Source organism: Hydra vulgaris, chromosome 06 (assembly GCF_038396675.1).
Source record: "Hydra vulgaris chromosome 06, alternate assembly HydraT2T_AEP".
Taxonomy (NCBI): Eukaryota; Metazoa; Cnidaria; class Hydrozoa; order Anthoathecata; family Hydridae; genus Hydra; species Hydra vulgaris.
The window spans coordinates 6,211,866-6,283,954 of NC_088925.1; the positions used below are offsets into that span (position 1 = coordinate 6,211,866).

The 72,089-nt window shown below is 26.2% G+C and overlaps 4 protein-coding genes and 1 long non-coding RNA gene across 7 annotated transcripts in view; 2 read left to right on the top strand and 3 right to left on the bottom strand.

Moving 5' to 3' along the window:
* The window catches only part of LOC136080930 (uncharacterized), a 2,135-nt gene extending 675 nt beyond the window's left edge, over positions 1-1,460 (top strand). The window contains exon 3 of the mRNA XM_065798305.1: positions 1-1,460. This exon is cut by the window's left edge and continues 63 nt beyond it. Coding sequence (XP_065654377.1) covers positions 1-172 — 172 coding nt within the window. The 3' untranslated portion in view covers positions 173-1,460.
* A 1,538-nt stretch (positions 1,461-2,998) lies between these two features.
* LOC136081149 (uncharacterized) lies at positions 2,999-3,643 on the bottom strand. The gene has a single exon (XM_065798443.1). It carries the CDS (start codon positions 3,641-3,643, stop codon positions 2,999-3,001), a length of 645 nt encoding a protein of 214 aa, XP_065654515.1.
* A 9,509-nt stretch (positions 3,644-13,152) lies between these two features.
* Positions 13,153-41,070, top strand: LOC136081615 (uncharacterized). The gene is made up of 4 exons (XR_010638947.1): positions 13,153-13,303; positions 20,428-20,637; positions 23,070-23,404; positions 40,856-41,070. It is a non-coding gene; the product is annotated as an uncharacterized LOC136081615 (long non-coding RNA).
* Positions 13,905-27,798, bottom strand: LOC136081614 (uncharacterized). Of its 3 annotated transcripts, XM_065799074.1 has the most exons (11): positions 25,438-25,574; positions 23,275-23,401; positions 20,453-20,858; positions 20,308-20,358; positions 18,801-18,860; positions 18,637-18,696; positions 18,459-18,506; positions 18,281-18,352; positions 14,887-14,982; positions 14,210-14,359; positions 13,905-14,119 (listed from the first exon to the last, which is right to left on the bottom strand). In XM_065799074.1, the coding sequence occupies exons 1-10, from the start codon at positions 25,545-25,547 to the stop codon at positions 14,223-14,225; spliced, it is 1,167 nt and encodes a 388-aa protein (XP_065655146.1). In that variant the 5' UTR covers positions 25,548-25,574; the 3' UTR covers positions 13,905-14,119; positions 14,210-14,222. The 3 variants fall into 3 exon arrangements, 2 of the variants coding, with proteins under 2 accessions (XP_065655146.1, XP_065655147.1); XM_065799075.1 differs by lacking the exons at positions 18,281-18,352; positions 18,459-18,506; XR_010638946.1 differs by lacking the exons at positions 13,905-14,119; positions 14,210-14,359; positions 14,887-14,982; ... (4 more) ...; positions 20,308-20,358; positions 20,453-20,858 and adding exons at positions 26,490-26,716; positions 27,588-27,798 and having other exon boundaries at positions 21,254-23,401; positions 25,438-26,359.
* Positions 28,789-42,658, bottom strand: LOC136081680 (uncharacterized). Its single transcript, XM_065799391.1, has 16 exons — positions 42,578-42,658; positions 35,151-36,109; positions 34,725-34,772; positions 34,510-34,639; positions 34,328-34,440; positions 33,220-33,316; positions 32,099-32,264; positions 31,834-32,026; positions 31,709-31,747; positions 31,288-31,339; positions 31,117-31,178; positions 30,877-30,928; positions 30,703-30,770; positions 30,557-30,608; positions 30,383-30,450; positions 28,789-28,860 (listed from the first exon to the last, which is right to left on the bottom strand). The coding sequence occupies exons 2-16, from the start codon at positions 36,027-36,029 to the stop codon at positions 28,789-28,791; spliced, it is 2,091 nt and encodes a 696-aa protein (XP_065655463.1). The 5' UTR covers positions 36,030-36,109; positions 42,578-42,658.
* Between the last annotated feature and the right edge of the window lie 29,431 nt (positions 42,659-72,089).

A 72,089-nucleotide genomic window follows, 5' to 3' on the forward strand; every position in this document is an offset into this window, starting at 1 on the left:
TGGAATGACATCACCCACACCAACTGATTTACCATGTCAATGGAATCAAACATTTATTAAAAATATTGTTGGTTTCCCAGTTTCATCTATCAATTTATATTCTGATTCTGCTAAGGAAAAACTTAAGAGAAAAAAAAATGAGGAAAATGCCTGTTTCCCCAACCAATATTGAAAAAAATGAGTTTTTGTCAGATTTGCAAAGTGTACAGCCCAAAACAGCTGCTCTTCATTTGTTCAAAGATTACGATGATGAATTTATTCACCTAAAACCTGTTGTGGCAAAATTGCCACTATCTCTTAGAAATTTTTTCATTGAAAACTATAAATCTCGAGATAAAGAGCAGTTAAGTTCCTATTATGATGAGAAAAAAAGTTTTAAAATCAATTCTGATGACATCGTCTATGTTGAAGAAGCAACTCGAAATCAATCATTGTGTGATTCTTGGTATCGGGTACGAGTAGGCCGAATAATTGGTTCTACTTTGTATCAAGTTTATCATGCTAGAGTTGAAACACCACCTAAATCATTAATTTTAAATATTTGTTCTGAAAAGAATATCGTAATAAAAAGTCCTCCGATAGTTTGAGGGCGAGAAAATGAAAAAAATGCATTGACTTTATATGCACAAATTTATTCAGACTACAATAAATCTCATAATTCTGTGCCACTTTCTGAGATTGTTGTCCATCAAAATTTGAAAGTTGAAAAATTAGGACTTAGTATAGACTATGAAAAACCATGGTATGCAGCATCTCCTGATGTTTCTGTTTATTGCATTTGTTGTGGGGATGGTGTTTTGGAAATTAAATGTCCTTTTATTTTAAAACATAAATCTTTGAAGGAAGAAATAATGAAAGATGTTTTTTATGTTGGTGTAAATACAGATGGGAAATATTTTTTACAAAAACAGCACAAATATTTTTTCCAGGTTCAGCTTGAAATGAGAGTTACTGGAGTTAGTTATTGTGATTTTATGGTATGGACACCCAGTGAGTTTATAGTTTTACGTATTGAACCTGACAGCAGTTTTATCGAATCTGTGTTAAATAAATGTGAAATTTTTTGGAATATGTTTATTTTGAGGGATTTAGTAACAAGAGAAGTTGAATCAGGAGTGAAGTTACCCACCTTAATATAAAATGAAATTATCAATGGAGATGATAATGTGTTTTGTATTTGCTGAGAAATAAAATGAAAAAAGCATCATTTTTCTGAAACAAAGATTATCAAACTTTAGAATAACGGCTATTTTCATAGCCACACATTTATAAAAATATAAAGGCATATGATTCAATATCGAAAAAACTATTACAGTTTAGCTTTAATTATCTCGATTAATTATCTTTGAGATTGCGGAGAATATGCTGTATAAGAGTTTAATTATCTAATCGATAGAAAGAAGTTGATACTGATACAATTTTTCCGGTGTTACTAATTCGACGATATTTTTACTTTTGGTTAAGCGGTTTCCTTTTATAAAATTGTCATTTCATGTTTTTTCTTTGTTTTAAACAGTAATTTACGTTAATTACCGTATTTTATGTTTATATTTCTCCGCAAGTTTTTTATTTTTTCAAACTGATTTTTATCTATTTTAGACAAACTACACTGTTTAGTGTGAGATGTAAAATGAGAGTAAAATCTTCTCTAAAACATAAAGCTTCGTAAAACTGTGTAATCTTGAAGTTCACCTTCAAGATTACACAGTTTTACTGAAATTGTACGAACCGATTAATTTATTGAAAAATCATGTTAACAGGTTATTACATTTTTGACGAAACCGTTCGGAAATATTTCCAAAAAATTTTAATACTTTTTTAGCGGATTCAACTACCTAAAAATATTTAATGCTATGCTAAGACTATATTGAAAGCAGATAGCTTATTGGTATGACCAATATTTTACCATACCTAGAAATGTAAAACTGCAAATTAGACAATCTAATTTGCAGTTTTACATTTAATAATAAATTTACATTTTTATACTTTATTTTGGCTCCGGTCAATATTATTTTGCCTTTATACTTATATTTTGTAAAAAACACAGTAAAGCTTATTTTAAACGATAATTAAATAAAAAAAATTAAACAAATTTGACTCAGGGCATGTGTAAATTCATAACATAAATGTCGCAAGTTTATTTACCGAAAAAAAGTTTCAATAGGTTAGTCTGAAAAGCTCGTTTTCAGACTAACCTATTTGAAGCTAAATTTGTCTTAAATAACATACAAAAATGGACTTTATAGTATCCGTTTTAATTAGTGAAACTACTTATTTACAGAGACGTTATAATCTAAGGCTGGAGCTAAACTATGCGTAGTCCATTTTTATTTACGAACTACAAACCTATTTTCCGTAAAAAAATATTTAAAAAATTAAAATTGGAAAAATCTTCAAGATATGCAAGTAAAATCCTCCTTCCGCTTAAATCGTCCGGACTAATCTATATGCGGGATAAGAATACGTACCATGTAATACCAACAGACCAATTCTTTTGCTCTTTTTTTTTGCTCCCTCTTTTTTATGGGTCTTTAAACCAGCACGGGCCCAAACACACATAGATCAGCCACACCATATTTTAAAAATCCGGAAAATTGTTTGGGTAAAATATCGGGAAAAAATCTGAAATATATTTTTTCTTTTGTTTTTACCCGAGTTTTCTTTTGCTTTTACCCAAGTTGTTTCTAATTTTTTTTCAAACAATTTCTTAGTTTTGTGTGAGCAATAAGTGAAAAAGCTTAAAAAAAGTAATATATTGCAAAAAAATATGCCTAAACTTGAGTGTACGGAAAACGTTTTGGATATGCGGAAAAACTAAAAGTTGAGAAAATATCCGGAATTCCGGAATTATCCGGAAAAAGATAATCCCTAACAACACAACGCATGCCCTAGCCCCTCCCTTCACAGCGGCCTTGCTTATTTAATGTAAAAAATTCTCTACGTTAAATAATGCTTTTATTGAGATATGGGGCTATGAAAATAGCCGTTTTAAGAAAAATTAGGATGAAATATCTTTATTGAACACAATTCCTTCCCCAAGGTTTGTTAAAGCAGCACAAACTGTTACAATTTTGTCACAATTAGAAAGAGTAACTAAGATAGCTTCATCAGTTATGTTTTTAACAGTTCGCAAAGGCAATACACCTTGAAGAATGGTGTAACGATTTTTCAACAGCCCAATAACTCTTTCTATATGAATCCTTACAGATGATATTTTGCGAGATGTTTCTACCTCTGAAGCAGAGAGTTGTGCTTTAACTTTTGTAAAGGCTGGATTAATTAACACAGAGCAACTTCCAGCTGCAAAATCGTCTTGTAAAGTAAAGCCTCTATCTGATAAGATTTGATCACCTGGCATATGAAACTTGCTAGATGTAAACTCTGATTCTTGAGTTATTTGATTATCTGAAGCTCTCCCACCATAACAATTGGAAATAAAGTTAATTGCTCCAAGAGGAGTGCATGTGATAAGACATTTATTCGTACAATGTTTTTTATATTGGCTGTAAAATTGTGCTCTTGCCATAAGAGATGACAGTGATTCTACAAAAATCTCAAAACAATCAATAATTGATGTTAATCTTGGGAACTTTTTCTTGAAAACAGGAGGTATTGTTTCATATATATGATCTCGATCTTGCATTTTTATTAAAAATTTTAATTTTACATACATAATGTCAATCCATTTCCAAAAGTTATCCAATGCAGTAGTTTTTTTAAAGTCAAACGTAAATAATAACATGTCAAAGCTAATTTTGTGCCATAACTTTACTAAGCAGAAAACAATTTGATCTGCCGAACCCAATTTTTTAAACAAATTTTCTTAAGCTCCTTTGCATAGGAAACACAACAGCTTTTCTAATACTGGAAGACTAACTCCAGTAAGCATATTGCACTTATCAGGATGGGCTCGAATTTTATTTATTCCTAAACTGCAGTTACTATCTTTTATTGACATCCACTTTGACATAAATAAATCTCTTTCTAATCAAAGTTTATTTATTTCAATATACAATTGTTGTCTTTCCGAAGTTGTCACATGTCTTCCAATGTCAATTTCAGATTTCTCAATTAAACTTATTTCCGAATTCAAAAGACTATTGGTTGAACTTTGCTGAATATCTATGTTTACAGCAATACTCTTTTTTTGAAAATAGAAAAAAAAACATAAAATATTTTGTATACTTATATTGTGTTTAAATAACTTTTAAATAATCAATACCTTCTATATAATTCTTACTAGAATCTTGGACTGGAACATCTTCATTAAATAAAGGAACACTGAATTTTGAAAAGTATTTAAAATTTTTTTACAATTTTTGCAAATAAAAGATAATAGCAAACAGTAAACAAAATCAAAAATCAAAAAAGATAAATTAATTTTAAGTTAAAAGTAACTGATACCTTGTTTATTTACAGTGCTGGAACATTGTTCTAAATTAACTTTGTTATGTAGAGATGACATCAGATTGTTGTCATCTCTACATAGAGCAATGACATCAGATTGTTGCAAACACCCTTCAGTACTAACTTGGATATCATTTTCTGCTAAATATAAAATAAATTTCTTTATTTTATGAAAATTTACTGGAGTAGTTTTAAAACTTTTACAACCTCTATTATAAATGACAATGAATATCATTATTGTTTATATACAACAATTTAAATCATAAATAACTAAATTAAATAATTCGTTTTTTCACTTACTTTCATTAATTATCCTCTTTTTTTCGATAACAAAATCAACTTCGTCACTTATTGATTGAGCAAATAGTTTTAATTTTTTGCATGCAGAAACACTTATTTCTGAAAAAAAATTGAAAATTTCAGCAATGTTAAAGTAATTTAAAAAAGGGATTTGAAGCAGACAATAATATTTACTTTGTCTATTTATCCTCCTATTGACTCGGTTAATTATGCTACTATTGACATTTCTTTGAGGAGAACTTATTGTTGCAGTATTAAAAACAAAAGGAACTGAGTCCGGATGTTTCTCAAAGAGTTCTCTTTTACCTAAAATTTTTAAACAAGTTGTATTTATTAAAATTTTCTTAGTGTATAAAACAAAATGTTTAAGAAATGCTGTTTACCAATAATAAAGTGTGCTGAACAAACATAAACATTCGAAGATTTAGGAGTCCACAGTTTGCTCGACGAAGTCTGCACCACGATTTATCGCATTTAACCATTTTCTTCTAACCGTTTCATTCTTAGGAATGCGATAAAGTTTGAGTTCTTTGTTTTTTTTACAATTAAAACTTTTTTGTGCAACCTACAACACAACAACTCCTTGGCATCTTTTTGTCATAAAAAACAGTTGTAACGCTATTTGATATTTGTGTTTGTTTTCCCTCCTTTCATGTTGGTTTTTTTTTTTCGCATTTGGGGGTGACGTCCCGCCGACTAGATGGATATATATATGTATATATATATATATATATATATATATATATATATATATATATATATATATATATATATATATATATATATATATATATATATATTATTGTCATTATTATTACTATTATTATTATTATTATTTGACGTCAGAACTCATTCCATTGTTTTTTTAATTTTTTAATTTTGTAACGGTTTTTTAATTGGATTTTTGAACGGTTTTTTCTTGATTTAAATATATGGCTGATGAGTGCCGCAAACGGCATGAAACTTTAAGTACCGTAAAAAAGTTGTTTTTTTTCATCTTACTTTTTTAATTATATATATATATATATATATATATATATATATATATATATATATATATATATATATATATATATATATATATATATATATATATATAACACACATTTGTAATACCAAAAACTAAATGTATATCAGCTCATTATTTTAATTAGAAAGAGTTTAGAGTTGAAAGTAAAAAGTAGAACATCAAGCTTTTTATATACTCATATGTTTATATGTACTTCTTAAAAAAACCGAATTCTAGTAATGCCATAAGTTGTGATAGTAAATGATCAGCAATTATCTCTTACTATCACAACTTATGGCTTCCAATGTGGAAGCCATAAGTTGTGATAGTAAGAGATAATTGCTGATCATTTAATTGAATAGCTTAAAGGAAATGTAAACATCTTCCTTTAAGCCATTCAATTAAATGATCAGCAATTATCTCTGCAGGTTTTTTTAAATCTGATTCTTCAGAAACAAAATGGAATAGATAATTTTCACCAGGTTCACTGCAAACAGTATGTTCTTCTTTTATTAAACCTGGGAATTTTCTGCCTTCAATGTCAATGAAAATTTTAGTGTCATCTTTTCTACCATCAAAAAAAATACAACTCAAACCATTATTGTTAAGTTCATTTTGGAGTTTTAAGGTCAACTCTTTTCCAATTTTTTCTTGAACTTGCTTAACTTTGTTGTGGTCAATAATTAGGCAAGTGTTTCCTTTAGTGATAATTTTAGCATCAATATGGGCAGCAGTTGCTATTTCTGCACTTTCTCTTAAACCTGTATGATTCCTTAAACTTGCTGATGCGATATTTTTTATATTCATAATTATATAATACACTCTTTTCGTTTACTTTTTTCATTTTTGAAATATTTTATTATTTTTTATTTTACCATTTGTACACAGACTTCGTCTGAGTCACTCTTGGGGAAAAAAAGATCATTTTCTTGATTAAGAATCTCCTGGTCTGTTTTTTGTTTTTTTATTTGTGTAACCTGATTTTCTATTGAAAGTCCTGATTTTCTATTGAAAATTTTTTTATTTTGTTTTCGAGTTTCAATATGATCAATGTCAGCTATTTGAAGGATAGTTTTGGTTCCAACTTTTCCTCTTTGATATCTAACAAAGTTCAAATCAAGAAGAGGATTTTTTTTTTCTTTTTTACAAGTACATACAATGTGAGCTTTTCTGTCACAGTTTTCTTTACAATTATTCTCTAAGCAAAAAAGTATTTTACAATTGCATGTAAACGAATCAAAAAGTTTATCAAGTTTTTCCATAAATCTATTTCTAATTGGTGAGGCTAGATTGCCATTACTAACTTTAACAGCCAAAAACCACAAATCTTTTACTTTACATTTTTGTAAAGTAAAAGATTTGTGTATTGTAAAAATGTAATAATCAAATTTATATTCACAACCGATAAATTAAAAAACAATTTTTGCATAAAAGATCCACTTCCTAAGATGCTTAAATCTAACGTTATCTACAAATTTTCTTGTGCTGGCTGTAACGCCAGTTATATTGGAGAAACCTTCAGACATTTGACAACACGGATAAATGAGCACCTTACGAGTGACAAGCAATCGCATATTTTTAAACATTTAAATTCATCCATTAATTGTAAAACACTAACTAATTATGATTGCTTTCAGATTTTAGATACTGCCTCTACCATTAACAAATTAAAAATAAAAGAAGCACTTCATATTAAATGGGAAAACCCTTCTTTAAATAAACAAACATCTCATTATATTATAAATTTATCTATCTAACTAACTATATTATTATTAATATTTTAATATTACGAAGTCTATTTTGTCATAATTTGTAATATAATTTTTAATTGGTTTGTAACAAGTTTATTTGTCCGTTAATTTATATCTGTATTGTCTTCAGTTTTTAAATTTATTTACCAGAGTTTTAATTGTAAATTAAATCTTTAGAAAATGTAGTAAGACTACGAAACATGTCGAGAATAAAAAATATTGTGATTTTTATTAAAAAATATATATATATTTATATATATATATATATATATATATATATATAACACTAGATGTGATGATAGGGCGACAGTGTATATTTCGTAGTTCTAAGGCTACAGTTTTTAATTTTTTTTTTAATATATAAGCGACAATTATATTTATTAAATATAAGCTTCAGTAATAAAATATTATGTTTTTAACTTGTTAAATTGAAAATTTTGTAACATAATGAACATTTTGTAATAAAGGTCGCCTTAACGTTTTACAAACACTATTTATACAATAAGGCGACTTTTATTTGTCGCTTTATTATACCAGATTAACATTGTTATTCGAACTATGTATTCATTGAAAATTTTTACGTTCGAATTTTGAATTCAATTACTTACATTAACTCTATTGTTTACAAATATCGTTGTAAAGATTAAAAGTAAATAAAAAAGTTAGGTTTGTTAAAAAATATATAGTTTATTATCTTAGTTGAACATATAAAAATTTTATAATACTGAATCATATTTAAACATCTTAAAATTTTTAATCCAAAATTCATTTTAAACGTTTATTTGAACTTTAGACAGGGCCGTTTTGTCGCATTAATGTCTAAAAATATCTTGTATAAATCTATTTATATAAAAGATATCTTAAAACATTTTTGCTAATAAATACTTAACTTATTTTTCTTTACATAAAAATTTACTAAAAACTATGAAATTCTATTCCTTAGCATAAAGAAAAATATGCTTTGTTCTCCAATAAAGTAGCAAAATGTGCAATTATTTTTGATGAACTTAACTTAAAATATCTCAACAATAGAAATATTCTTTGCAAAATTCTTTATATTAGAGTTAAATTAAAATCAAATATTAACTAAATGTTATGTTTATGCGCGAATCGGTATCATGATTTATTTCTCCGTCAGCTAAATACATTACGGAGAATATATACTTGAGTAGACAATTTTAACTCTATTTAGAATGTTGTCCCACACACTCCACGAACCCTATTAGGCAAATTTAAAAAAAAAACAGAAGATTTTAAGTGGAAATCAGAAGCATTGGCAAATACAAAGGGGTACAGGTTGTTTTTTTTTTTTAAAGTTTTATCAAAATAATATTGATAAAATTTAAAAAAAAAGGAAAATATAAAAAATTATGTTGCAAATTTAGATTTTTAAAAGTTATTTACACACACACATTCAATATACTCATTAGAAAACTAACTTATAAACATTTTAAATAATGAAATGAATTAGTGTTTTTATTTGAGAAAACGGGGCACTTTGTTTTTTCTTTTAGTCGCTCTACTCCCCCTAGGACAATGACATGGATCCGCTACTGATTAGAAGTAGTCTATTTAGATAGATAGCATAAAAAAAGAACAAAGAACAATCATTTGAGAAACACAAGAACTATGAATTACTTTTTGAAATAATAATAAAAAAAACTATGAAATACTCTATGATAGAGTATTTCATAGCTATCTTTTTATCATTATTATTTCATAGAGTTATTATCATATATTGTTTTTATGTTTATACATTGTTATATGCGTTATACATTGATTTTTTAAATTCGTTAAAATTGGTTGGGAACAAGAAAATTTTCAATTTTGCTTTTTAGGTATTGGCAGGCCGTACTTGACTTCCCTCCAACAAAGTTAAACGTAACTCTAACTACAATCCAATTTGAAAAAATTTCAACAGCAATACATTCCAAGAAGAATTTGTCTTTTTTATTTACTAATTAGATTACTTACATTTAAGGTGGTTTACCACGAAATAAAGTTAATGTTTTTAAAAAATTTAAAATTTTCATTTTTGATTGTTTTAGAACAGTTTTTTACCACTAAATTTATTTCCAAAATTGGTTTTTAAGTGTATTGAACAAAAAAGGTTTAATTTAAGTTTTAAGTTAGGTGGTCAAATATATTTAGCATAGCAACGGCCCTTAACAACACACTTTTCCCTCTTGTTTTGGACTTATTTTTGTATAAAAGACATTTTATTTAAAGACTTGAATTCCAGTATGATAACCAAGTTTGTTCTATATCGTAGATTGCAATAAAATAAGCAAACTACATTTACTTGTGTTATATAAGCAGGGTCCTACCGAACGACGAAGACGTGTGCGTGTTTGTGTGTGTGTGGGGGGGGGGGGGTGGAGGGAGAATGCACCTGAAAAAAACAAATTTTACTGACGAAGATTTTTTTGTTTTTTCGGAAGCCAAATTGTAGTTTTAACCAAAAGTCCCAAATCTACCAATTTACCGACAGAAACAGACGGAGGAGGGTGCACACACCTTCGTCGGTACGGCCCTGTATATAAGCAATAAATAAGTGATAGAACTTTATGTGTTAATGTATTATTATTAATGAAATTGTATACGGATTTTTAATTGTTTATTTATATTATTTTAGTTAATATAAAACGTATTGGGAAATAAAAAAAATCATACGAAAAAGGTGAAGAAAACATTCTCTGGTAACCAGAAGCGGGTCTCCAATTACGCTGAGTAGGCTGAAGCCTAGGGCCCCAAAGAGAAAAGACGCCTCCAATAAAAAAGAATCTCAGCACTTTTTCAGATATTTAGAATATTTGGCTTCTGGGGCTCTAGGGTAGGTTCCCCAAAAATTCGATTAGCCTAGGGCCCCAAAAAACCACGATCCACCACTGCCGGGAACAAGTTCTTCAAAGCAAGTGATAACGAAATAGTAGAAACACCTTTACAAAAACAATTATGTAATGATAGGAGGCTTTGCAAAATTAAATTAAATGTGAAACAGTGTTCAAATGATTTTAAAATGATTATGTATTTCCCTATTTTCAAAGAAATTTTGCAAGTTGGTAGCTGTCCAGATTGTCAAAGTGGACCAACTATAAAAAATTATTTCACGAAATTGGATTTATTTTATAGTTTGAAAATCAAATGCACATCTTCTTCATTTGAATATTGCACTTTTAAAAGTAACACCATGGACAAAAACACACAAAATAAAGATAGGAGTGCATTTGATAATAACTTAAGAACATTTGTTGCTTTTCATAAGGTTGGTCAAGGTTTCGTGAGATTGGTCAAGGGCATGAACCAATGAGTGATTTTGCTTATATAGCAAATACTAGTTGCGTGAGTGTTAATGATTTTCAACGCAATCATAAATTGATTCAAGTTGCCTATGATTATGCTGCTAAAGATTCTCGAAGATTGCTGCAAATGAAATTAAAGAAAACGCTGTTGAGATATTCCCTACTGGTGTTCCATTAATACTAGTTTCTCTTGATGGTACCTGGCAGTAACGAGGACATTCTTCTCTTAACGGTGTAGTTACTGCTAGAAGTAAAGGTCGATGCGTTGATGCAGATGTATTAAGCATGTAACTAAAATTCGCTATTGGAACTATTTTATTAAATATTCTGCAAAAAAAATCGTTTAACAAAATAAAATTATTTTATGGTAAACCACATTAATAATGTTTTGAATATTTTATAGAATTGTCTCATACTACGGTTCAATACTGCTTTTTTTTCATCAAATTGTATGTTGAAAATATATTTAACATGATACATTTTAGTTTTTTTTAAATCTTTTTTTATTCAGGAATATAATCATAAAGCTGTGTTTATTTTTTATAATTACTTTTCTGAAAATATCAATTTGATATTACATTATCAACTTGAGTGTATATTCCCAATACATAATTAAAAAAATGGATTAGGCATTTATACCTAATATGATCAATACTATATCAATTAGGAGATTATAATTTAACCTGGTTATACAAATCCAAAAGATCTTGGTGTGGCCATGGACTCTTATTTAAATTACAATAATCATATTGCAAATATCTTTCGTGGATCAAACATTCGAGGATATTTAATCCTCAAGTGTTTTAAAAGTCGTAATCCACGTGTAAAAGCCTACACTACCTACATAAGACCAATTTTAAAATATTGCTCTCCGATTTGGTTGCCAAACCGCACCGAATTTATCAAAGCAGAGGAAAGATTGCAAAGATGTTTTACGAAGAGAATTGCTAACTTAAATAACTTTTCATATCCAAAACTTAAAATGCTTGCTTTAGAACTACTTGACATTCTGAATAATTTAGTTTGGCTAAATATATTAAGTTTGTTTTTATTTAACAACAATATTTACAATCGAGGTCACAAATTCAAATTACGCAAACTAAAGTGTAAACTCGATGCCCGTAAATATTCTTTCTCACTAAGGGTTGTTAATACTTGGAATAACTTGCCGTCTGACGTCGTTAATGCCACAAAAAAAAAAGAGCTTTAAAATTAACTCCATCAACTTCGAAAAATACTGTTCCGGCTAACTAGTTTTTGTTTTATAACTGTGATATTATGTATTAAATATAATAGATATACTTTTAGTAATAATCTAACACATGTGTTATATGATGGTAGGGCACGTTGTCAGAGATATTTTATGGACCTGCGTGTCCTTTAGAGCGTGTATCACTGTTCTAATAAATTTTAATCTAATCTAATGAATCATATGTTTGTTTTCTTATTAATCAAGTTTAATGCAAAAACATTAGTCCTGATGGTAACCTCTAACAGTAAACTTTTGATATCGATTGGTCAATTAAAATTTTGTAGTTGTTTATACATGGTTTCCACTTACTATAAATTTTAATTCTAAAATCACGCGCAAATGCAAAAGCTAGCAATCGGGAATTTTTTGGCCAAAAATTAACGCCGGGTACATTTACTGTACATTTTTAATTTCACCTTTTCAACATTAATGAAACAAACGATGTCATTCGTAGCTTGAGACTTTTTTTTTGTATTTCTTTAACTAATACTTTGCTAAATGATTTCAGGTTTGACAATTTTTTGCTTATAACATGGGATACATGAGAAAACGATTATACGGTAATTAACTCTCAAGGGGTTGAACTTTCTCCAGTAGTATTTCCTCCCTAATAAAAGTTTCGTTGCTACGGAGCTGATCTATAGCATAGGAAAAATATTAAAATTAATTAAAAGAGTTTCTAATAAACAGAGGCTAATTAAAGAATTTGGAGCCCATGGGCTGATAATTCAATAACGCTTCCTATCTAGCACTAGTTTCATATAAACTCGTTTATATGAAACTAGTGCTAGATACCCTAAAATCTAAAGAAACTATTAGTACTAGTTATTCCTTTTTAATAAGTAACTTTTTATATTTAGAGTTCGCCGATAACTCCTTTATTTTGTTAAGAAACTTTTAGTTCTAGATTAGGGGAAAACGCCTTACAATAAAAAGTATAGATGGTTTTCAGTAAAAAATTTATTGTGTATTTTATTTTCAGCAATATTACAATGGAATTGTTACACATTTACATTAAATAAATTTGATATCTTTTTTGTCGCTTTGTTTAAAAATATCAAAAATATAAAAATCCCGCGCACCCAGTAGTATTTTGTGCGGAATCTTAAATGCGGTGAAATAATGCGGTATCCCGCGTGATTGCAATCCCAATATATGTATTTAATGCATGTGTCAGCCATCTATCTGTGTATAATCTATTTTAAACTTTATTTTATGTGTGCAATGTTATTATTAAATGCAATGTTAAATAAAAAATGTTTTAATGACAAATGGATTAAAGGTACCGCTTTGAAATTTTCACAGAAAATTGGTTATTTTTGTATAAGAAACACTATTGTTATAATTTTAAAATGTTGTTAAATACCTTCATAAATTATGAAGGTATTTAACAACATTTTAAAATTATAACTATAGTGAAGGTATTTAACTACTTTTTAAAATTATAATAAAGTTCATTATAATTATAAAATATTTAAGACCTTTTATTTATAATATATTAAATCATTAATTGAAATTGCTTGCTTCGTGATTCTTAGTATAAATTCTCCCCAATAGTCTTTTTTGTGTTACAATCTGTTATTGATGCCTGTTATTGATGTTTGGACTAACGATTAATTAAAGTTATTAATAGTAATATAAAATAATTATTTTCTTTGGCAAAAATAGAAGTATTTAAATACATTAATAGAAAGATAAAATACAAATATTAAACTTAACTAACATATAATATTATTTTAAAAAATATAAATCGTAGATATCAACGTAAATTTAACATATAAAAAAACCTTGATATATTAAATGTTCTTGAAACAAGTAATATATGTTTTATTAAACTTTTTGCCTAATATTAATTAACATTATTTAATTAATCAGTCCCAAAAATTATTATACAAACTACTTAATTAAATAATGTTTTACTTATTATACTATATATACTATATGTTTTACTATTATGCTCTAATAGTGACTTTTTATTCAATAAAGTTTGTATACATTCTCCTAAAATATAAATTCTTATAAATTCTTTGATGAATCAGACTAAATAGGTTCTTTGATGAATCAGACTAAATAAGGATAAATTCTTTGATGAATCAGACTGAAAAAAAAATAGTAAAGAAACCCTTTAATTCTTCAAAACTTGTAAAAAACATTTTTCTTTTAAAATTTTTTTGTTAATAGAACTTACTATTATATGCTCGTCACTCTGAAATATGCATTTGTTTCATTCTTTTTTTTTGTAGATTTAAAGTTTTTCGACGCTCATTGTTTATTCTTGTTCTAATTTTGTGCAGATCAACATTGTAGCGCTTGCTGAATTCTTTCATATACTTCAATTCTTTAAAATAAAATTTTTATAATTATGTTAAAATAAAATTGTTGTGATCATTGGGAAAGTGATTCCTTGATAGGATTAGATATTTTTTTGTGGAAACGATAATAACTTCATAGAAAACCCTCTAACTTTTTTAAGCTCATAAAATTTTGCAGGGTTTTAGTTGAAGGTGCACCGGATATTGAACCTTTCCTTAAGTTCTATAAGTGTTTATAATGTGAAAACAAGTCTTGCAAGTCTATTATAAATGGATTTGAGAACTTGTTTTAAAAAATCAGTTAAGAACCGGTATAACACTGATAAATGTGCTGATAATGTACCCAAAATATATTTTACAGCTGATTTTTTCAATTGTTCTATACCAGTTTTTAACTGATTTTTTTTTAATTCTTGAATACTGTTGTTTCTGGTACACTTGCACTACTTGTTTTTACTTTATAAACACCTTGAAAAGACCTTGAGAAAAGTTGACATATTTAGGAGACATATTACAATTAACTTAAAATATAAACATTGCATTTTAAATTGACCTGGAAAACAGTTCTGGTTTACACCATTAATAAATGAGCCAAATGCACAGTCAAAGTGATTTATTTGATATGTGTTCCATTGAAAGTATGAACGACCTAAAATATAAATATGTTCTGTTAAAGAGACTACCAAGTCCAAAAATATATAGGTATATAATAAATATAAAATAGTTATGACAATGTTTATTCTTTCGCTCTTAGTGAATTAATCATGTTGTAGAGAATATTTTTTTGAGTAAGATGATGTCAAATTTTATTTTTAAATAAAAAAAAATTGTTATAAATTTTTAAGTTTTCAAATGCATAATAAGATTTTTATAATTTTTTTAAAAAGTGGATTTTTTTAAGTTATAAAGTTGAATTTCCAAGAGTTAAAAAAAAATTCTTAGAAATTAAATTTGATATTATTGAACTTAAAAACTTAACTGGTACAACTTTTTATGCAAACAAGAATCTTTTTTCAAAATTAAATTTGCTATTTAAGAAAAAAAGTTATGAGTTAAAAAGGAATATGGGTTTGAATGAAATACGCCAATAATAAGTGAAAAAATTGCTCACTTTTAAAAGCTGCTTTTATTATTTAAGTCTCAAGTGACCAATCAATCTCTATAGACTTTTTGTATACATTTTAAATCAATCTTTGTTCAATTTATTCTAATATTAAATCTATCATCACAAGAAGGAAAAAGTGTTTTTATTTGGTTGCTTTTTTAATTGTTTGTATTGATTGTTTTTTTAATTGTTATTGTGTTTTAATTACACATAGATCTGCATATTTTAATCTCCCCCAATGTCAGGGTAGAATTGATATTCTCTACAACTTCTACAAATATTTTTCTTGTAAAAAAGAATATATTAAAATCCTTAACTATTTCATTTTACTCTATATTTCACTGCGTCAGACTTTCTTTGACTAGGTAAAGAAATTAATTTTAATTGTTTTATGTTCATACTAGGTCTTGAAAATAACATCGCTGATCTTTCAGTTTTCTTTTAAAGATCTTTAAAACATTAAAAGTTAATTTAGACCGCAATATTATTTTTTCATTTTTTTTAGTTTAAACTGTTAAAAAAATATGACATTTTATTTGAAATTGAACTAAGACTTTTTATGATTTTTATTTCCCACTTTATGATAAGACCTGATATTAAATATTATGTAAAAGTAAGCGTATTTAATCAGGCTTTTTAGTTAAGGCATGCAATTGCACTCTATTCCTGGCCATGCATATAATATTCAGTTGGTACCACTTGGCCACAGTTTTTTAGATTTTTTGAGAACATTCAAGTTTATGTATGTTTCCATGTTGGTCCAGAAAATGATGAGTTCTAAATAAGTTCCGCTATTAACTTCATAACTTAAATCTTTTCTAATATAATGTTTTTATATTATCAAATGCTTTAAAAGCATTTGCTTATGTAAAAATGATTTTATATTTTAAAAGCATTCGCTAATGTAAAAACATTTGATTAAAAATGATTAAACTTAAAGGTAATTCTTTTAGCCTGTATTTAAAAACTTTTCGTACATAGATAAACTACATTCATAAACTTGAATGTTCTCAAAACATCTTGGTGCAAAGGAAAAGTATAAAGAATATTCTCAAACATTAAAACCAGTCAAATCAACGAAATAAGGTTCTAGAATATTCTGTAGAAACTTTCTTAAAAAAAGTCAAAAGAGTTTGACGTCATTAATCGTGATATCATACTAAAAAAAAAAGGAAAAATATGGAATAAAAAGTATTACCCTGGATTGGTTTAAAAATTATCTGTGCAACAGACATCAATGTGTTCGAACAATAATATATATTCAAATTTACTAAAAGTTAAATGCGGAGTTCCCCAAGGTTCCATTCTTGGTCCTCTTTTATTTTTAATTTATATTAATGATCTTCAATAATCACTAAAAAATTTTGATGCAATAATATTTGCTGATGACACAAATTTGTTTTATTTATGAGCATCAATTGAAAACCATTTTAAATCTGTGAACAATGACTTTGAGAATCTAAACATGGTTTAAAGTAAATAAATTATCTTTAAATTTACATTTCGTTTCATTCGTTTCATTATAAATGAGTTTTGTTTTTGTTGTGATTTTTAGTGTAAATGGTTATAAAATATATTATCAAACAAACTATTAGTTTTGTTAAGTTTTTATTATACATTTTTATTTTATTAGTATATACTAAATTGTTAAAAAAAAAATCCTATAAAAAACTAAAATATATTAGTTTTTTATAGTATTTTTTTAACATTTTAAAGATACTGCTAAAAGAAAAGAATGTTTTGATATTACCAAAGTAACTGAATAATTTAATTGTTTCTTTTTTCATCTTACTATTAAGAATTTTTTTGAATATGTTAATAAAAAATTTTGCGAGCTACGCAAAGCATGAAATTGTTAAAAAAAGCAACTTTTTTTATCTATAACATAACTCAACTAGCATTTGTTTAATTAGAATATTGTTGAAATAAAACACGAGTATATAAATTAAAATAAATTTATTATACTTTTTTATTATTATTATTTAATCTTTTTTAAAGTCAATATACACTTGGGCAACTATGCCGTGTCAGTAAAATCAAAATATATTTACTACAATACATTAAATTTTTTAAAATCAAAGAACTTTTTGTCGTTGGACAAAAAACCGACCCTTTTTCAAATGCTTGACTATGCCGTGATAATATTTATAAATTAGTGATATTAGTTATTGCTGAACAAGTCTTTTTCTTTTATTGAAAAAGTTTGCTGCAAAGTATAGAAAACTCTCATTACCAACAGTTTTACTGGACTTTAGTAGTTGATAAATATAACAAAACAGGAACAGAGTGCGATGGTGGTCAGGAACAGAGTGCGATTGCGCACCTTTCCTGACCAAGCCTGTATTAACATTAGTTTTGGTAAATAAACCCTCCCTCTATCTGTTTTTATACCCCTCCCTCTATGCGGGTGGAGGTCACTTGCTGTAAAAAACTTTTTTTCAGTTTATTCCTGTTAGTTTATTCCAGCCGAGTGTCTGTTTTTGGTGCATTTTAAAATATACATGTTCAAAAGTGTGTTTTTTATATACAATTTTACTTGCAATCTATATTTTAAAAATTATTAGAGTGTTTTTAACTTATTTTTTCAAAATATTCTTTTTATTTAACTATAGAAAAATTTTGATAAAATTAAAATCCATGTTTTATCCATGCCATGATTTTTTTTTTAATATTTATAATACAATATTTTTTAATAATATAATATACTAAATAATTTATTTAAATCATATTATTTAGGGCAGTTTTAAAAAACATAAATACTTTTTTTAATATTAACTAACTTAAATTAATGTATAAGTTAAAATATAAATTTAATAGTATATTTAGGTTATATTATAGATACCAGTGTTGCTTTCAGCTTCTTTATTGTGTTGGAAATCTGTTTTTTTTCTTTTTTTCTTTTTTTCATCTAAGCCTGTTATTTAAAAAAAAGATATACAATTAAGTTAAAAAATTTTTTTAAGGGATTCTATAGTCACAAGAATGTTACTGCCATTGTTACTATTTATTTATTAATTTACCCGATTCATTTTCCTCGTCTAAATTGACTCTTTTGTTTGTTTTCCACCCTGAGATTGCAAAATAATACTTTTATTAAATAGAGTGAGAAGGATTAGAGAAAATAGAGTGAGCAGGATTCTTAGGCTTTTTAATCATATTATACAAATCTGGAAAGAACTTAATTTTTATTATACTTACTGCTTAAAGTATCAGTATTTTTTCCATTCTCAATTGAGTCGTTTGTGTTTTCCTTCAAGTCTATTTTTAAATTTAGATTTTTTATTTCATTAAACTATTTATAGTTGTAAAATACTCAAATAAAACAGTAAACTATTATAATAAAAATAATTTTTAATATTAACCATCATTATTATTTGCTGTTGATGTTTGAAGCACATTGCTGTTAGCAACCTTTTGTTTACCTTTGAAATAAAATTTCACAAAAATATAATTCAACCATTCTCTATCATTGATCATTTTATATCATTTAATGGATCAAGGTGTTATGGGTTAACAATTAAATTTAAAAAAAAACTCAACCCTGAAAATCTTAGCTTGATTGATCAATCTATTCAAATCGAATCAATATTAAACTTTGAAATTGTATTTAATATATAGTTTTTCACCTAAATAATCCATTATTTAATTTTTTTTTTTTTTTTTTACCGCTTACAAGCAATTTCGTAGATATTGCCAACCCATGTTGTAAAAAATGTTGCGTTCATATTGAAGAGAATGTTAGCAATGTTTTATAGCAAATTAAAAATAAATAATAATAATGTATATTAAAACTCCATTGTTTTAGTCAAAGCTCGTCTTCTCCATTTTAGCACAGTATTTTAGTCGTTATAATATATTATAATATATACAGACGCAATTGACTTAATTAATTCAATAATTATTAATAAATATTATAAATAATTATTAATAATTATTATAAATAATAATTAATTCAAGCACATTTAATTCCTAAGAGTTTTAGTTTGTGGCATTTTTCTCATTAAGGTTTTTTTCTCAGTTTCCATTTTAGTATTGTATCAAAGTCTGTATAATATATGCTCTTTTATAGACCCAATCTCCATTTTTAGTATTTGATGTATGCTTTTTGTGGCTTGTAGGCTTTTGAGAGTAAATCTAAAAAAATGACTACTTACATTCTACAAAAGGTTGTTTATATATTTTATTTTATAATCAAATTTATCCTAATTTATTAAATCTCCTTTATCTAATAATCTCAAAAAGAGGCACACGGCAATAAGGAGACTTATCTAGAAGTTATCTCTAAAAACGAAACAATTGTTTTTTAAACAAAAAAAATTTAAATATAAAAATCATGACTAAATTAGAGAGCACATAAAGAATAGTAGACACATCAGCTGTTGGTATGGGTTGGACCAGGATTTGGTCAAGTTAATGTCTGTTTAAAATACAATTATAGGTTTGGTTTGTTAAGTTTCTTATTTTAATTTATGGATACAGAAATGTGTCGCAATTAATTGTTTTAAGCTTATTTATATTTTCTGATATTAAATAAGTAACAAGAAGCTATTTTGAGCTAATTTTTGTAACTGAATTTTGGGAAGATTTCCTTTTCAATGATTTTGAGATTTAATTCTAATTTTTGAATGGGTTGTTCAATCAAGTTGAATTTTTTGGGTTCTGTTTTTTACATAAAATCTGCAAGATCCGAGATGATGCCCATAAAATCTTTTAAAAGCAAAGTGATTTCATATGAAATAACCTTGTATTTAAGTATACATTCCAGTTTCATTTTGTTGTTATTGTTCATTTAAATCATAAACAATTTTTTTTTGATTTAATAAAACTATAATAATGAAATTTAAAAATGTAATTAAAAAAAATTAAAACCATCAGAAGTTGGAGCTTGAAGCACAGTTCTGTTAACAACCTTATGTTTACCTTAAATAAATATAAAAACTAAATTCAAATCTGCAAAAAAAAATCATTTAATGACTTTAATTACTTTAGAATCAAGAAAATAAAGAAGCTTTACCTTTTTCAATATCAATCAAATGTCGGCCAACTTTAGTTATTTCAAGTAAAGCTGGTGGAACTTGATAAACATTTTGATTAATATCTTTGCTATGGCCCATATGTTGGTAAAACAGCTCTCTGTCTTGAGGAGGTAAATCCATAATTGCAAATAATGTACTTACTCTTTTGCGGTTAGCTGTTGCGGTAAGTTTGTTAGGATATTTTAATTTATCTTTAATTTTTGTGCATATAAAATGTAGTGCATGCCAACCTGATACATGGTTTTTACTTTTTTGAGTGCTGGGGAAAAGATATTGGTTATTTTCTAAAATACCTGCTTCGATTCTGATGTTCAAATTAGACAATTTTTTAAGTACTGGAATTGAATCTAATGGTATTAAAACTGGTACTAAATGATTGTTTCCCTAAAAGATAAACTAAATAAATTAAACTATAGGCTAAAACTTAAAGGTATCACCTTGTCCCAAGATATGTTGTGTTCATATTTAAGAGAGTGTTATATAAAAACTGATCACAATTTTTTTGATTAAAACTAAATGATAAATGTATACCAAGGAAAACTAATCTTGTTGTTTTAGTTGAAGCTCACTTTCTTTATTTTTTGCGTATGTGAAGTCTTTAAAAAGTTTATTCAAGTGCATTTAATTCCAATAAGTTTTAGTACATGATGTCATTATGGACTTTTTACAAAAGAACTTAAGATTTTATAAATTTTTTTCTTCTTACATAGAAAAAAAAAATTAATTTATTTTATTTTATAAATATATAAATAAAAAATTAAACTTGAAAAACTGAAGTCTTTTTTTTAAGATGTTGGAGTGAGTTTTATTTTTAATTACACAGTTTTTATTATATATTAAAACGTTTATTATTATAATTATTATTAGGGGTGCACTGATGCCAATGGGTACAGGCGGATGCCAATGCATCGGCCCTAAAAACAAATTATAATTATATTATATATATTGGAAATGTATACTGGAATGGAAATTTCTAACATAACACATTTTGTTCTATTATGTTTTACATATGTTATACTTTATGTTTTTTTTTTTTTTTTAATTTTTTGATTTTGAACTTCTTTCTTTGCAAAGTTTGGATCCATAAGTTATATAATTAATGTACTAAATTACTGTGTTGTAGCGCCAGGTGCGAGACTAAAATTTAGTGTTCTTCCCCAAAAAAAGTATATAAGGTCAAACTACTTTTCATTTTTATTAAACTTTAATAATAGCAATATTTCAACGTTTTTCAAATGTCATTTTAAGTTATATTCATTCATATTCATGTCATATTAAATTATTTTATTCATGTCATTTTAAGTTTTATTCATATTCATATATAATTTATATTATATATGTACAGATACAAATATAGTTTTCACATTATGTAAAAAATTCTCTCGCACACCCATTGCTATAGCTCTGCTCTCTCTTTAATGCGAAACGTTCGCGAGAAAATTAATGTTTCACTTAACTTGAAGTTTGAAGACAGCTTGTCGATTAAAGCAGTCTTTTAAAATTAACCAGAGAAATAGTTTTAAAAGATTTAAGTAGTAATAAATTAAATTTATATAATTTACTGCTTGTAGATTTAAAAAAAATACAATAAAAAAAACTTTAATGAAGTCATGTACTAAAGTTTATAGCAATTAAATGAACTTGATTAAATTATCAAGTCTGTAAATTTCGTCTGGAAAAATGTATTTATTTTAAAGACTTTAGATACTGCAGAAAATGGTGAAGGTGAGCTATGACTGAAGATTAATTTTTCTTGGTACACATTTATTTTTTAGTTTTATTTAAAAAAATATTTTTTTATAACATTCATTTATAACTTTCATTCAAGATTAAATTAGACATAGTGAGTATATCTGATAGAGTGTGTCAAGGAAGATTAAAATGGTTTTGGCATGTAGAGCGCAAGGACGCAGATTATTGGTTATCAGCATGTAGATAGTTAAAAGTTTCAGGAGAAAAAGGTAGAGAGAAGCAGAAAAACGTTAAAAGAGTGTGTTTCAGATAATTTAAAAAGGCTATATTTAAGGAAAGAAGATGTTCAAGACCGTGTATTTTTGAGAAAAAGCATTATGAGTAATGTCCAATCCGTGCAAGCATGGAAACAAGGACTATAAAACAATGATGATGATGATGATGATGATGATGATGATGATGATGATGATGATGATGATGATGATGATGATGATGATGATGATGATGATGATGATGATGATGATGATGATGATGATGATGATGATTCTCATTAATATAAACACAACATGGACTTGGTGGTCCCTTTAGATAAAATTCCAAAATAAAGTATAGAATAAAACGGGGTAAAATGAAATACCGGGTAGAATGAAATAGTTATGACAACCTTTTTGATTATATCGTAATATTTTTCTGAGCAAGATATATATATTTTTTTTAATAAAAAAAATGTTGTTATAAATTTATAAGTTTTCATATGCGTACCAAGATTTTTTTTATCTGTTTGAAAAGGGAACTTAAAACTCTTGGAAATTAAATTCGTTATCATTGAACTTAAAATGTTTACTGATACAACTTTTTAAGCTGATTAAGAATCTTTTTTTCAAAATTAAATTAACTATTTAGGAAAAAGAGTTATGAGTTAAAAACCGAAACGAAGTGTTGTGGGTTGAATGAAATACGCAAAACAACTTGCATGCAAAGAAAAAAGAAAAACTATAAACCAAAAAGCTTGTGGTGGCCAAAGTACAAAGCGGTGAATTTTCACTATACAAATCTGCTAAATCATTCAGCATACCAGTAGCAACTCATAAATATGGCAAATATATACCTTCCCAGTCATATATGCAACTTGTATTGCGTTAGCTAGTTTTTCATCAAGTTCATCAAGTTCTTTAATGTGTTGTGAGTTGATCCAACCACCTTCTTCTGCAACTTTCCAGTCAATTAAAAGTAACCTAGTAATATTATTTCAGGTTTTTTATATAATTTAATCTCAAATATTATTTCATTTTTATTTAATAAATACTAATAAACAATATTTGAACGGGTCATTTCAGAAACACCTCTTTGTCATTTTTGTAAAATCTCCTTTGAATACGTATAAGAAAAATAATTAAATCTCGAAAATCATTATTTTTGGAAAAAACTCATTGTGAAGTTGTGAAAAGTAATCAAGATCGTGATACGCTAAATCCCTGTTTATCGCCCTGAATTTTAATTAAATTCAATCAAAACGCTTTTTTTGTCATTTTTTAAATTGAGTTATTCTATTTATATATTAATAAGTTTGCTTTATTTTCTTTCTTAAGAATAAAATGAAACATTTTAATCATTTTATTTAGGAGTCCTTTTTTTTTTTTTTTTTTTTTTCTTCACTTATCTTTAAAGCAGAAACTATCATTTAATTACACAGCCTGATTTTATTTTTGCTATTAAAACAGTAACTTCAGAAGTAACTAGATAAAGTAACAAACTTTTATATTTAATTCAAGTTAATATTTTATTATTTATTTTATTTCTTATCATTGTCTTATATCATTTAATTATAATTTTATTAATTTAGCCTTTAAAACATTTTTAAATTTAATTTTATAGTGATTTTAATCTAAAAGTTATTTTAATGCTGATAAAAACCAGTTTTATTAACAACAATTACTTTAAGTTATGTTACTTAACATTTGTTTTTCACTTAACAATTGATAAGAATAGCTTAAAAGATTTATTTAATAAACAAAAAATTTTATATTACCTTAAAATATGAATATATGTAACATTATTTAAATAAAATGTATTTATTATTATCAATCAGTGGAATTAATTTGTTACTTTATTCTAAAGTGTTTTTAAAATATACTGGGCTCGAATTAGCATTAAACTAATTGCAAAATTTTTTTGTAATTTTATATGTCGATCTTTCCTTCCTTGACTACTCATTGAGGTTGTGGGATAAAAGTAAAGATATTGGGAGGGGATATGTACAAACACCAGGCCACACATATAGTTTTTTTTATTGACAACTTGGCCACAATTGTTTTGTATATCAGGCCTTGATTAAAAGCATTACGGTTAAAGCGATTTACCTAAGCTGTAAGCGATTTTACATAAGCAGTAAGCAATTTTGTTAAGGCGATTTTTTTTTTTAATTTGAACAAGTTTATAGAATTCTTGTTTTGTTTGATAAAAGAAATAGTTAACGTTTTAAAAACCACTTAAAAGTTTGAATAGCTATTATGTATAAAAGTTTGTTTAAAAATAATCATTGTAACTTTTTGTAACTATTATGTTTAACCTATTTTATTTTATGCTACCTTTTTTATCTAAATATTTAGCACCATGAAAAAAATTTGTCAATCCTTAACAACAACTTTTTTTCAGTAAATCGTATATTTATATCTTTTTTTTAATTTTTTACTAAATCCTAATTGTTTTTACTAATTTAAATTGTTTAGAACTATGAATAATTTTATTAACAACAACGACTTTATCAATTTCAATTCAAATTGAAACAATTAAATTGAAACAATTTAATTGCTGATTTGAGTTGAACTGTTCAGCACTTTCATTGCACAGAGAAATCTTTTAACAAAGATTGTTATGGTTTTTTATAAAATGACCCATTCATTTAATGACCTTGAATAAAAATTTTATTCTGAAGTTTCTTATTTTTTAAATACATTCAATATTTTATCCTTTATAAGTAATTTACATGTGATATGTATTATGTATAATCTTTTTCTTCAAAGTATATTATTGCTTTTTTCAAAAGAATCAAAATTTCATAAAGTTTTCAAAAAATATAATCTTTAAAAGGTTTCTTAGAAATCCTTAGGTCCAATGTGATTAACTTTAATATAAACAAGTTGTGTTCATATTAAAGAAGATATTAAAAAAATTACGTTGGGGCTAATTTGTTTGGTTAATTTTTTTTTAATCAAAGTTATATTAAAAGCTGAAAGATATTTTGATTTTATACAAAATAAATAATAAATACCTTGCTGGTTCCCCACCACGTCTGGCATTAAGCAATGTTAGGCGAGTGCAAATTAAGTCTCTAACTTCGATATATATGTGGTTATCCCAAAAAATAAAATTATCTTTCATTATACTCTCTAATCGTTGAATTATGTAGTTTTGAGATTTCAACATCTTCTTCATCAGGCAACATATTTTGTTTTCTCAGTTTTTGTTGACGCCTTTTGTTGATGTCATATTCTGCGTCTCCAAATATATAACCTTTCCAAGTCTCAAACACGGACACAAACATATCTATTTCTTGTGCCTTTTTCTTTGCAACCGTGTCATTTTCTTTAAAAGTTAGCTTATCATCATTTTCAGTCAGTACTGTTCCTTTGATAATTTTTGCTGCTTTTTTAATTAATGATGATAAAACTATTTTCAAACCTGATTTTAAATAATCTCCTGCAATAGTGTATTCATCGATTGCTGTTCTAAATGCATCAAAGTTTATTCTGTTAAACATGTCCATTGCATTATTATATACATGTTTAACTTTTTTATTTATCTTAAATATAGAGTATAAATGTCCAATGCGCCTCATATCATTTCGTACAGATTTTAGAACTTCTGATTGTTTATCTAGTTTTCTTTTCATTTTGTCATATAATCTTAGACCAACAGTCAAAATGATAATGTCTTGTTTGCAAATTTTACCCACTTCATCATTTCTCATATTTCCAAGGACATTGATTACGAATTCATTTGGAAATAATGAAGACGAATTGTTTTTAATTAAGCTGATTGGAACATGAATGATTGGTTTGGATGTGTTTAGATCACAGTTTTTAATGTGTCTGCTTAAAAAACGTTTTGAAAAAAAACCATTGCAATATCCGCACATTTCAAGATTATTTATAATTTCTTCCTCGTTAAGAATTTTTTTTGCCTCTCTTTCTCTATTAATTTGTAAATGTATATTTATATATGTAATTATATTTTTAAATGTTGAAGTTTTATTAATTTAGTTACTCAATTTTTAGAAAATCAAATATGAAAAATAAGTTCATAAAATAAAAACAATTTTACCTTTGAAAGTTAGGATTTTTTTCTTGTGTTTGATCTATATTATATTTTTTAATTCCTTCCTTTTTAAATTTATTAAACATCTTATGTTTTTCTCCTTCCGGAAGTTTAATCGCTGTTTTGACAATCTCTAAATCTTTATGTCTTTTTAGGATATGCCTTGATAGTCTTGTTTGTTTCTTGTTACAAAATATGCAATACCTACTTGGTTTTTTTTTCAGTGACTTGGCCTAAACCAATTAGCAATAAATAATTTAATGACATAAGTATTAACCTATTAAAGGTGAGGTTTCAAAAGTTATTAAAATGTTATCATATCCATAAAATGATTAATACTATAACGGTATTAAATTATTAAAATGATAATATATTATTAAAATGATAATATATTATTAAAATGATATTATATTGTTAAAACGATATTATATTATTAAAATGATATTATATTATTAAAATGATATTATATTATTAAAATGATATTATATTATAACGTTTTTATATTATTAATTATTTAATAAATTAATTAGTTATTAATAAAAAAATATATAAAAATTAATTTAAAAAATTATCATCAAAACAAAAGAATTTTAATTTCTCAAAAAAGCCGTTGCAAGACAATTGAGCCATGCGGCCCGCGTAGTCTGTTCGCCTCAATTTCACACAGGTGCACTCGTTTACTCCTGCTGAAACCTATATATATATTTATATTTATATATATGAATATACAATATAATATTATATTACTAATGTTTTCGTTTTTTTCTAACATTTTAATGATTTATTAAAAAGTATTCATTTGTTTATGAAACAAAAAAAAAAAAAACTTTTCTTTAAAAAAGGTCACTTATATATTTATATATTTATTTTTTTCATCTGAAGTGTCATTTTTTTAAGAGTTCACTTTCTAAATTGGGTGATTTGATGTGCAATTACCCATTTAAAATTGTTAATTTATTTTTAAACTTTCTCTATATACTTAATGAAAAAAAACATAGATATTTGATATTGTTTTATTTCTTATATTTGTATATGTATTTTGAAAGTAAACGCATAACATATATTTGTTTGTGCAAAATGCAAAATTTAAAAGATGAAACAAACCTTTGCATGAAAATGTGTTGACACTTGAATTGATTGAATTGATTGTAATGATTTTTCCAGCTCCTGATTTTCCAACTCCTTATTTTCCAACTCCTTATTTTCCAACTCCTTATTGAAATCTGCAAATAATATCATTTAAAAACATGTAACAACATGGCGTCAATTTTTATAAAAATGTTTTGTTTCTTTTGAGACCCAGTTTAATATACTTTTAAATAAACTTTCGGCTTTTCTATTTTTAAATAAATATTATATTAATTTAAATCAAACTAAATATTAATTCAATAAATGCGCTTTAGTTCTTCCATGAAGCGCTTTTCTGATCATGCATTTTAAATGAATTTTTTAATATTTATTTATTTTTGTTTTGTCATTAATTTTTTTTTGAATTAATTTAGTGTTTTTTTAAAAAAAAACAACCTTTTTCAACAATTTTTTGCACAGTCCTGGATTTTGATTAGTGTTTTGGAATGTTTTGGAATTTCAAAATTTTTATGGAAAATTCCTGGAATTTTTAAAATATATATTTTCATTTTAAAAAATATATATATGTTTTTTTAAGTTTCAACGTTAAAAATTTCGAAAGTATCACAAAACTTAACATTTCAAATTTTAAAAATATTTTTACATCAGTACTAAAAATAGAGCGGAAACAATTTTTCACTTTTGAAATTCTTAATATATTTAATCATCAAAATTCTGAAAGTAATACTGAAACTGTTTTTTAATATTTTTAGGTTATTTAAATTCTAAAAATTGCATCAAAATATTTTTGCTTATAACGAAATTCATAAATTTCTATCGAAATTATTGTTTTCTTTCAAAAAATTTTAAAATTCAATAACAATTTTTAAAAAGTTACATTCCAAGTGAAATTTGTATTTTAGATTCTAAAATCTTAATATTTTATATAAATTAGTTTTAAAAATATATAAAGTTTATTATTTTTCGAAACCTTTTTCAAAACATGTGGATAAATACGAATCAAAGGTTCTGCTGTCAAGAAACAATCTATGATAAATAAGATGGTTTTTTACATATATTAACGTTACAAATGCTAAAAATGTTTGGATCAAAAGTAGTTAGAGTTACACCCCATTTTAACAAATGTCAGTTTATAAAAAGTATTTCGGATATCCATTCTACATTTAAAATGGTTATTTGTTATTTTAATCCTAGTGGTTAGTATTTTTTATTATATTTAAGCAATACCTTCCAAATCTGTGTCTTCTTCCAAATCTCTTTCATTTTCAATGGAAGAACAAGCTTGAACCTAAATAGGCGTAAGTCTAAATTTGTTTATTGTATTGAAATATATAAGTATAGTTTCTATATTTAGATTTGTTTACATTAGCAGGATATTAACCAGGAACAAATTGTTCAGAGAGATTGATAGGTCTTAAGTGACCAATCAATCTCTATAAAGTTTTTAATTGATCTTTATTCAATCTATTCCAATATTAAATCACAATAATAAATTTTTTTTTTGTCTGGTTTTTTTAATTGTTATTATTGGTTGCTTTTTTTTTTTTTAATAAAGTGTTATTCTAATTTCAAAAGAAAAACTAAATTTGTTATTTTACTCTAAGCTCGTTTTCTCTGTTTTAGGTGTTTTTCTTCGTCTGTACAATATACATCGCAATCTACAGACTTGATAATTTATTCAATTTACTGTTCTGATTTGTTAAAAATGAACTATAAACTTAAAAATATAACAATATTTTATTGTTTTTAGTCAGAAAAAAAAATAGTAAAAGCTTTTTAAAAGTTCTTAATTAGTATAAGTAACAGCTTTTTAAAAGTTACTAACAAGTATTAAATTATTTAATAGTGCTTAAAACCATTTAGTTTAAATACTTTATGCTCAATAGATGACTTTTTTGTTTTTTATTCTGTAACAAATAAAGTCAGTTGTTTAATTTGTTTCCTTTTCATTATTTAAGCACATTATATAAGCAAGTGTAGATAAATAAATATATAAAAAATAAGAGAGAAGGACAGCCTAGTTTAGGTTTATTGTGGTATATAGCTAGGCAATTGTGTGTATGCACATACACCACGGCTTGACATTTTAGAGAGGGGGGCGGCAATGCACCAAAAAAACCTAAATTTATAAATAATGTTCTACCAGAAACCTACTTAAAAAAAATAAAAAAAGCATTATCAAAAAAAAGTCTGAGGAGGGGGACATGGCCCCATCGAACCCTTATCAATGTAAACCCATAATACAAGTTTTCAAATAATTTTTTATTTTCTCAAAAAATTCAATTTATTTAAAAATTTGATTTTTTTCTCATCAAACTAGTAATAAAATCAAATCGGAATATGTTGGAACAAAAAAAAAACAGGAAATCAGAACAGTATTTCAGAACGGAGGGAGTAATAATTAATTTCAATAATTTTCAGAATTATGATTAAACTTTAATTTATGATTTAATATTGGAAACTTTATTTGGAGAATAAGACTTTTTAACTTCAAATTAAGAATTTTGATTTTATGAGCATTTGGGAATACTGGGCTTAACAGAACTCCACAGGACTAGTTAACACCCTGATTAGTAATGTTTAATGTTAAATATGTTTTTATCTTATATTAAATATTTTATGGATTTCCGATTTGATTGCTTTTATCACACCCGGCCTTGGTCAAATATCAACCCTGGTCATTTACTATCAAGAAGTTCAAGCTTCTCGCTCAACCATTACACTATAACATATAAAATCATTCATGTAAAAATTTTCTAAAATAAAAATTAGTACAATGTTTTCATATTTCAATCATAATAAATGCAAACCTCAAGACTTGAATTGTGAAATGGTGAGTTAGATATTGTGCATTCCACACCAAAATTAATGTCTAAATCTATAAAACAGTTTCAGAACACAATATTTTCCCACGATATAGTTAATGTGTGATTTTATTATCTTATTTTCTATGAAAGCTTTTTCTTTTTAAAAAAAAAATGTACCTTCTGCAGCTTGACCATCTGATGGAATGTTTTTGATAGTAGGAGAACAAGCCTTAATATATGTATATATATATATATACAGGGTTCAAAATTAACCTTGTAACTTGGCATATGCCGATCATATTTCAATCATAATAAATGCAAACCTCAAGACTTGAATTGTGAAATGGTGAGTTAGATATCGTGCATTCCACACCAAAATCAATGTCTAAATCTATAAAACAAATTCAGAACACAATATTTTCCCAAGATATAATAAATGTGTGATTTTATTATCTTATTTTCTATGAAAGCTTTTTCTTTTTTAAAAAAAAATGTACCTTCTGCAGCTTGACCATCTGATGGAATGTTTTTGATAGTAGGAGAACAAGCCTATATATATGTGTGTGTGTATATATATATATATATATATATATATATATATATATATATATATATATATATATATATATATATATATATATATATTTATATATATATATATATATATACACAGGGTTCAAAATTAACTTTGGCACTTGGCATATGCCGATCATATTTCAATCATAATAAATGCAAACCTCAAGACTTGAATTGTGAAATGGTGAGTTAGATATCGTGCATTCCACACCAAAATCAATGTCTAAACTTATAAATCAATTTTAGAACACAATATTTTCTTATGATGTAGCAAACGTATGATTTTCTAATCTTTTTTTCTTTATAAGTTTTGTTTGAAAAATGAAGTATACCTTCTGCAGCTTCGTTATATGATGCAATGTTTTTTATTGTAGGAGAACAATCCTTAATATAATAAATAAGTATGCATTTTTTTGTTTGTTAAAAGTTATACAATATGTAAATTTGGGACCCAATAATATCAATGAATTGTTTTATGGAAAAAATTGTAAGCGTGATAAAACAAGCCATTCTGATTACTAAAAAAGCAATTTTATAATCTTGGATTAACATTTCTTGGATATGTTAATTGCGTAGCAAAAAAAAACTATGGATTAAATTAAAATCAACATGGTTTTCCGTTTCAGTTTCAAGAAATTAACCAGAAGTATTACATTTCTAGCACAAGATATGCATTGACTAGTGTTGTGCTTTCTTTTTTAACAGACAATTTAGAAATATATTTTTTTACAATTATACATATCAGTGATTTACCTTTGATTTGTTTCTTTTTTGATGCTTTCTTTTGAATTCCTGTAAGGATTTAATTATAAGTTAATAAATAATTTAATATATTTATTAAATTTAATAATTTCACAATTTGGATTTAAAAAATGTACCTCAGTATGCCAAATTAAATTATCAACACCATAGAAATACAGTATTTCTTCATTTGGCTCTATATCCTTTAATGCAAACAAGCATAAAAATGGAGTGTTATTCATTACAACTTTTTTCATTGAAGCATTTGGATAATATTTTGAATCATTGATATAACGACCAATATAATTAAAATGAAATGTGGCATCAATACTAAAAAAATTCAATAAAACATTTGACATCAATTTTTTCAACGGTAAAATTATTTGGATAAAAATTAGTTACCTGTATTCAATATTATTGTGTAGAAAGTCATAAACATAACTACCAGCATTAGTTTCTTCATAGTATTGTATTTTGTTGTTCATTTCTTTTTTTGGCACCAAGTCTCCTCTGTATTGGGCAATGAATTGACCTTTTTGAATTTTTTCAAAAGAAAAGACGCCATAGCCTATATAGGTAATGTTGATTTAATTGGTTTTTTAACATTTATTGTTACAACGCTTGTACCTTTTTTTGGATTTTTTTTTATATAATTGTATTTTAAAATGACATTAAGTAAACTTGAACAGGTCTTTCCAAATCATAAGATATTTTACAGAGAATGACTGTTTGTTTTAATATGACACCATTAATCAAAAACAACCGTTCAAGCTATAAGTGCACTATCATTATTATATATTTATATTTATGTCTTGCTTCTTAAAAGCCAATACCCCTTGTTTTTAAACCTATTTTCAAGGTTAATTTATGTTTGGGACCATCCATAAAGTACTTAAGCAGGTATGGGGGAGTGGTTTACCCAAAACGTACAAATGTGTTTAAAGGGAAGGTGTGTTATTGACAGTGAGTACATACGCAGTTTGACTATCTCTTATTCTCTATCTCTCTTAAATTTGATTTTGTTTTCTGATAAAAACATTGAATTTCACAGATGTTAAAAATCAATGTTTTTTTTCTTACTTTTTTTGGTCACAACTGATTTTATAATTCTTTATAAATAATTAAGAAAGGAAGTGTTTTTCATTGGTAATGTTCTAAAATATTTTTGCATTAATGAAGGAGGGGTCTTGATTTTGTAATAAATAATGTGTACGTACGCAGAGAAGGGTGCCGTTAAAAGTGCATACATGGGGGGTCAGGTACATACAGGGGGGGTCCTAAATCAGTGGTTTGATTGCATACATACTTTATGGATGGCCCCTTAAATATATTTAAAGATCTAAATCTAAATAATAATTCCTAATAATGATTCAAAGTAAGCAAGTTATATGTATAAGATCATATATTCATTGTAAAAATTGGTTTAAATCTCCCAGAAAAATTTAAAAAAAACATTAGAAACCATAAAACAAGTTTATGATCAATTGAGTCACATTAATAATAATAAAAAATAATATATTTACCTTTTGTTTTATCTAATAGTTTTTTGTATAAAGTGTCTGGGTCTTTTTCCATTTCTATATAGTTTTTTGCGGTTTCAATTGGAGAAAGACGTCTTTTCTGTAATAGTGTTTTTTAAAAATAATTATTCTTATTGTAAATGAATCGTTTATTTCAAAAACCTGATTAGAGTTCTTTTTGAAAAAAAATAAATTGTTTCCAAAAACCAATAACGCTTTAATTGTTGGTTGATTTTTAATTTTTTTTTTTTTTTTTTTTTTTTTTGTGCAAAATAAATTTTAAATTTTTTTTTAAAAAGTGCTCTTAACGGTTCTCTGAAATAAATTATTCAATTTATTTTCTATATTTTATATACTTTTTTAAATCAAATTATGTAGTCACTTTTTAGAAAGATTTTTTTTTTAGCATCTTCACTTTCAACAAGACTACAAGCAAGCGCTATTTAAAGTCAAAGTTTAAGGTTACTGGAAGAGCCAAGATTTTGGAAATTTTTTTACAATTAATTAGTAAGAATAATTAAATAAGATTAACTTTACAAAATATTTACAAATACAAATAAACTTAATAAATTAAATCAAAACAAATACAAATAAACTTAATGAAGTAAGTCCTGATTCAAATCAATTTTTAAGTTTCAAATTTTTATTTTGAAGAGAACTATAACTAATTTATATTGTACAATCTCCCTTTATTGAAGTTCCCTGAGTTTATTGAAGAAACAAAGGTGCAAATATTTTATTAAATGTCAATATTGTATGTATATTGTAAGAAAAATTCAATTATTCTTCATAAACATCAAGGATAACTAATTCTCAAAAAAATCAGGGGTTTTCTGTTGTATTTTTCCACCAAAGTAAAATATATTTATTTGGTCTTATTTCATTCAATTGAGGGGTCCTTCCTTAAACAACCACCTCCCCCAGATGACATCCCAAACAGTAGTTTAAAAAATTAAAAGGTTTTTTTTAAAAAGTGTTTTTGTTGTAATTATGTAATTTAAGTATTGTATTTTAGTTTTAAGTAATGTATTTTAAATTAAGTAATGTATTTTAGTATAATATATATTTTGGTATTATAGTAATAATGATAATTAATAATAAAATTCTTTACTCTATCATGTTCTCGTTTATCTTTGGAATTTTTTACCATTATAGATATCTCTACGCTGTCTTCTTTATCTAACAAAGCTTTACTTAATTCATCTGTTTGTCGGAAATTAAAATCTAAACAAAATTTATTAAAGTTGTGGAATTTTTTATAGTTTATAATATTTTTATAATTAAAATAAGCACCTTGAATGGTTTTTTCTGGTTCAAGTAATATTGCAGGTGAAGATGGAGGAACCTCTTTGTTTTTCTCTAAAAAATCTTCATTTTTTTTTACATAAGATTCGTCATCTTCAAGATCTTTATTAGGATCAAACTGAAAATTTTTAATTCAATATATAAATTTTTCAAGTTATTTTGTTTATTATTATTACTTTAAGAATTTAGCAAAAGATACCTACACTAACTAATTCTTTTCTTTCATTTGTTGAATGAAACTCTTTTAATAGCTATAATATTAAAATATATTTTTGTATTGCAGATACCATATATTTGTTATATAAATATATTATTGCTAGGAAATTTAGATTTCCAATTTTTAAATCAAAACTTTTTTGGGTTCACAGATATCAAGTAATCAAGTATTTGTGAAATCAAAATACCATAACCCTAATTACCTCCTAAGAGTCACACATTTATTTTCTTTATTTTTACTTTTTATAAAATATCAATTTTATAATTTCTTATTTACAGCTGTCTTATTTTTTTAGATATTTGTACAACTCTGGTAGGAAATAATGTTTTTAGAAAGCATATGGCACTCTTAATAGGTAAAATATTTAACAGTATGAAATTAAAAATACATTTTACAAATTAAAAACATTTACATTTTTCAAGGATATTCTTTCTTCCGGAAATGATTTCCAGCCCAACTGTATTGCTTTTGTTATTATTTTTATTTCTTTGTCATTGTCTTTATACAGAACACTGAGTAAGTCAGCATCAGGTCTTTCGTTGTTTTTGAGTGCCTGGAGAAGAAAAACGTCGTTGATAATAGGAAGATGGTTTTCCCATGGTGAACATAAATTTGAAAGAATTTCAAAACTTGAAATCGATAATGCATAAATATCAGTATACACTGAAAGTTTTGGATTTAGGTCTAAAAGTTCTGGTGCCACATAGCAAACTGTTAATCCTTTTAAATAGTTGTTAAAAGTGGATGTAATTGTATTTTTTATTGTGGTCATATCACCAAAGTCTGATATTTTTATTGTTAAATTTTCGATAGAGCCACTTACCAACATATTACTTGGCTTAATGTCTCGATGAATGATGTTTTTTTCATGGAGATACATTATACCGTTGCACGCTTGAATTAAATAAGAAGTTCGTTCCTTTAAATTAAAATAATCATTGTCGTTAAAAATATTAACAAGCTCCTTTAAAGAATAGACAAGAGTGTCGTGGACTTTCACACAGCATAATTCGAAACATAGAGCTGACGGTCTAAGACTATAACCAATGAAATTTACTATATTTGTATGTTTAAGTTGCCTAAGTTCATTGCATACTGTTAAAATTCGTTTTTTAGCAAACTGTATCTTGAATAATTTTACTGCTAATTTCTCTCCTTTATTAAATGATTTATATACTTTGGCAGCACTGCCTTCACCGATTAATTTTGAGAAATTTAATGGCAATTCAGAGACCTCCAGATGTTGAACTAATCTTTCCAAATCAGTAATTTTAAAAGAAAAAAGACTCATCTTTTTAACAAATTATTTATAATTAGAATTATGAATAATTTTAGGCTGCAGATCAGACAGCTGTTGCACGATCCAGATATCTAAAGAAAAAAAATCATTTTTATTGTAGTCATTTAATTAAAAAAGTCTTTTAAAATTTATTTGTAAAGTTTTCCATTAATGTTATTTTGCGTATATTTTGATAGCATATAAAAGTGTAAACGCTTTACTGTAAATCAGTGTAACTCCTTTATGTAGTTACATTATATTTCATTAGTCAGGGTTACCAATAATTAAAATAAGGAGAAGTAAGGAACTTCTTATTGCGCTTATCCGCGGTGTTCTGTGATAAGACCGTAAAGTACTTCTTTGGGCACCTAAAACAAACTTTAAAAAAACATGAACATTGAATATGTATTAGATTAGATTAAAATTTAATAGAAAAGTGATACACGGTCTAAAGAACACGCATGTCCATAAAATATGAAGGACTCCGACAACGTGCCCTACAATCATATAATACATAAGTTAGATTATTAGAAAAAGTATATCTATTTTATATAATATATAATACCACAGTCATATATGAATCGATGTATACAAAAACGTTCTAAGTCGTGAAAACTATTTTTTTGGAGAACGAGAAAAAACTTATTAAATCCAAAATTATTACTTTAATAAATTCAAATAAAAAAATCTGGGTGCTTTTTGACATCTTTAAATATTAGATTTGTTAAAATATATATCAAAATTTGTGATATATATATGTGATATATATAGTTAAAGTTGTCTGACTTACAAATAGTTTTTATGACTTGAAACGTTTTTGCATACATCGATTCATATATTGTATAAATTAGATATGCTTTTTACCGGAACAGTATTTTTCGAAGTTGATAGGGTTAATTTTAAAGCTTTTGATATATTCTTGACGACGTCGGACGGCAAATTATTCCAAATATTAACAACCCCGAGTGAGGAAGAATATTTACGGGCATCACTTTAGTTTGCGTAATTTGAATTTGTGACCTCAATTGTAAATATAGTAGTTAAATATAAAGAAACTTGATATATTTAGGCAAACTAAATTATTTAGAATTTTACAATCCATATTTACTAAATGATATTTTAAATTAGCTTTGAATACAAATCAATAATAAAATCTTTGAAAACAATCTGTTTAAAACTTTTCCATAAAAAAGGTCCCCGATACTGAATAGAATAAGAATATAACTTTAGATTAAATTTTGGAGTTACAAAATTGTTTCCGGAAAATCTGGTGGGGTATTTATGGCTTATTTTACTAAAATATTGATTAAATATTGTTGGAGTTCGTGTTTTATTTTAGTTGTTAGTTGTTTTTCTTAAAAGACCGTTTCTCGCATTAAAGCTTCATAGTATGGTATTTGACAACAAACTATAATATTACTGTAATTACACTAATATCAAAGATAAGCGGCATAAATATGGTTTTATTTGCATTCTCTATGACTTAAGTTTCTAGAAGAGCTCTCTTCTCTTCCATAAACCTCCGGTATAGCTCGACTTTATTTAGATTTCTTATAAAAAATTTGTTCATCTCTTTATCAAACCCTGACTACGCCTCTGTATCCCAGTAAACACACCACGTGTAAAACACGACTTTAACATTAATATTCATATTTTGTTTTTTGCTTATTAGCAAAATAAATTGTATCACTATTTTTGTACATTTTTTAAATATAATTGCGATATTTAAATGTATTATTTAAAAGGGTTTTTATGCAAAGATTTTACGAATTTCTCGGGGACATAAGAATACGCTAAATTAATAACGTTGAAAAAACCTTTATTTTAAGAATATTAACCAATTAAAATATGTATTGTTAAAAGGTGTGCTTTTAATAAACGTTACGTTGTACATGTTTTTAATGGTTATCAGTTGTTTGAAGTACTTTAAACTTATATTTTAAACTTTTCCAAAAGTATGGGAAAACGAGGCAAGATGACGAATGGGGTAAGATGGCTTTTCATATAACAACTCAACAAAAAAACTTAAAAATGGGTGAAAACGAAACTATAATTAGACTTTGTATTTTAAAACGTCAAATGGTTTTTATAAATACTAATAATGCAATTTTATACGCTTAAGTTTACTTTTTTCGCTTCAAAAAAAAAATACTTTGCTTTTTGGTTATTCATAACAAATGGTGTCCTTTGAGTGTAACTTTTTTAAGAATATTTTTTTTCGACGCGTGTTTATTTTATGTTTCTTTAGTTAGATTAGTTGGTAATTTTTAAATTTTATTATTAGTACACCTTCTCTCATAGAGAAGGTTCCTCCTCTTTCTTCCATTAAAAATTTGTTCAGGCCCCAAGTTTTTAAAAAACCTTTTATAATTTTTCGTATTACTTTTAAAAAAAAGTAATCAAATTTTGTAAAGGGTCCTCTAAAATTTTAAATAAACCCCTAAAATAGCCGTGGCCTGACTCTAGGATTTTTACTTTCATATTTTTTACTTACGTATCGCATCAACTTAATATAAAGTTTAACTTATTTGCAATGGAAAAGAGCAGTTTGAATGGATGTTTAATTTGCAGGCACAATCGAATAGAATTCCATTCTCAAACGTATTTTATTTACTATTTCTTTTGATAAACCTAAAAAAAATTTAGGAAAACAACCAACTTTAAATTATAAAACTTCTTGTAGTAGTCTATTTGCTGGGTATCTTATTAAAAAAAAACCTTTACTTAGAAAAAAGTTTATTATGAGTAAAGTCCCTGATAAAAAACTGAAAAAAAAGCGCTAAGTTGTTCTGTTCTGTAATTTTGCAAAATAGACTTTTTTCGAAACTAATAAAAAGCACGTTCTCTTTAGGCATTCTTTTTTCTATGCCGTTTATCTCTTTTTACATCTACTTCAAATGTGCAATATATCCTCTTAAATCTTTGAATCGTTTATATTTTGTTTATTTTAGCTTCTTTTTTTTTTGTGGTAACAGAAAAGCTAAAACTTCCTCACACAAATACACTATTAAGCTATAGCTTTATTATAGACTTTTTTTGAAAGTTCTGTTATTGTTATCGATTTAAAAAACGAGTAATATTGTTGATGATGAAGGTATGTTTTAATTTTTATGTTATTATATTATGTAATGTAGTTAGTTAGTTTTTTAAGGTGTGTTATCTTTTTAGTCGCAGAATTGCTGAGAGTAAGTTTTTTTCCATTTTTTCCTTAAATTGCAGTTTGCGTATATTTTTTTATTTATATAACTCACTATTATCTATTTGTTATTTATATATCGCTGGTTCATCAAATAGGTTAGCTTAAAATAACTTTAAATACTTTTAAGTATAATAAATTAAAGATTAAATAGTCTACGATAATATCGTCAATCATTAATAATATGTAAAATAATATAATACGTTTTAATACGTTATAATACATTAATGATATGTAAAATAATATAATACGTAATAAAATAATATAACTTTCGTTGAAGTTTTGCAAAGTTTTTTTTTATTTACAACTAACCTCCCGTTTAAGGAGATAAGCATGACGGTATGCTCGATATATTCAAAATTTAAATATTATATTATGTGAGCAATGTTTATTATACTTTTATCAAGGTTTGATAATTTTCTATCGGCTTTAAGTGCTTTATAGATAAATGCGATACCTTGAGTATAAATTTAATAAAGAATATCATTAAAAAAAAACACTTACACCTAAGAACATCAAATTTAAAAAAAAATCTAAGGTGTGTGGGTTTTTGTTTAATTCTATATTTTTATTTAATAAGTTCGAGATATTGCATTAATTTAAAAGGCGTAGAAACGTTGAATTTAAAATCAGTAGAAACCTGGAAAAGAAACGTCATGAACACATGAAATTTAAACTTTTTTTATACTGTTTTTCCTTAGCGTGTTTCCCTTAGGAAAAGTAGGTTTATAAAAATTTTTGTTTGCTGAATTTTTCTACTATATTTGAAAATATTATATTTAATATATATAGTATTTCATATACCGCTTTCCTGACAATATTTTATTATCAAAATTATATAGTGTTATGAAAAAATACAGTTACAGTCAAAATACTTTGTCGTAATAAATGTATAAGTTATTTTGTAATGTTATTACAAATATACACTTTTAAACACATTGTAAACTTATTTAGACAATGTCTTATCAGCGTTTATTAAACCTTTTGTAACTTCTAAAGTCATATAATTTTCTTTATATATTTTTTGCTTTAAAACAAAAACCAATACTTTTATTTAGAAAATATCGGTCTTTTCCACTTAAGTATAATCGATTAATATGAATCCAAGTATTTCGAATATATTTATTTACGTTAACAAGTTTAAATTATCGCAATTTATTCAAGGTTTTTAGTAAAGTTATTTTATAAATAATTTAGTAAAATTATTTTTCGTATCATTTATTCATTCTTCATTTGCATTAACCTCTCGTCATTTGGTATCATTTATTCAATCATATTATCATTCGTTGTTTGTTTTTTTACTTTTTTTGCTTACCGGTTTAAAAAAATAATAACTTTAAATAACTCGAAAAATTATGTCATATATTTTATTTGTAAATAAATGTTTAAAACTTTATGAAATTGTTTTTCTAATGTCTAACAATGCCCTTAAAATAATTATGTAACTTGAAAATTTAAATCTTCAAAAAAGAATTTCCCCAGTTTTTTAAAGCTATTCTGCCCATTATGCGCCGTTTAAATCTGTTCATAAATTCTGCTATAATAAGTCTTGTTTACTTTTTAAATTTTATTAGAAGGGTGAAAACGAAACTATAATAAGACTTTTATTAGAAAATTGATATTTTTATATTTTTTCTTTTAGAATATGCTAAAGTTACCACGTAACAAGATCTCTACAAAGTGTTACATCTTCATTATTATCATTTAATATCATATTGCTATTAATATCATCATCATGACCGATACAACTTTAATTTTTTTTTCCTAATAATATATATATATATATATATATATATATATTTATTTATTTATTTTAATATTTTGTTCAGTTTTAAAGTGTTTCTTTTTTTTAGTTGTAGTAGCAAGAAAAATACTTAACGTTTTTTTTTTTTTTTTTTTTTTTCGTATGATGAAATCCTTTTTTGTTAAATTGAATAGAGTAAACAAGGGTAATATGAAGTAGCGGGTAAAATAAAATAGTTGTGGTAATATTTATTCTTTCGCTACTAATGATTCATTGATTAATCTTTTCGCAAATATTTTTTGATTATGATATAAAATCTTATTTTTAATTTAAAAAAATTATTACAAAGTTTTTAACTTTTGAATACGTAATATGGTTTTTTTTATTTTGTGAAAAGTAAATTATGTCGAATTTAAATTTGCGATTTAAGAAAAAAATTATAAACTGACTTATAAACGGAAACGGAGAGTTGCGGGGTTGAATGAAATACGCTAATAATATAAGTGAAGCAATTGGTCACATTTTATAAACAGCTTTTTTTAGTTAAGTCTCAAGTGATTAATAAATCTCTAAAAAAATTGTATACTTGATATTAAAAGACACCCCGATATACTTTTTTATACTTTTCGTGGGATGACGTAAGCACAAATGTCGTTGTTTTAGTAAAGGAATGGCACCAAAATAAGTAATATACGTTGTTTAGTAAAGGAGTGGCACCAAACTAAGTAATATATGACGAAGGTGTATTAATAAATTTTGTGCAATGGCAAAAAATTACAATTTTTAATCGTAAGTAGACTAATAAAACATTTTTCGTAAAAAAATGAACTAATTAGAGTTACAGGTGGGCCAAATTCATCAGTTCTTGAAGAATCGTGACTAACAACTTTTTAATTAACGTAAACAATTTTTTTCTATTAAGTAATTTATGAGTTTTCAAATATTTTCCCATATCCTGGAATAAATATTTTTTTAAATAAAATTTTTCGTATCTATTTTTATTTTGAGCTAAGCCTATCACGAAACAGTGGCCATCAATCTGGGAAAGTCAAGAAATTTCTAAATTGAGGAATAAAGTCAAAATAAGGTGGTAAAAAAATATTTTGCTATCTTATTTTGATAAAAAGGCCCATTCTTAAATCATTATTTTTAAAACTAGTTAATCTTTTTTGGGTCAAGGGTAAAGTTATTGCTTCGCGTAATAAATTTTTCCATTGGAAAGTCTGGCAATTTTTATTATAGTCAGAAAATGAGCGTGAAATTTTTCTGGCCACCCTGAGAATTGTTAAAAGTTATAATTAAGCAAACTTAAATGTCGAGATTAAATTGTTTAAATATTTTATTTTTGTAAGAAACCTTTCTTACTAAAATATATAATAGGCATTATAAAATAGACTTAAAAACGTTATTTAAAAAATCCTAGATTATACTTTAAAGAAAATCTTAGATAATCGTATTTTGTTAATCCCGAATAAAACATTTATATATCTTACTTAAGAAATACATAAATTATAAATATTTTTTATTAAAATAGAAAACTTAAGAATCAATATACTTAAGAAAACTTTAAGATTTTTGAATCTGTTTGTATGGATAGAAAATTGAATGAAAATATATTACTTATTTCTTTCTTTTTCTTTCTTTCTCGATTTTTTTTTTCCTTTACTAGTTTAACCGCGAAATTGTTTATTTGTGGAATTGTTACAATTCGATTTCAAAATCGAATTTGGAAAATTGATTTAAGCGCCTAAATTAATTTCTTGATTTAAGCGCTCAAAATAACGGTTTAGATTTGATTGGCTAGTTTTTATATTAAGATTTTGATATGCAAAAATCCTACAAGAAATCAAATGTTAAAATTGATATTTGAGCTCTTAAACTATCTCATGTTATCAAGCAACATTTTAATTCGATAAATTTGTATAGATAAAGTTTTGAAAACAAAGTGATGTTACATTTATCCACTGAAATCGGTAGTTGGATAAAACAGCAAAAAAAGCGACATATTATAAAAACCTAGTTTTTTAGGTTTATAAAACCACCTTTAGTTTTACTTTTTAAATGACCTTATACGATTCCTGACTCTTTTTAAAATTGATGCACACAATTTCATTTCATGCATGTGCCTTTATCTTACTGTAAAGAATCTTTATATTACCTTTAGAATCTTCATATTATCATAGAATCTTTGTATTACTATAAAGAAGCTTTATATTAAAGTATCTTTATTTTACTATTATGAATCGGAATCGTGGATGATTTTAATAATAAAAAAATTAAAGTTTATTATGAAAATTTTTATTAAAACTTAATTTTGGCTTTTTAGTTTACAAAGATTAACTCATGCATAGTTCACTGTTATTTTTATTACGTAGAATTTATTAGGGGGAGCTTTTAGTTTTACACAACGTATCCTAAATGAAGATTTACGTTAAACCTACATATATCGTACATTGTGATACAACGAATATTATATGTATATGAAAAATTTGTTAAATTTTTTTTTATCAAATAATGTAACCATTCCAAAGTTTCCGATGTAATACATATATTAAAATATATACAAAAAGATGTTTAATATTTCATTTTATAACTTTTACTTTTAAATGACTATATTTATCTAGTGTTACATTTATGCTTTTATACTTTTATGGCGTTTATACTACGATATTTTGAAGATTATATATGTTTGCTAAAATAAATTTATAGATCCGGCTTCCACTAAGCGCCATTTTATTTTACTTTCTTATTTGAATTCTTGCATGAGAATTTTTCGATATTTTAGATAGCGCTGCGCGAACTCCGAACTTAAGCATTTATTTCAAAAAATGATGTTTACTATGGAAATGGTAATAACAATGCCCACCTAAAAATCAACCCTTTACCCCAAATGCGAGGGCAAAGAGTAAGTTTATAAATGTATGTATATATATATATATATATATATATATATATATATATATATATATATATATATATCTTCGATCCTTCAACAGATTTTAAATTTTATCAAATAATCTTTTGATTGGCAAAAGTTAATAACGTAATGTAAAGTTCCCACCACCTCAAAATAAAGATGTTGTAATATCGTAACTTTAAAGCGCTAAAATTTTATTATAGAAAGTTTTAAACCCGATAAAATTAATTAAAAGAGCATAAAATAGAAAAAGTGTTTTTAATAACATGAATTTTTAACAAAACCCTTCACCCATTTTGGGTGAAGGTTCGACTATTATAGATATTTTCGTTTCCAGGCTCCAAAAACACATAAATAAAAACATACAAGTAAGTAAAGAAAAAAAAAGATTGTTTAATTATAAAAAAGATTACAAATCAATATCAAACTTTATTACATCAATCAATTTGGATATTTTATTTCTAAATGAAAATGCACATCAAATGTTCAGTTTACTAATTTCAAACTCTCGTACTGTTTGTGAAGATTTTATCGTAAAGGTTATCAAAACAAAAAAAGTATGATTTTTGGGTTACTTCACATATTTAAAGCCTAATCCGAACAAAAAAACTGCTTGGCATATCAACTTTAATCTAAATGGAAGAATAACAAACTTAAAACAAAGTATAATCGGCTTAATCGTTTCATAAAAGCTGAGATATTCAAAGCAAAATGAGCTTATGAAAAAGATAAAATATCAAAATCGCAGGGTAACCCAAAACTTCTCTACAAATACATTAATAAACAACTAAAAATTAAAGAACTCGTTCTCTCAAAAATACTACAGGTAAAATTGTTGAAGCTCTTCCCGATATAGCTGATCATCTAAACTCTTAATTCCAATCTATGTTTACTCGTGAATGCTCCGAAAATTTTCCAGTGTTAAACCAAAGTGATATTAAACCTGAATGCATTTATAATGAAAACTTAGGTTTCTCTGTACCAGACATTACCAATCTAAATCTTTAGGTTTCTCTGTACCAGAACTTACCAATCTAAATCCTTATAAATCTTTCGGATCTGACAGTTTGCATCCTTTAATACTTAAGATGTGTGCTAAAAGCTTTGCAATTCCATTTTTAAAAATCTTCTATGAATCATTTAATTCTGGAATAGTACCATCTCTCTGGAAATTAGCAAACATTAGTCCAATCTATAAAAAAAAGCTCTCTTGCATGCAAAACTTTTGAAAAACATTTAAAAAAAGTACTCTTAAAGCACATCAACGATAGTAACCTGCTCTCTACAAACCAACATAGCTTTCTTTTGTCATAAATCATGCGTAACCAATTTAATTGAAACTTGTGAAATTATATCGTCCTCCATAGCATCCCACTAATCTATCAATGTAATCTATCTCGATTTCGCCAAATATTAACGTCAACTTTATACAAAATACGACCGCAGTTCACCCCTAACAAAATACTCCCAGTTTATTCAATAAAGGAACCTATTTATTTACCTTGGGAAAATAACTTTTGCTAGTTTTTCAGTTTCAGAAACGTTTTACGTTATATTTTTTTAAATTTGTTTATAAAAAAAAGAGGGGGGGGGGGGGGAGGAGGTCAGCAACTTGTGACATAATATTCTAGAGGGGTCTAAATTTTTGTGACATCTTGTGACGAGGGGGAGGGAGGGGGTCAAAAGTCTGAAAAATTGTGTGACATCATTCATGGACGGCAAGATCTTTTTTGAAAAATAAATTTAGAACAAGCAAAAGTAAAAACAAATGAAAGAAAATAGATATAAAATTGCGCTAGTGTGCAACAATTTACAAAAAAAGAAAAAAAAATTAAAGCCCGTAGATAAAACGTCCGTAAAACGCTTTGACTCAAATTTGAATTTTTTAAGTGTATTTTTCTTTTTAGTAACAATCTGGCTAAGGGGGATTTCCACATATAAGATCCGCAGTGTTCGACTGTATATGAATTTAGTTTTAATTTGGGATGCCAAAGTTGTTATATAAGAATATGATTGAGACTTATTTTGCTAAAATAGAATTATAAAATGGATGGAGAAAGTCCATATTTTATTTTCTACATACGCTGTAAAACAAGTTGTAGGTGAAAGGCGCCTATGATGGCATACTTAACTTTTAAGCTTCATTAACCAGTATCTTGAAAACCAATAATAAAAGTTTTGATACATTCCTTGTTACATGGAGAACAATAATAATCCTCGGAGTTTCATCAGTTTTGTTTTTTTATATGTTGTTCCTATTTAAAAAAGAGCTCAACTATGTCGTCATAGGCAACTAATGCTCCTATGATGGCATAGGGGAAGATAGGGCTGGTAAGGATAATGATTAACTCGAAGATATTTCTTAATATTACAATATTCCCTCCGAAATGCTAGAAATTACGCGGAATTATCCTAATTTACCATTTCATGCTGTATATGAGCATTGTAAAGTTTCGGACATGCGCATAAGAGATATTGCGTTTTATGTATTTTTTTATCAAAAAAAATTTTTTGGAGCATAGTTTCTTTTTTACTTTACTTACAAATAAGTTGTTTTTATGAGTAAATAAATTTTTCCCAACTCGTCTATAGTATTAAGGCAAGCTGCATCTGCCTTGTTCAAAAGATGCAATTAAAATAAATATTCCACTAAAATATTGCACAAAATTTGGATATAAAATGATTTCTGCACGGATTTTAATAAACAAATCAAAATCTTAAATATATTAAGTGATTAAAACTACAACATCCAAATAACTAAAACTAATTAAAGTTATTATCTCCATGTTGGTATAATCACTTTTTCACCAAAACCAATATTTTTGAAATTATGATCGGTATGCCATCATTGGTGCTTTTGTATACATTCAACGTTCCATGTGTGCAGGCAGGTTCATATAAAACATTTTTACCAGCTCCAAAGAAAATTCTACTGGCATGTTATTGTTTATTGTATAGTTTTTTAATCTAAGTATAATTTGTGCTTGCCATAATGCTATATCTTGACTATTTTACCATAACTTAGGTGACTATTTATCAATGAAAAATATAAACTTTTAAGGCTCATGATATTTAGTAAAAGTTTGACTTTAAACATTAATGAATTTATTCTTGAGAGCTTTCTCCCTGAAGTGTTTATATGGAGCTTCGACAACAAATATTTATCTAAGAAACACCTAGAAAGTATATGAAAGTTTCTCGGTTTATATTAGTATAATTCATTTTTAGATCAGGTCTTTAAGATAATTATCTTCGTTTTTATTTAGTTTATAAAATTGTTATTAAACTATACGTCATTTGTTAATACTTTTTGTAACTTTTGGTTTTTTTTATTTGCCATTTATTAATTTTCTATGTAGTTATTTTTAAAATATATGCTTATTTATAATTTTATTTGTTTCTCTCTTTCTTTTTCCACATATATATTGTTTTCTCTCTTTTGAAGATATTTTCAATTTATTTTATTTTCAAATCTATTATAAATTTTTTTTTACTTATTTCTACTTTGCAAGAGTTCCTTGTATTGTTGCTGATTTTATCTACTGACTCTTTGAAGTGAAGTATTTACAACGTAACTGCATCACAGTTGTGAAGACCTTAAAAAGCAGTGATTTAAAATATATGTACTTAATTAAATTTCATTTAATTAAGTACATTTAAAATTTAATATAAAATTTAATTTGAAGTAAATCTAAAATACACGTTTTTTGAGGTAGAGATCAATAACTATATTGACTCAAATGTTTTGGAAATAATGAAGTAATAATTTCAACTAAAGCAACAACTTTCTTTAATTACCAAAGGAGCTGTTTTTTTATTTGCTATGACATCGCAAATGGTGGACGCTTTTATCTAACGGGTAAAGATAACTTAGTATATGGAGAAAAGAAAAAAGGAAAATAAAAAAATTATAAATTAAACGAAAAATAAAATCATCTAAAAAGAAGAATAAATAAATGTTTTAAAAGAAGGAAAGAAAAAGAAATATCTAAAAGAAAATAAGTAAAGAAGTATTGAAAATAGACGTTAAAAAAGTTAATGAGTGAAATAAATAAAAAGAATGGAAAAGAAAGAACAAAAAACTATTTATATATCGAAAAAAGAACGGCAAATCAAGATTTATTATTTTTTCATATAATTCGTTAGTTTTATTTGATATATTTCTTTAGTTTTCTTTCATATATTTGTAGGATTTTTTATTTACGATTTATTTTTTAGTTATGCTGTTATTCAGTCTTATAGTAATGACTTTTCTTTAGTTTTTTCGCGTATAAAGTTTTACTTATTATTTTTTGTTAATAATTTATTGTTTTATTTTCAGTTTGGTTTAGTTTTATTTTTTAGTAGTTTAGTAGTTTATTTTTATTTTTTGTTTTATTAATTATTTTTCAATAGTGATATATAATTTTTTATACAGTTATATATTATTTGTTTTTATTTTCATTTTAGCCATTTATTATATATGTTTTAATATACGTGTATTATCATTATTTTGTTTTTATTTTTATTGTTTTTAATTTTATTTTGTCGTTTTTTGTTGTTTTTTTTAATCTTTTTTTGCCAAAAGTATATAAGGTAATTTTTTGTTTTGTTTGTAATGTTCGTTGTAACTTTTATTTTGATTATCTCAGTGTTTTTCTGTTTATATTTTATTTAGTCATATTATTTGCAATATATTTTGGTTATTATATTATAAGAACTATGATTAATACATTTACTAAATCCTTATAATTTTTTTTAGCAACAGTTGTTTTTATGTCATTGTTAGTTGTTACGTTTTGTCAGTTTATTACTGTTTGTTACTGTAACTTTGTATGTATAAACGATTGATGTATGGAAAATTATACCGATTTATTTAAATTATTATAATTACTATATTATTATTATTACTATTGTTAAAATAACATGTTATTATTATTATTATTTATTATTACTATTATTATTGTTTTTATAAATATTATTTTTATTATTATTACCATTACTATTTTGATCATTGTCATTAGGTGTTTACTTTATATTAGTTGTTTATACTACTTGTAAACAACCTTGAAATGTAATATCAAATATTTCAGAATATATTGGTTGTTCATTAATTACGTCAACAATTTTCTGACGATTTTCATCTCCTCACATGCCCCTTGTCAAAACTTATCAAATTTTTAGAAATCTGCTTATAAAATTACACAACAAATAATTACCTTCCTTAAGGGGCAACTACCCTCAAATTTTTTCAAAAATTAGATATTTTTTTTTCTAGTAATTGTTGACCAAAATTTTATGTAGATTTGAATTTGCTTTTTAAACACGCCGGTAAAATCTTGAAAAGTATACATTCTATCATGATGAATTTTTCAGGGATTGTTCATTTTGGCAATATTTATGATATGATCGGAGTAGAATTTCTAACATGACTTAAGAATTTGAGTTATTAAGTTTTTTTCTTTGCAATTTGACCTTTTTTTAAAAACCTAATTTGTTTGTAGTCTTTTATGGAAAAAAAATATTTATTCAAAAATCTGCTTCGTTCATATCACAAATTTAGATATTTATTTTTACGGCGTAAACACAGTTTTTGTGGTATTTTCAGCTATTTTTTTGGTTACCATAGCAACGAGCTACCATTTCATGTACTTTTTGGTATTTTTAATGTCAGTATAATATTTCCTATGTGACTAAAGAGAAAGTTACTTTATATGTGTACACATATAAAGTACACATATAAAGTGCACATATAAAGTTGCCCCATAAGGGGCAATAAAAATAATAAAAAAATTAAATAGTAGTAATAGTAATAGTTTTTTTTTTATTTTAATTATTTCTCTCTTTTTTTTTCGTACAAACTTGACAAACTCGAAAAAAATAACATTTGTTAAAAAAAATAACATTTTTTTTAACAAATGTTATTTTTTTCAAGCAAATTACTTATCCCGGAAATACTTAAAGGGCCATCCATTAAGTATGTACGAATTAGGACTCCCCTTGTTAGGACTCCCCTTCCCCTTGTATATATTTTGTTATATTTAATATTATGTCATTGGTAAAAAACAAGACAATTAGAAAACAAAAAACATCATATAGGAAAGAGGCTTGAACATCTTGTCAAATACTCTTTCACGGTTATCTGTAATAAGACCGTAAGAACTTCTTGGGGCACCTTTAATATAAATTAAGAAAAAAGAGGAAAGTGTTTTCCTTGCTGCAGTTTATTTGTTAAACTGATCTAAAATAATATTTTAATGCCACTACAAACTTAAATGAGCATATGCTCTTTAGCTGTGGCTGACTGGTCAAGGGTGTCGTGGTGTAATCGCATCCTGATCCCCTATATATTGTAAAAATATATAGGGGATCTATATAACAACTATTCATGATGACGTACATTAATAATGTTATCAAGTTTTTGTGCGTGGTATCATTATTATCACAATAATATTTAACATAAACATGTATTGTTATCATAAAAGGGAGTGAATTATCCGTTTGTCAACATATTTATTTTCCAATTCGAAAGCTATAAAGAAAAGTTAACAAATTCACTTTGTTTTTAGTCGATTTGAAGAGGGATGTTTTAGCTGATTCCCTAATTATTTTAGGTAAAAACAAAGATATAGATCCTCAAACTGAAACAGCTGCATGAAAACTTGTATTTAGGCTGTCACAAAAATAAATTTATAAGCATTTTACAATGTTCTTGTTTACAAATTCAATAAAATAAGTCAAAATATAAAGAATGTCAGGAGCAAGTAGAAGACATAAGTATTGTCGCAAGTTATAATAGCAATATTAAAATAAAATTTTATAAATTGAATAAATAAAGTAAGAATTAAAAAAAATAAGTTTCACAAGTTTATACAACGTGTTCATCATATATAAATAATCATTTATATAACAAGTTGATATATACTAAAATAAAACTTCTAAAGTAAAATATATACCCTAAAACCACCTAATTATAGATAATACCTAGTTACCGATGATTTTATAAAAAACTTCGTATCTTTTATATGAGGAGCCCATCTGCAAAACGCGCAAAATTAAAAACTTTGAGTTAATTCCGTTTTCACATTCTATATACTAAAATCTGTCATCTATATAAGTTTTAGACCAATTGAAAGTTTTTTTGTTTTAAAAAAAGACAAAGAAAATATTAATCTATGTTGATACGCAACTAAAAGTTCAGACTTTCGTGGTTTACTAAAAATCAATTTACTCGGACTTAGTGCGTTTTGCAAATGGGCTCCTCATATTAGATTGAATTTTTTAATTATCTTTTTGATAACTAAACTTCAACACTCGAAATATCGAACAATAAAAAAATTAATTCGAAAATATATTTACAACCGTGTTTGTTTCCAACAAGAAATCTAAGAAAATTAAATTAACAAAAAAATGAGAAAATAACTTTGTTCTGTAAATAAAAATAAAAAATGTATCAACAATATTTTGTGCCAAATTTTACGCTGATTAATATTATGCAAAAAAATTGAAATATTGTTAATATTTCTTGGAATAAATTTAAAATATAATAAAAACAAGCACAAAAAAAAAAAAAAAAGATTCCGGATATAGGTAATTATGATTATTAAAAAAAAAAAAAAAGAGTCGAGACTCATTGTTCCATTGAAAACATCGAATTTAGGGAAAACATTTAAATTTAGTTCCATTGAATTTAGGGATTATGTTGTTTTAATATTTAAACATGCATAATAAGTTTTGCTAAAGGGGATGATGGGTAGGAATGAGTCAAGGGTAGAAGTGAATCATTGGTCCTACAGCTGAAACGGGAAAAGAAATAGACACCAAACTTTAACAAATTAATTACATGCAAATTATTGCTAAAACTATCAAATTTTTGTGCAACTCTTGTGCACAAATCATGGTGCGGGTGTCTGCGCTAGCGGTGTCGTCCACTATTTTCTGTGCAAAGGAAAGTTTTAGTATTCTTTGAAACTTCTTTAATGAGCATACCAGATTTTTTGAGACATCAGATAGTGGTTGAAAGTTTAATAATAAACATTACGTAATGCATAAACCACTTTCTTATTGCACATCTAATGTTTTAATCCAACTGCACTGCTTAGGGAGGAATGAGTCATTATTTAATTAGAAGCCAATATTTTGTTATGGGTGAACCGCGGTCGTATTTTGTATAAAATTGACGTTAATATTTTTTGTATTCTGCGTAAAAACATCATGTTTGACTTTGAGTGTCAAGTATACAACTCTTTTCCAACTTGTGAGATTATTTTTTGCGAATTGTTATAATGCCTCAAATGCATTGAAGAACTACTTTAAAAACAAAGATTTTTAGTAAAAGTATTTGTTTTAATGCGGAAATAAAAAGTGTTTGAGAAACAACAAAGACTTCCAACATTCCATATGCAATGCTTCGTCATTATTGGAAATTGTTGTTTGATGAAAATATAAGGATGAAGCATTTTATTAAAAGATTTTTCTCGGACAAGTCTTAGAAATAATTTATTATATATTCTATATTATATAATTTATTATATATTCTATTTTTTTATTATATATCCTCAATTTAGAGCATATTGATGTATAACTTTTGAAATTTTGAGAACAATTAATAAATTATTATTCTGTTCCATTTTATCTACATATATATATAAGTGCTGGATTACCCAATAGGCTCGACTATGCTATGGCTCAGGGACACCCAATAATTAGGGGTCCCCAAAAATTTTAAAAACTTGTTTTTCAATTTGATCAATATTTAAATATAATATTTTGTTGTAAGTTAATCAATAATACTAGTAAAAAAAAGTAGCATGTTTAAAAAAAAAAATAAATAACATATTTCTCACATAACATTTTATATTTATAAAGAAAAGACTTAAGTGCATTAAGGCATCCCGTACTTTTCAAAAAACATATTTTTTCATTATAAAAACTTGGCCCCAAGTATTTTTTTGCCTGAAAATATATGCATTTTAGTTCAGTTTAAAAAAAGATGATTTAAAAAAGTCTTCATTTGCAAAAATTGGTCTTGTGTTGACCAAAAAATTAACTTTAGACAAAAACAGATTTTTTTGCGGAAGCAACGAAATGCCCAAGAAACTTCTTGATAAAATATCAAACACTGAGGAATGTTTCGGGAATATAAATTATTTTAAATATTTGTTTTGAAGCATTTTTCAATACTTCATTTTACTATTCAGTCATATAGTCATATAGTCGTGATAAAAAATATATAATCAGTAACGAGTGGTATAAAAACAAGAAAAAAAGCAAGCACATTAATGTCCGATTTAATAGGTAATAAAATTGTTGTGAATATTTTCTTTATATTATTAATAATATTTTAATAATATTACTAAATTAATATTTATAATACAAAGATAATATTATATTCACAACAATTAAATCATTTAATGTTATTAATTTATTTTATTACTATTATCATGAGTATTAAATCATGAATATATTTTCTTGTATAAAAATTTTGTCAACAACAACATTATGAACAGTAACCATTTTATCAACAATAATAATAAGAGTAATAATAATAATAAATTAAAAACTATATATAATATGATAATATTTTATCTCCAGAAAAAGGAAGAAACTTTATTCCATTTGAGCTACCAACTCTTGGTGCTGTTCTTCGTAAACCTATACTGCTTAAAGAGTTGAAAGAAAAGAAGATATATCCATTGGATGATTTATTTAGGGAGACAAGATAGAAAGTTGTTAATTAATGGAAAAAAGCAAATTCAGATTTTTCATCTCTAGTAATATTTACAGATAAGTCCATTGACAGAAAGATCAAAAAAAGTTATTGTGATGTTCAGGATATTTGCAGAAAAAGATTAACCAAAAAGGAAAAAATTGACAACATAATGGATTCTATGTTGATATAACTAATCTTAAATGTGCAATTTTTTACTGTAATGAATCAAGTTGTCTGGGATGTGAACGAAAAATTTATATTAACTGTAAATGTGAAAAATCAGTAAGGATTCCTTTGATAGAGTTAGAATTTATTCAATCACAGAGAAATAAAGAGGGGGGCAAAGCTCAAGTTGTGATAGGATCAATAGATTATAAAGAGGTTGAAAGGAAGCGAAAAGCAATTAAGCGGAGCAGTAAAAAAGAACATGATCGGAAAAAGTTCAAAGAAAAGAAGACAATAAGTATTTGCTATTTGAAAAAAACGTATGATGAGTTTTTGGAAAATTTTAATGAGGAAGTAGAGTGGTCAAACAGTGAGTAGAGTGTTCTTATAACACAGAAAATTCTCATGTACTAGACAAAAGCAAGGATTTGAAATTAAAGAGAAATTATATGAAGATACAAAATACAGCTATTGCTGCAATTAGGTATGAAGTTTCAAACACTGCTATTGCTTCAGGGTTTTTAAAAGATTTGGTGGAGGCTAAAATTGTTCCAGAATCAGCTATTTATTTGCTTCAAATTCATTGGTTGTGATAGCACGGCGACAAATACAGGTCATAATGGAGGTGTTATCCATTGTTTAGAAACTAGATTAAAGAAAATTAGGATGGCTAATATGTTCTCTTCACACAAATGAACTTTGTATTCAACATTTAATAGAAGATCTTGATGATAAGACAACCTCAAAGGCAGGATTTTCTGGACCCATTGGGAAGTTGCTTACAAAGATTACTGAAATGAAAACAGTTTTAAGTCAATATCTATAGGTCCTGGCCTAATTGAACTTCGTGAAGAAATAGTAAAAGAGATATCTTCAGATCAGAAATAGTCAGTAATTAATTTGAACTCTTAGCGAAGATTTGGCTAACCAAAAACCAGGTACTTTAGTCCATTTAAGGTGGCTCAATACAGGTTCTTCCTTGCTTTTATTGTGGGTATGCAGGCATGGTTTAGAAGGGGACAAACTAAAAATCTAGAATTAATTGTTAAGTTTCTTGTATTAGTTTACTTCCCTGTGTGGTTCCAAATTAAAGTGAAGCACAGTTGGATAGAAGGGCCACGACACATCTTGAACCAACTCACCCAAATAAAACTTCAAGATGAAAATACACAAATGATTATTGAAAAGTATGTGAGATCTTCTGCATGGAATTCTCATTTCAAAATTTTATTGCAAACATTACTCTGCAGCGTAAATAAAATTGAAAGAGAATTTGCTGTTAATAATATTCTGGAAAATAGAAAAAATTTAGAAATGGGAAATCTAGCTTCCAGAACATGCAAGCTTCCGTATTTAAACTTTGATGCAACCAAATTAACTGAGCTTATAACATGGGAAGGGGCTTATGAACCCATCTTAACCAGTCAAATGAACATAAGTGAGCTAGAAATGATTGTGGATTGTCCCATGGTAGTTCCATATTTCCCTGTTCACACACAAGGAGTTAAGAGGGCAGTTAATGAGGTAAAGGGCTTTTCCTTATACTTAATAATATGTTAATTAATAGAAACTTTCAAAAAATTTTCTTAAAATATGTTTTTTTTAAGGTAACTGCAGCTTCTGAAACAGTGTTTGGTTTTGAGAGGCAAGATGGATTTATTCGTGCAAGAGCAGAAAGTAAGGCAATAATTCCTCGTTTTAACAGCAAGCAGGACCTCATTTTAGTTTAGCATATATTTTTATCTTATATATATTTTTAGTATCTCTAATATAATATATTTTAGTAAATCTAATATATATATATATATACATATATATATATATATATATATATATATATATATATATATATATATATATATATATATATATATATATATATATATATATATATATATATATATATATATATATATATATATATATATATATATATATATAATAAATTAGAAAGATAGAGACATGAGTTTCATTTTTGCCAATTTCAACTTGTATAGCTTTTTTAGTGTAAAACAAGCATTTAAGAAATTTTTATAAATAGGAAAAGGAAGGGGGGCGTTTTACTAAATTTTAAAACTGTTCTCTATTTACTTTAATGAAAAAAAACGTTAAAACATTAAAAAAAAAAATTTCGATGTCCTTATGGGATGTTCTTAGACATATGTGATTTTTGGTCCCCCTCCCCATTTCAATCAAATTTTGAAAAATCAAGGTCTGTTTTTGCAAATGATGCATTTATTCTGGTAAAAATTTTTATTTGTCTTTTCTCAATGTATGTACCTAATGGCAAAAAAATCCGAATGGCCGACATTTTTAATAAATGTTGAAAAGTACGGGATGCCCTAATGTGCATTGGTAAATATTTACATTATTAAATGTACGTACTTGATTACTCAATAATCCCCGGTAAATAACCTTTTTAATGCAAAAATGAGCCTCTTAAAAGTATTAGTGCCTCGGGCCCTAGGTTTCCTTAATCCGGCACTGATACATATTAGAGTTCAAATACATAAGTATAAGCTTACAGAATAGAAACTAGGCATTTTTAATTTTTAAGTTAAAAAAAGGGTTACTTAAACTTTTTTTATCTCGAACTGTTTACTTTCTGGTCTTTTAAAACCTCGGATAACTCATAATTTGTTAAGTCAAACCATTTTTTACACCCAATCGAAAAAACTTATTTTCTGTTTCCTATTTTCAGTGTTTAAGCACTTTGCTAAAATATCTTAATTTTTCTTTGTTAACACAGCGGCAAGTAAGCTCGGTGGGTTAACTCACTAACTAATAGACTAACTAATTAGTCTCAAAACCTGGTTGACGAGAGTTCAAATCGTAATCCCGGTTTATTATTTTATTTTTTATTTATTTTAAATTAGCTTGATACTATTTTAATTCTCAGATTATTTTTTTGTAATGCGCCCATTACATCCTATATGTGCGCCACAACATCAGTCATTCTCTCTTGTCAAATTGGTAGTTCAATGTGTAAAAACTGTAGAAATGTTCTTAAATCAACATAATTATTATTTAAGAACATTATATTTGTAAAAGTAAAATCAGCATCTATTAAATTATTTTCTTACCAGTTTGGCTTTTTTTTTTAGGGTTTCGCTTAAATTTTCGAAATTTCTTGTTTTGTAATAATAAGTTTTACTTCAGCCGCTTTTTAAACAAAAATTCAAAGGTTTCGTTTTTTTCTCTTCTCATATTTTTTCAAAATTGCCCCAATAGCGTCTTAGAAAGTAAATGACTATTTATGTAAACCAGATAGTATTTTATGTGCTGTAATAAAATGTGCTGCTTCATTGTAGATAGAACAAAATATTCTATATAATAAATAACATAAAGTTCACCACTTTTTAAAAATGTGGTCAGGAAAGTCTTACAACTTTTTATCCAGATGTTTCCATTTTGTCATTAAAAACAAAAAAAACGTCTAGTTTGTCCATTTCTAATCAAATAGCAACATATTCAAGTGACAAGTGCGAGGATAAGTATTGTCTTCATAAAATAATTCTCTTTACTTAATTTAGCTTCCCCCTTCCATAAGTTTTACAGTTATTAATGATTTTGATACTTATATATTTTGATTTCTTATGCTAAGTAGAGAATAAATAATAGTACTAGAACAAAAATTGATTTTAAAACTACTATTAGGCGAGACTAGGCGGTCGCATAGTCTCGCCTAATGGTAGAAACGGCCCTGCTAACGTTTCAAATAGATACTAAAAAATCCTTGGTTTGCTATTTTTGTAATAACAATCATTTTTCTATTATATGTTTTATAACTAAGAGAGGAAGTAGGAAAAATATAAAAACAAGGACGTTTTTATTTAGTTATATAAATGTGTGATACGTAATAGAAATCATAATGTTAGCATACTTAACACCTTCAGTAAACAACAACAACAACAAAAACATCTTAATGACTAAAATCCAAAGAAAATTAGAGTTAATTCCCTGTAATTTTTTATACCCTGTCGATATAAATATAATTTAAATATAGAATATAAATTTCTCTTCTGTCAAAGGAATTTTCACTACCTATCGGAGTAACTAGAGCTCTGAAACTTTCAGCTTTTGTGTAGCCCAGATAAAGATGCACGTTAAAATTATTTTTAGGACCGTTAACCCAATGGACTAAGGAGATGAGACGCTGGTTGTACCCCAATAATTTTAAACAATTTTTTAGCGATAAACGTATAAATTTTAATTTTTTCCAGAGAGTAATGGCAGCCAAAGGCAGCCAAGGCACCTGACCTACTTTTTTGTAGCGTAGTTTTTTACTCCTTTTCAATTCTTTGTTAGTTAACTTAACAAACAAAGAATTGAAAGGGAGTAAAATAACACGTATAATAAATTATATTAATTTTTTAATATAATTTATTATAACACGTATAATAAATTATATTAAAAATCATAAAAGTACAAATTATATTTTAAATAATAAAAAATGTGTTTTCATTCTATTCAGTCAATATAAAAAACTCCATTTTTTCTTCATTTTTCAAATATAAAAATAAAACTTTCACGACAAAAGTAACAAAAATTTTTACATCGGAAGATTTTAAAATATTGCAAAATTTTAGTTTTAATCTACCTCATCTTATTTTTGTGCTGCGATTTTGAATAATAAGTACCCCGATATAATATAATTATGGGTAGAGTTTGCAATACCGGTTAACCGGTTTACCGATAAATCAAATAAAAATGAAGATTCTTTTACCGGTAATTTCGTCGACTACGTAAAAAAATTTAAAATATACCGTCGACCGGTAAAAAAGTTTAAAATATACAAGAAAACTACAAAAATTCATTCAATAAAAAACTATAATACATCCATTTAATAAATAATAGAAATGGAGATATATTATGTCCCTTTTATTTATTTACGGATTTTTTAGTTATTTTCGTTTCGTTCACGTATATGTATATACGTATGTTTTATGTTTATAAACATAGTTTTGTAAGTAGACCATCTTAAAAACATAAGTTTCTAAAAACCAGTCGAAGAGGTACTAAAATAACTAATATGTTGCGTATTCATGCTGGGAAAAAAAATACAGCTAGATGCTGATGAATTATTCATTTTCAGTCGAATTTGAATAATTCATTGACAATATCAAAATACTTCATTAAATTAATCAATTGATTGATGTAGTTGTTGTGCTATTAACATCCAAAGATGGTTTGTCACTTGTTACTTTTTGTACAAACAGAACATTGTTAAGTGCTCAGGATTATACAAATAATCAAAAACTCTATATACGATTCAAACCTTTTTAAACTAAACGCAAACTTTGCTCTGCGCCTAGCGTCAAACGTTGATTCCATTATTAAAAACACAAATATAGATCTGCTAGTCGAACGATTTCAATAATTGTTATAATAATTTGCCTTTTACCAAAAATAAATGATATAGTGCTCCAAATTATTTTATTTTTTTATTAGTGTAGAATCAGAAACTTTCTCCTCTACCGAGTTTATCATGACAAGTATATCGCTACTAAGTTACCAGAGCATAAAAGACGCTTCTTGCAAGCATATTCACATAGATATCATTTTAATTTTCATATACTTTATATTAAAAATTGAATTTAAAAAGAAATAACTTATTTGTTATTTTTATACAATTACTTAATAAAATTTATGTTATTTTTTTTCTTGTTGTATTTTTTAGTTAAATAAATTTAAAAAAATTTGTAATAATATTTCTACAACTTTGAATTTTGAATTAAAATGGTCTGCAATTTTAATTAGTATTGTGCATTTTAGAGTAATATTAGAATATGTGCAAAATTATTGAAATTTTACCGGTAAACCGGTAATGATTTTTTTTTACCGAACTACCGGTAATAAATTAGTTCGGTAAATTTGCAATCCCTAATTATGAGTTTTTTAAGATCTCTAAAATCAACTTTATTGCGCATAGTAATGCATAAAAAAAATTGTTTTTAACTTATTAGGTTTTAAAAATCTCAAATGATTTTGATTACTATATATTTTGATTACCAACGCTAAATTTTAATTGATTATAAAACATGCCGCCCCTAAAATCTTGCCGCCCTAGGCAGCTGCCTAGTCTCACCTAATGGTAGAAACGGCCATTCCGAAGGTTGTCTATAATCCAAATGTCCAGTAATTGTGTATAGCAATTATAGAAAATATTAAGTCGTATGAAAAAAAAATTATTTTAAAAGTTCCAATTGGTTTACTATATCCAGTCAGACTTTTTTTTCAAAGCTGCCGTTATTCAGGATTTATAGACTGTTTATTAAAAAAAAAGCTTTCGGGGTAAGTTGACAAATTTTTCACGGGGTATGTTGGCTCATAGCATTTACTATGGAAAAAATATTTATTTTTATAAAATTATTTTTTTTTTAATTTTTAACAATATTAAAAATATTTATTCTTGCAAAAAAATTAAAAAAAATTTTTTTTTAGTTTTTTTTTCCACAAATAAAAGGTGGGCTACTGTTTCGCTTTTATACGGACTAATATTTGGTACCAGCTAAAAGTAATATTAAATTTTGGGATAAAATTGTTGCAAAAATTAATTTAAAAAAAATTTCTATTAATTTTTTTTTTTTGAGGGTCCGGAAAGGCCCCAAAATTTTTTTTTGTAAATGAATGCAAATTTTATAAGATACCCTAATCCATACTCTTTAAGACTACATTTTATCATTTTTAAAAAGATGTACTGTTATGGCTACAGAGCTCATAGAGGAAAAACCGAGCCAACTTTTTTATAGCTTTGCTGTTTAAAATATTAGCTAACATGTTTATTTTCTAAAGCAATTCATTTTGGAAAAAAAACTGCTTGGTGTTGCTCAATTTTAATCAAAAATGCCAATTCTGATTGAAAATTAAAATAGCACCACACACTCTTTTGTTGTAAAATACTCTGATAACGGTAAGAATAATTGTGAAAATAGCAAGTGTTGGGTTTTTTAGCTCGGTAGCTGATTTAAAAGGTTCCTAAAAAGGAACCTTTTAAATCAGCTACCGAGCTGAAAAAGGACTTTAATATCGATGCAACAGTACAAACAGTTCGGAGTTGTCTGCGAATTAATGTATTAAATGCCAGTAGCCCCAGAAAATTTCCACTTCTAAGTGCCAGACATGTTGTAAAGCGTATTGCTTTGCTAAAAAACACTCAAATTGGCTACTCGAAAAATGGAGGAATGTTTTATGAACAGACGAAAGTAAGATTGTGCTTTATGGTGGAAAAGGCTCTCGGGCGTATGTCAGAAGACCGCCAAATGCAGAATACATTCCAAAATGTACCATTAAAACAACTAAACATGGAGGTTGTAGTTTAATGATATGGGCATGCTATTCTTATTACGGAGTAGGGCCCATTCATCTCATTACTACTGTTATGGACCAAAACGTTAATGTTGATATATTGGATAAAGTGATGTTGCCGTATGCCGACTATAAAATGCCGTTGTCCTGGGTGTTCCAACAGGACAATGACCCAAAAGCACACTAGCAAGAAGGCGAAGAATTGGTTTGAGGAGCATAAAGTGAACGTTATGGAGTGGCCAGCACAGTCGCCAGATCTTAACACAATCGAGAATTTTTGGGGTGACGAAAAGGAGGTGGTTGCTGCTGCCGAAGCCACCACGAAGGAGTCACTTTGGAACGTGGTTAAGGAGACATCGAGCGAAATTCCGCTAAAGCGATGTCAGGACTTGCTTAACTCGATGCCAAGACGTTGTGTAGCCGTCATTGCCAATAAAGGTCACGCTACAAAATACTAATATGTTAAGAAATAATTAATATTTATTGTAAAATGTTTAAAACAATTGATCTAATAATATTTCCTTATTTTAAAAATACACATTAAAGCTGTGGTGCTCTTATTTTTTTCGCGTTTTATTTGATTTTTTTTCGAATTTTTGTTTAATAAATGAATACTATATATTAAAACTTGTATATTTTGTTTTTTATAAAAATTATAAGGCATTTTACTTTTAAATATGTATTTAAAAGATTTTCAAACTATCAAAAATAGTTAAAAATTCTAATTTCAACCAATATTTGGTGGTGGTGCTTTTTTATTTTTTGCAGCTGTATATATATAATTATAAGTTTATTAAAATAAAATTCAGTTTATATGTTAATTTTTAAAATTTTAGCAATAAAGTAGATAACTTCTCGAATAAATTATTTTAAAAACTAATAAATTCTCTTAACCTCTCCATAAAAAAAAAAAAGATATATAAGATTTTTGCTCTAAATTTAATTATAAACTTTTTCAAACATATAAATTTACATTTAGTATAAATAACAAACAATTAATTACATGAATTATTAACAAAGAAACGAAAAAAACAACAACAACAATTCAGATTCTTGCTTCTAGTGCATCCATCTTGAAATTAATATCAAATCATTTTTTCTAGTCCACGGTGTTCTTGAACCTCTTATACAAAGAATAGTTGAGCAAAGTATCTCAAAAGATAACTTCGTCATAATAATTGCGCATTTTTTATTTTGTTTTTCTGCTATTTTCTTAGCTTATTTTTCTTAGCTTTATTATCTTTCTTAGCTTTATCTTTCTTTGCTTATCTTTTCTAGCTAATCTTCTAACAGTTTAATGTCCTCCACGACTATTTGAACTGTGTAGTAGCTTCTTTGTATTTTTTCTTTAAATAATAGAGCGATTTACAAATTACGAAAAAACGATATAATAGGGCGACATTCATTATAAAAATAAAAATAAAAAATCATTCCAAAGAATCGGAACGGTATATCTTTGAGAAAAAGAGTCTTTCTTGAAAAACTAACTTTAAAACGAAACTAAACAAAATATTATAAAGATATAAAAAAAATTTATTGTACTTTTTAACAGAAAAGCTTGTGTCGCCCTATTGTTCAGTTATTTATAACGGTCAGATATACAAGTAAAAGATTAAAATTGAAAAATAAAGAGTTTGAAAAAGTAAAAAACGCTGGGTAAAAAAATTTAGAATCTTTAATTAATAAAGTATTAAAAAAAAAAAAATCACATCCAGAGCTTTATTCAATTGTACAAAAAAAAAAGGAAGAAACGTTGAGGCGACACGAAATTGTCGCCTCATTGTAAGTGTCTCCCTATTGTACATAATTTACGCAAGAAAAAGCCACCTATTGTTCGTTTAGTAATGTATATATATATATATATATATATATATATGTATATATATATATATATATATATATATATATATCATATATATATATATATATATATATATATATATATATATATATATATATATATATATATATATATATATATATATATATATATATATATATATATTTATGTATACACACAAGTTTTTGAAAGGTATTAAAATTTAATAACAAAGCATTATAAATAGTAGATTTATAATGCTTTATAAATAAAATGTAAGACACACAAGTTCATCATTCCTACGTAATCCAAAAATTATACAATCATTGTGAAAAGGAGAGTGTGTATTTTAGGGTTTGGCGGTTTTTCAAAACCGGTTTTAAAAAACCGGTTTTTCAAATAAATTTGACACATTTTAAATTACGAAAACCGGTTTTCTATTTTTTATCATTTTTATTATATATTGTTATTATACAATAGCATTTTTTTACGTTATTTGTGTAATCTGTTTCCTTTTTTTTTTAACACCCTTCTTCAAATTTATCCCTTATCATTTTTGTAAAATGTTACGTAATAATTACCCAATAGAAACAGTTGCTTGACTGAAAATACACGCAATGTTGACACAAATTTTTAGAAAGTTTTTCCAAAATGGCTTCCCGAAAAATGCATATGCTTCTCAAATAATTGGGATTTATTATTCATTTTTAAAATGTATTTACGTGTAAGATTATATTGTGTTTATGTATTTATAAATGTAACTAATTTGAATCGTTTATATATTAATAGTATATATAATACTATTATGATATTTTTATCTATTTAAATGTAATATTGTAGTATTTATTTTTATGTGTATACTCTGCTAAGTTGTTTTATTTTGCAAATTAGATTTTTGGAATTTGTTACTTGTAAAATCAAATTTGTTACTTATAAAAATCAAGTATGTTTTGTATTATAATTTATAAGTAAATAGTTTCCCTTGATTAGTTTGTTAAGTATTTTGTTATGTTATGGTAATATAATTATGATATGAGCTTAAGCTCTTATCAACGTGGTAATATTATTTAAAGTCACAATTAAAAAAGGTAAAGCATTTTTGTTTCAAAAAGATTTATTCAATAATTTCATTTCATTTCCAGATAATGTAAAAAAATGAATAAGTCAGAAGTTTGGAATAGTTTTAAAAGGTCAGGGATAGAAAAAGCAATCTGCAAATATTGTAATAAAATTTTGAGTTGCAAAGGTTCATCAACAAGTAATCTACGTAATCACTTAAAATCAGTTCATAAAATTGATATTGAAAATAAATCAGAAACGTTCAGCAAAGAAGATACTGGTCCTTCATCTTTTTTAAAAGAAAAAACTAATATTTTAAATTTTATGCAAGTAAAAAGGAGTAGCTTACAAGAAATCTTATCAAAACTTGCTGCAATGGATGGGTTTTCTATAAATAGCATTACTAAAAGCTCATTCGTACGAGAGTCTCTTCAACAGGATATTCATTACCCAAAACAAACTCTAGAGTAATGGACCTTATTCATGCATTTTATGACGAAGCAAAACTTGAAACTAATACAGAATTAGATTCAATAAAAATGAGTGGAAAAAAATTTTCTAGAACTTTAGATGAGTGGACAAGTAAAAGAAATCATAGATATTTAAACATTAATGTAAATCACTTAGCAGAAGATTTTAATTTATGATTATTTCTAATAGCTGGTTCTTGTGATGCTCAGAGAACATTAGAATTAATACCTGGAAGGCTTAAAATATTCAATTTGAATCTAGAAACTGATATTGTTGCTGCAACAAATGATGGTGCTGCTGTTATGATAAAATTTGGCAAATTATCATGTACAATTAATCATCTATGCTATTCACGTGCAATCCCCCTAGCAGTTACTAATGTATTATATAAACATAGAGAAATGGTTCAAGCTGAATCCGAAGTAAATGGTTCAAGTGAGGAATCAGATGATGAAGATGAAAACAAATATGACGAATATGAAGAACCTTTTTCTTATATTTGTAACCAAGAGCATCCTATTTCTATTTTGTCTGACAATTGGAAACATTCCGTTTCACAAATCAGATAGTCTGTAAATTTTTTCGAAAATCTCCAGTAAGAAATGTCATTCTTCAAAATTATATAAAATTTAAAAAAGGAAAAGAGTTAAATTTAATTCTTGACTGCAAAACAAGGTGGAATAGTATAAAGGAAATGGTTGGAAGATTTTTAGCAGTAAAGGAATGTGTAATTTTAGCATTGAATGATCTTGGTTCATCTTATATGTGGAATGAAGCTCAATATCCTACACTTTTGGAACTTCACAAAGTCTTGGAACCCATTCGTCTAGCAGTAGAAGGCTTAGAGCGACGAGATGCCACTTTATCACTAGTGAAGCTATATTTTCATTTCTATTAAATGAACTGAAAAATATAAAGTCTAAAATAAGTTTGAATCTACTAAAGGCTTTAGAAGAAAGAATTCAAGAAAGAAGACAAGTTGAATTAGCATCTCTTGTATTAGTATAATATAAAAGATGCTAATTATATATTAGTAGACATTATTAAATTGTCTGAAAGGTTATTGTCTACAATATTTCAAAATTCTATTATAAACACCGCTTCAGATCAAGAGGAAATCGAAGAAACTAATCATCAGAGTAAAGCTTTTTTAAAAGAGGTCATGGAAAATTCAATTAATAAGTTTCTTGAAGAGCCTGCAGAAAACATCACTAACCCAAAAACACTGAGGGCTGAGTTTTCATTATTTGAGGCAACACATAAAAGAACCAAAAACTTAGATTTATTATTTGATGCACTTAAAACTATAAAACCGAGCTCAGTACCAAGTGAACGCGTATTTTCAATTGCAGGCAATTTTGTGTCCAAAATTAGAACAAGACTTTGCCACCGTTCAGTGGACATATTATGTTTTTTAAAATCTTATTTTCTTAGAAAAAATTACGATAAGTGAAATAAATATAATAATTATACGATGAGTGAAATAAATCTCGTTATTCAATTTTTTTTGAAAATTTCAAAAACCGGTTAAAACCAGTTTTTTGAGGAATTTGGAATTCGAAAACCGGTTTTTCAAAAAGTCGGTTTTTGTCCAAACCCTAGTGTATGTAAAACATAACTGTGTTTACACGTTGTTTTTTAAACTAAATTTTGAAATGGACCATTTTGCCATGAAAGTTAAATTTTAGTTTACTACATGGTTTGGTAAATAAATGCGATTTCTTCGGAGATTACGGCAAGCTTCAGTTTTAAGAATAAAAAAATATTAGTTTAAGTATGAAAAAAAGTAGCTTCAAGGATTTTTTTCCAAAAAAAAATAATTTGTATGTTTTGCATACTGATTTATAGAAAAAATACTAGCCATCATCAAATTAAAAAAAAAGTCAAAATTGACATACCCTAGTGCATACAGTATCCAACAAGTTTTTCAGAACCTCCTGCACTGCACACTATACTGCACAGAAGTTCCGTCGCTGTATTTTTAAGTCGCTTTTGTTTTTTATATATAATTTGTCAATTTGCTTACACTATATCATTTTTTAAAATAACTTTCATTTAATCTGATTATTAACTGTTACTAACCTATTTATATATATAAAGTAAAATAGAGTAGAAGCGTGTTAGAGATCATTAAATCTACTTGGACCAAATATAAGATGGAAAAAATATTGTGATAGATGTAGGGAATAGGGGAATAGGGAAATAGATATAGGAAATGTTCTCAGATCATGAAAAAACAAACTTTTATCTTAAACGAAGCTAATTCTGCATTTACTGGTAGTATCTTACTTAAAATAATTTGCTTTGCTATTGTTTAAAATTTTTCATTTTTTTGTTAAAAATTAAAACTTTGAACTTTATCTTTTTTTTAGGTCTTTAACTTCCAACTGAAATGAATATTATTCAATACATTCCCTACAAAAGATCACTGCATTTATATGATTATAAAAATTCAGTAATTTTATCATGCTCTCCTAACAAGATTATTTTTGATAAAAAAGCAGCCATTGGAGATACTTTGCTTCCTTTCAAATGCCGGACTAAGATTTTTTTAAACATAGAAGCAAAGATCGAATAGATACGACTAATGCCCTTCATAAAATGAAAGTACCAACCCTCGCATTTTTGGGTAATTGGTTTTCTAACTTAATTTTTTTAATTATAGGATTGAATTATCAGAGAGTTAGAGGTGAGAGACTAGCTGTCACTTCCAACCAAATATTGGCACACCCAATATTTGTTTTAGAGTTTCGAAAAAATTTTTGAAATAATAATTGTTGTAAATTATTATTCTAAAAAAGTTATTGTAATGATGCAACAGTTTGTGCTCAGATACAAAAATGGAGATAAGCAGCAGAACAGACTTTTAACTTTAGACAAAATAATGTCAACGTTTAGAGTTCTAGGCAGAAAAGGTTATATTATTAAAAAAAAAAAGATTTTTGTGTAACTTAACCGCGGCTAGTTAGTTACAAAAACCTAAATTTCAAAGGAGTTTTTAAAACAGTTTTAAAATTTTTTCTAGTTGTTCTTTTTTGTAAGTTCTTGCGTAACATAAATTGCGTAACATAAAAGAAATTTGTAAGTTCTTGCAAAAAGAAATTTTAATTTGTTTTCCATTCGTAAATATTATTTTAACCAAGAGTATGTAAAAAACTTGCTCACATCTTAATATGTTGTTTTATTTAGCGAAAATTTATTTTTTTATCTAAGATAATATTTTTTAATTTCCAGATTTAATTTTTTCTTAAAATGAAATCAAAAATAAAAGAATTTTGAGAACAAATTGAACTGCATTTCAAAAACTCCATGCGCGTGGGTTTGTTAATAAAATAAAATGAGGAAAGTTGTATGCATTGAGTTTATATTCTATTTAAGGCATAAGTAAAGTTTAAAGGTGTTCCAGGAATCATTAATATTTCAAATTAACCAAAACAGTTTCTTTCTCCTGATTCAAAACTCGTTCAAAAATTGTTTACGAGTAAATTCTTGAAAGTCTGGAAACTATGCTTGACTACACTACGACAAGACGAATGACCGTGCATTTTGCCACTCTTGCATCACCGCATAAAACAAGTGGCATATAATAACTGGAGATGAAACAAAAAAAACTTTTTTTTTCTGGTTACACTAACTGAAAAGATGCATTTACAAAAACACGAGAATCATCCGACTCCATTTGTTACTCAATCAAAAAGTTATCTGACTCCACTTGTTAGAGATCACTTGTCTAGCTAGGCATGAACGCCTTGCTTAGCATGAACGTGTCTTTATTTAAAATCTTATAGTATAGCAATTGTTCTGTCAAATAAACATTTTGTGGAAAAATTACTTAAGCTTAATTGGAAGTAAAATTTCTAAGGCTAAACCTTACCTTAATTTAACATGTTTAAACTATATCTATTTTTTTATTTCTTGTTATATTATTTATGCTAACATTGCGTGGTGCAGCACCAATATAAAAACTGAAGAAACTTTTCAACAAAATAAATGCATGCAATCAGGATAGTATGCAACGCACACCGTCTCTAGCATTCACCACCATTGTTTAACAATCTAAAATTTTCTGAAGGTTTTCCAAATAAATACTTATCTCCTTAAATAATTTTTATGTACAAAATTACAAGGAAGCGATCCTAAATTTTTTAAAAACGTTATTTAAAAAACGAAGCAAAAACATCGTATTAAATACTCAAATAAAAGTTATATTTTGAAGCTACCAAGTTTTCTATCACCACCAGAGGCCCTCCAGTATGGAATATAACAATCAATAACAACATTAAAACGCTTGCAACTAAAATCAATTTAAAATTTAAACTAAAAGAAATGACTTTAAATTATGTGTTTTTGAGTTGTTTGTTGTTTTTGTTTTTTTTAAATGAGATCGTTCACAATTTAAGCAATGCTTATTTTATTTCATTAATAAACATAAAAGCATGGAACGCCGTATGATGTGGTACTGCTTTATATGATGCGCTTATCGCTTTATATTACGTTCTCACTACATTATATAATGCACTTATCGCTTTATATTACGTTCTCACTGCATTAAATGATGCGGTCGTTCCATTATACGGAGGAATTTTAAAGGAGAGTGAAATTTAGAAAAGGGGGTGTTTTATAAAATTGGTTTAATTTTTAAAAATGGCATCCTCTGTATCAGATAATGAGATAGTTGATGTTTTAACAAATATTGGTTTACAAAACCTGATAAACGGATTTAAAACAGAAAGATTTTATATTTTGTCAGTTTTAGCTGCATCTGATGAGGAGCTATCTAGAATTGGAGTTATCACACTTAGTGATAAAATCTTAGAGATTCTTGTAGAAACAAGCAGCAAAAACAACAACAAGAAATAAGCAAGAAAATGTACCTTGTCATCGATAGACGATGTAAATCAAAATGAAAATTTCCCTTTTTCACCAGCGTTAAATCTCGGAAGATTTCAAGCAAGGGTGTCTGAAAGAAATTATACGTTCAGAGGACGAAGAATGAGAGGGAGTAAAGATATTTTTCAGGAATATTTTGTCAAAACTATGTTGAGTTTGTAACTTGTTACATATTGTTATTTTAGTTAACTATAAACAAACAAAAAAAAAAATTTAATTTAATAAAAGTAAGAATTTAACAAATTCATTGACTTTTTTAATTGACTAACGCCGAAAGTGTCTATTGTTAACAATAACATTAATGTTATTGTTAACAATAACATTAATGTATTGTTAACAATAACATTAATGTATTGTTAACAATAACATTAATGTATTGTTAACAATAACATTAATGTTATTGTTAACAATAACATTAATGTATTGTTAACAATAACATTAATGTATTGTTAACAATAACATTAATGTATTGTTAACAATAACATTAATGTATTGTTAACAATAACATTAATGTTATTGTTAACAATTTGAATAATCAAAAACAAGTAACATGTTGCTTGTTTTTGATTATTGTTTAGCCAATTCTCGAGATTTAGTATTATTGAACTGTAGTCTTGCAATATAAGAAATTAAATTAAGTATGGGCATAGGTCAAGGAAAGGTGTATATTAGACCCAGTCTGCGAAATTCAGGCGGCATTCGGCAATGCCGACGCAAAGGCTGACCTATCTTTGCTTAAGGACGGCATACAACTGCCGATCTGAATATTCTAAAGTGTCGGCATGCAAATTGAAATACATGTAAATAATATATAATATTCTTTAAATATATTAGTTTATAATCTATTTATTGTAATTACTTGCTTTTCAAGTTTGACATGTTTTATTAAAACAAAAATTCATTCAATTTTTTCAATTCATTTTTTCTTTTTTTCTCAAATTTATTCAAGCATAGCAAGGTTCATTGAAAAATTAAAAAATAATTTCTTTTAAATCCCTGTCATTCTCACGCTTTTTTAATCGCAATTTAAGCGCAATTATTTTATTAAATTTTAAAATTTAGTTTTAATTTACTTTATTAGTTTCATTTTAAAACCGTTCATTTTCATGTTTACGGTTTTTTTAATACTATTTAAGATCAGAAAGTCTATTAGTAAAGTTTTGTCTCCGTATAGTTATGTTAAAAACTTGTGGAAAAGAAACATTAATTACAAAACCTTTTTTTTAATTTGATAGAAGTTAAGGCTTCCATGCAAAATAAAAAATGTAACAGTAATACAGTATTAGAGAGTATTCAGAGCTTTTAAAAAATTGTCATAATAAAAATAAAAGCTGTGCTAAATTAACAACAGAGACGTTTGTACGGAGAACATCAGTTGTAAAAAAAAAAATAGTTTTTCAGACCATATTTTACGTTCTCGTACGGATGCGGCAGCTGTCTTAAGATTAAGTGAAACGGAGAAAAAAACTCCTGAAACTATCAATTCCAACAAAGAAAGTGCTGCTGATTCCTCCGACAGTGTTAAAGTTCAAACAACAATGGGACCTTATTAAAAAAAAGATGCTGTATAACTTTCTTATATTACAAAACTTAAATAAACTTCTAAAATTTCTATGCAAAGTCACATTAGATGAGATTTTTATGCCACTGCGCCGAAATCCTACTATAATGAAATGCGATCCTGCCTTTAAAAAGTTAGCTATATAGCAAGTAAGAAACAGACTATATTGACTTGTTTTGCTGTAGCAAAAGAATCAGTAACATAGCTATTAAATAATATGGTGTTTTACATCCAATAAAAAGATCCCAAATGTTTTTATTGCACTTGAATTTTTTTTTTCTATATACATTTATTGTAGTCGTTTGATTTTGTTTATAGATTGCTCATTCTCTGCCGGAAATCTTGCAGCTTTTTAATTCATGTGATGTAGAAAAACCGACATTCAAGCGGTTGTCAACACTTTTAAAGCCATCATTTTCAGAAATTAGATCAAACGATTATGTGTTTCAATCTAAAATAAATGCTAAGTTTTACAAGTACCTTTAAAAAGCTGCCGGTAAGTATATTGGTATATGTTGGTTATCATATTATTATATTAGTATCGATTAGTATATGTGGCTAAGTACTTTAAGATGTATACATTTTTAATATTAGTTTTGAGTAGTTTTTTGATTATGTAATTCACTGTTATATATATTCCTTTTTGCAAATAACATTTCATTTATTTTAAATTTTTTTCAAAGGTGGTAGAAGAAAGGGTGTTAAAATTTGTGAATGGAGCAGAAGCAGAACCTGTGTTAGCATATGAACTCCATTCATCCATTTCATTTACTGGTGCTGAAAATGGTTGGATTCCAACTTTAAATACAAAAGAAATGTTCTAGTGTATTAAACCTATCGAGATCTTCCATCGAAAATAAGATACCTTATGAAGAAATATTTTTTCGTCTTTATGATTATGCATTCAATAATGCCTATTTTGGCATTAGGGTTTGGACAAAAACCGACTTTTTGAAAAACCGGTTTTCGAATTCCAAATTCCTCAAAAAACTGGTTTTAACCGGTTTTTGAAATTTTCAAAAAAAATTGAATAACGAGATTTATTTCACTCATCGTATAATTATTATATTTATTTCACTTATCGTAATTTTTTCTAAGAAAATAAGATTTTAAAAAACATAATATGTCCACTGAACGGTGGCAAAGTCTTGTTCTAATTTTGGACACAAAATTGCCTGCAATTGAAAATACGCGTTCACTTGGTACTGAGCTCGGTTTTATAGTTTTAAGTGCATCAAATAATAAATCTAA

Excerpts from the sequence above, each read along its gene's own strand:
- LOC136081149 (XM_065798443.1), bottom strand. The coding sequence starts at position 3,643 with ATGCAAGATCGAGATCATATATATGAAACAATACCTCCTGTTTTCAAG.
- LOC136081614 (XM_065799074.1), bottom strand. The coding sequence starts at position 25,547 with ATGAAAGATAATTTTATTTTTTGGGATAACCACATATATATCGAAGTT. Across the intron at positions 23,402-25,437 it reads CGTGGTGGGGAACCAGCAAG|GTTACTTTTAATTGACTGGA; the intron begins GTATTTATTATT and ends TAATATTACTAG. Across the intron at positions 18,861-20,307 it reads TCAAGCTCCAACTTCTGATG|GTAAACAAAAGGTTGCTAAC; the intron begins GTTTTAATTTTT and ends TTTATTTCAAAG.
- LOC136081680 (XM_065799391.1), bottom strand. The coding sequence starts at position 36,029 with ATGAGTCTTTTTTCTTTTAAAATTACTGATTTGGAAAGATTAGTTCAA. Across the intron at positions 34,441-34,509 it reads ACCAGAAAAAACCATTCAAG|ATTTTAATTTCCGACAAACA; the intron begins GTGCTTATTTTA and ends AATTTTGTTTAG. Across the intron at positions 30,609-30,702 it reads TTCACAATTCAAGTCTTGAG|GCTTGTTCTCCTACTATCAA; the intron begins GTTTGCATTTAT and ends ACATATATTAAG.